This window comes from Dama dama, chromosome 22 (genome assembly GCF_033118175.1).
Source record: "Dama dama isolate Ldn47 chromosome 22, ASM3311817v1, whole genome shotgun sequence".
NCBI lineage: Eukaryota > Metazoa > Chordata > Mammalia > Artiodactyla > Cervidae > Dama > Dama dama.
Window position 1 is genome coordinate 18,534,917 of NC_083702.1, and position 72,089 is coordinate 18,607,005.

General features: G+C 38.3%; 4 protein-coding genes across 7 annotated transcripts; 1 reads left to right on the forward strand and 3 right to left on the reverse strand.

The window, feature by feature from the left end:
• Window positions 1–1,716: 1,716 nt before the first annotated feature.
• CLEC6A (C-type lectin domain containing 6A) lies at window positions 1,717–17,203 on the reverse strand. 2 transcript variants are annotated; one of them, XM_061124083.1, is made up of 6 exons: window positions 17,055–17,198; window positions 16,050–16,142; window positions 12,960–13,061; window positions 5,934–6,085; window positions 3,390–3,505; window positions 1,717–2,169 (listed from the first exon to the last, which is right to left on the reverse strand). In XM_061124083.1, exons 1-6 carry the CDS (start codon window positions 17,065–17,067, stop codon window positions 2,025–2,027), a joined length of 621 nt encoding a protein of 206 aa, XP_060980066.1. In that variant the 5' UTR covers window positions 17,068–17,198; the 3' UTR covers window positions 1,717–2,024. The 2 variants fall into 2 exon arrangements, with proteins under 2 accessions (XP_060980066.1, XP_060980067.1); XM_061124084.1 differs by lacking the exon at window positions 16,050–16,142 and having other exon boundaries at window positions 17,055–17,203.
• On the forward strand, window positions 8,303–8,765 carry LOC133043253 (small ribosomal subunit protein eS25-like). The gene has a single exon (XM_061124082.1). The coding sequence runs from the start codon at window positions 8,359–8,361 to the stop codon at window positions 8,731–8,733; it is 375 nt and encodes a 124-aa protein (XP_060980065.1). The 5' UTR covers window positions 8,303–8,358; the 3' UTR covers window positions 8,734–8,765.
• Window positions 17,204–28,312: 11,109 nt separating the features above from the next.
• Window positions 28,313–41,038, reverse strand: LOC133043717 (C-type lectin domain family 4 member A-like). Of its 3 annotated transcripts, none has more exons than XM_061124869.1 (7): window positions 40,960–41,038; window positions 40,374–40,575; window positions 37,043–37,156; window positions 34,147–34,248; window positions 31,396–31,547; window positions 30,152–30,276; window positions 28,313–29,072 (listed from the first exon to the last, which is right to left on the reverse strand). In XM_061124869.1, the coding sequence occupies exons 2-7, from the start codon at window positions 40,450–40,452 to the stop codon at window positions 28,931–28,933; spliced, it is 714 nt and encodes a 237-aa protein (XP_060980852.1). In that variant the 5' UTR covers window positions 40,453–40,575; window positions 40,960–41,038; the 3' UTR covers window positions 28,313–28,930. The 3 variants fall into 3 exon arrangements, with proteins under 3 accessions (XP_060980852.1, XP_060980849.1, XP_060980850.1); XM_061124866.1 differs by having other exon boundaries at window positions 40,833–40,966; XM_061124867.1 differs by lacking the exon at window positions 40,960–41,038 and adding an exon at window positions 40,673–40,719 and having other exon boundaries at window positions 28,314–29,072.
• A 13,707-nt stretch (window positions 41,039–54,745) lies between these two features.
• On the reverse strand, window positions 54,746–65,168 carry NECAP1 (NECAP endocytosis associated 1). The gene is made up of 8 exons (XM_061124870.1): window positions 65,031–65,168; window positions 61,043–61,143; window positions 60,783–60,887; window positions 60,041–60,122; window positions 59,170–59,278; window positions 58,897–59,080; window positions 57,045–57,147; window positions 54,746–56,470 (listed from the first exon to the last, which is right to left on the reverse strand). The coding sequence occupies exons 1-8, from the start codon at window positions 65,123–65,125 to the stop codon at window positions 56,422–56,424; spliced, it is 828 nt and encodes a 275-aa protein (XP_060980853.1). The 5' UTR covers window positions 65,126–65,168; the 3' UTR covers window positions 54,746–56,421.
• Window positions 65,169–72,089: the final 6,921 nt, after the last annotated feature.

Here is a 72,089-nt window from a genome sequence, read left to right on the forward strand (position 1 = left end):
TTAATTATAACTTGAGATCCCTAGTACACTAGCCTCTTGACATTCTTGTTTTCTTGTGTTTGATGTTTATTATATGAATATCATTAGCCAATATAAAAGCTAGAACTTTATAACATGTCTATGTGCTCCTGCCAATCCTGCCTCCTGCCTACCATACAAATGTCACCATTATATTGAGCTTTGATTATCAAACCCTTAATTTGTTTTCACTTTTACCATATATGTGCCTAAACAATGCAAGCATACTGACTAAAGTTGGCGGCTCAGAGGTAAAGAACTCATCTGCCAATGTAAGAGACGTGGGTTTGACCCCTGGGTAAGAAGATCCCCTAGAGAAGGCAATGGCAACTCAATCCAGTATTCTTGCCTGGAATATCCCCTGGACAGAGGAACCTGGCGAGCAGTCCATGGAGTCACTCGTCAGACACGAATTTGTGACTAAGCAGGCACACACGGATTAACGTTATCCCCACAAAACAACTCTTTATTTTAATATCCACATTTCATAGACCCTAGATTTCTCTTAATACAGAATTTGTTGGATGATGTTTATAAATGAAAAATGTAGATATATGTACTTCCCAGTGTGGTAGTACCAATATAAATTCAAATCAGTAAAGTGTGAGAGATCTCATTTATCTACATCTCCAACACTTGGTATTACCTATTTATTAGTTTTTGCCATTAAAATGGGTATGAAATATTATATTACTATGATCTTGACTTGCAGTTCTCAAGTCATGAGTGAAGCTGAGCATCTCTAAAAATACAGCTTATTAGGTTATGTACTTCCTCTTCCATGAAGTGCTTTTCAATTATTTTTCCCAATTTTTGTCTTTCTAATTATTTCATGACAGTTGTTTATAGGTTCTTGGTATTACTACTGTGTTCATTAAAAGTAATTGAAATATCTTCTGCCAGCTCAGTTTTCAAAAATTTTTAATTTAAAAACACTATAAAGTGTTTTGATAAACACAAGTTCATAAAGAATCTGCCTGCCAAAAAAAAAAAAAAAAAGAATCTGCCTGCCAGTGCAAAAGATATGAGTTCAATCCTAGATCTGGAAGATCCATGGAGAAGGAAATGGCAACCCTCTCCTGTATTCTTGCCTGGGAGATTCCATGGATAAAAGAGCCTGGCAGAGATGCCCATCAGCAGACAAATGGATAAGGAAGCTGTGGTACATATATACCATGGAATATTACTCAGCCATTAAAAAGAATTCATTTGAATCAGTTCTATTGAGATGGATGAAACTGGAGCCCATTATACAGAGTGAAGTAAGCCAGAAAGATAAAAACCAATACGGTATACTAATGCATATATATGGAATTTAGAAAGATGGTAACAATAACCCAGACTTTTGGACTCTGTGGGAGAAGGCGAGGGTGGGATGTTTTGAGAGAACAGTATCGAAACATGTATATTATCAAGGGTGAAACAGATCACCAGCCCAGGTTGGATGCAGGAGACAAGTGCTCGGGCCTGGTGCACTGGGAAGACCCAGAGGAATGGGGTGGGGAGGGAGGCGGTAGGGGGGATCGGGATGGGAAATACATGTAAATCCATGGCTGATTCATGTCAATGTATGGCAAAAACCACTACAATATTGTAAAGTAATTAGCCTCCAACTAATAAAAATAAATGGAAAAAAAAAAAGAGCCTGGCAGGCTACAGTCCACAGGGTCGCAAAAGAGCCAGACACAATTTAGCAGCTAAACAACAACAAAGTCTTTTAATAGACAAAATAGTACAATATCTGGAACAAAGAATGTTGAAAAGAGGTATGAAAAAAAAGAGAAGAAAAGAATGAATAACAAACTAAACAAAAAATAATAATAATAAAGGAAAGCTCATCCTAAGATTAGTGGAAAAGAGGTTAATAGAAGAGGAAGAACTGAAGAGAGAAAGGCATTGGAATATCCCCATGACCTGATATGATAAGGATTATCGTAAGTTACAAAAGGAAATTATATTTTTACAATGGGTCTAAATTTTAAAGATGTTAGTGAATAAGGTTACACTCATAGGTAAATCTTCTTCATCTCACATATTGATTTCCTTTTAGAATCACAGAAAACATCGTTCCAGCCCCATCCTCTCTCATCCCAGAAAACAATTGAAGCACATTCCTCTGCAGAAAAGTTGGGTTCATTTTGGTGCCAAAATCTAAGGAGAAACAAAGGGTAAAAACACTTCAGTGAATGCTGAGTGATTGATTAGAAAGTACATAGGATTAGGTTGAAAAAATTAGGGTTCAGGATGAAAGAACACCCCAATGATGACTCCTTTTTTTCATATAGCCATCCTCAAAAACATCATATGCAGGTGACTTCCCTGATGGTTCCGTGGTTAAAGTTTTGCCTCCCAATGTAGAGGGCACAGGTTCTATCCCTGATCAGGGAGCTAAGATCCCATATGCCTTGAGACCAAAAATCCAAAGCATAAGCAGTATTGTAACAAATTCAATAAAGACTTTAAAAATGGTCCACATCGAAAAAAAGTCTTAAAAATAAAACCACATGTGCAGACACATACTATCACTCTTGCTAATCTAAAATTCTCCTGGAAAATGAGTTTTTATGAAGCAAGGCAAGATTTAATGTTTTAATATCTGATCTTCACTTCCTCTCCTATACAGAGCATTTATCCTGACCTCTCTCACTTATGCACTCTTATCATATTCCTAAATCTCTCTGCTCTCATGGAGCTACACAAAGTGAGTATCAGAATGCTTGAGTCTGGGATACAATCTGTGGTAGGGTGGGATGGAAGGGACAGGAGATTATTTTTTAAATTAAAAGACCTGGTACTGTTGCTGACTCATTTGACTTTAAGGAATTAATTAAATTCTTCATCTACAAAGATAGGAATCACCGTAAGTTCCCCAAATAGCTCACAAGGTTGTGTAATAATCAAATGTAATAATGTATAATTAAATTCAGGGTTTTTTAAAGCCACAAACAAATAGTATTATTATATAATTATCCTATTAGAATTTGAACATAATACTGCTTCAGACGTTTAAATCTTATTAATTGGAGAAATACTTAATTGAATTGTTTAGGAGTAGCAAAAGTAACAGTTAAGAGCATTATCTTTGGACTTAAATAAACATAGAGTTGAGACTACTTTCTCATCTTACTAATTTATTGAAGTTGGGTGATTTATTCTATTTCTTATCAGTAAAATGAGTTCTGAAAAAGAACTTTTTATGAAATTTAGGTAAGATAATGCATGCACTTAGTAAGAACTTAATGATTGTTAGACTCTTGATTTCATAATTATAGCCATTAGTATTAGCATTAATAGTTGCTGCTAACAAAATTTCTCTAATTTTTTTTGTGTAAACAAGGCACTAGGGTTCATTAATCTGAGTCTGCACTCACCTGACATTTTCCTTGTAAGGTGTCTGATCAATCCATTGCCAGTTGCCATTCCCTTGTGGGTCTGAGAGTCCCAGAAAATAAGAAAATGTTTTATTCAGCTGCTGGATAATGAAATCCTATGAGAAGAAAAAGTGTCATAGACTGAAATTTCCAGGTTGAATCAAGTAAGTGTTATCTTTAGCTCTGGAGAAAAGAAAATGCAGGTATGAAGAACAGTGTCATGACAGCACACTGGATAAGAGTAATGGCTAAAAACACCAACATTATCCCAGAAGGAAGAAAGCTCTGTTCTATGAATTCCCATCTCAGACAATTTATTCTTTTCTTCACCAAGAGACAATTCTTTTTCGATGTGCAGATCAGTTTCTGTGCTTTTAAATGTTTAATAAATTTTACAAATGTGTGTGTCATCTTATTTATCATTGTTTATCAGTAAAATTACATTTGGGTCATCAAAATTCAAATTCGTTTTGTCTACTTTCCTAAGCAGTACTTCTCTAGGAAGTAGGTTTCAGTACTTGCAAAAGTTAAACATAAAGGAGTTCTAAATAAATTTTGACTGTAGTATGTGATTAATTTTTGAAATTATTATTAGTTTTGACCAAGAGGAGCCAAGATAGAGAGTAGAAAGACCCCGAGTTCCCTCCTTTCACAGCACACCAGGATTACAACTATTTATAGAGCAACTGGCAATGAGAATGACCTGCAGGCTAGTTGAAAGATCTACAACTTAACCACAAAGTGACTGGTAGATGGGTCAGAGACACAGAGGAGTCAAGATCCACATACCCAGATAGGTAACCCACAGATGAGATGATAATTAAAATTACAGAGATTATCTACAAGAAACAATAGACCATAGAGTAGTTAACTGGATAAAAAAACAAACTCCAGTGAGACTCACTTCAGTCTTAAAGGACACACACAGACTGAAAGTGAACAAATGGAAAAAGATATTCCACACAAATGAAGCCAAAACAGAGTATGGAGAGCAAAAAATGAATTTGGACCCTTACCTTACACTGCATTAAAAAAAAAATTCAAAATGGAAGAAAGACCTAAATATAAGACCCATAACTATAAAAATTATGAAAGAAAACACAAGGGAAATGTTCTATGACACTGGATTTGGCGATTTTTTAGCTATGACACCAAAACCATAGGCAACAAAGAAAAAATAAACTAACTTAACTACATCAAACTCGAAAACTTCTGAGCATCAAAGGAAATAATCAACAGAGTGTAAAGGCAACCTGTGAAATGGGAGAAAATATTTGAAAATCATATATCTGATAAGGAATTGATATCTAGAATATATAAAACTCCTATAGCTCAACAAAAAAAAACATAAATATCTCAATTTTTAGAATAGGGAGAGTACTTGAATACACATTTCTCCAAAGAAGGCATGCAAATGATCAACAAATATATGAAAAGATGTTTGATACTGTTAATCATTAAAGAAAAGGAAATCAAGTCACAATAAAATATAATTTCACACCCATTAGGATGGCCACTACTGGAATAAAGACAAAGAAAATAATGTGTTGTCAATAAAATGGAGAAATTGGAACCTTTGTGTACTCTTTGTAAGACTATAAAATAGTGTAGCCACTGTGTAAAACAATATAGTGGTTCCTCGAAAAATTCAAATTAGGATTACTATATGATCCATCAATCCCACTTCTGAATATATATGCAGAATAATTGAAAGCAAAATTTCAAGGATCATCTGTGGTTATTTGAAGCATTGTTTAGGACAGCCAGGTGATGGAGCATCCCAAACATCCATAAACATGTAAATGGATAAGTGATACATGTTTTATACATAGAGTGGAATATTATTCAGAATTACAAAGGAGGAAAATCCTGTCACATGCTACAAAATGGATAAATTTTGAAGATATTATACTAAGTGAAATAAGGCAGTCACAAAAATACAAAATACTATATGATGCCACTTGTATGAGATATCAATAAGTATTAATAGTCAAACTCATAAATACAGAAATTAAAAGGGTGGTTTCCAGGGACTGGAGGGAGGGAGAAATGGGTTGTCACTCTCCATTGGGTACAGAGTTCGGTTTGGCAAGATGAAAAAGTTGTTAGATCTTGTTATTGAATTGGTCAAAAAGTTCATTTGGATTTTTCTGTAAGACGTTAGCTCCAATACTTTGGCCACCTGATGCGAAGAGCTGACTCTTCTAAGAAAGGACTCTGATGCTGGAAAAGATCGAAGGCTGGAGAAGGGGATGACAGAGGATGAGATGGTTGGAAGGCACCACTGGCTCAATGCACGTGAGCTTGAGCAAACTCCAGGAGATGGTGAAAGACAGGGAAGCCTGGCATGCTGCAGTCCATGGGGTCACAAAAAGTGAGACATGACTGAGCCACTAAACAACAATAAGACATTACAAATACAATAATGTGAATATAGTTAGGACTACTAAACTGTACACTTAAAAAGAGTTAAGGTGGTAAGTTTTGTTATTCTCTTTCCTCATTTTTTTTTATTTTAATGAAAAATAAAGAAAACCAAAGTACCTGCTCTGCTTCTGTGTTGATCACCACCAAGTGAGCTCCCAGCCCAACGCAGTTCTGCTCACTCTTAGCCCAGAAATTCTCTTTAGAAGAAATAAAGTAGCAGCTGGAACCGAACGGCTTCCAGGTACCTGGGCAACATGCCCAAATCTTTTCTGCGTTGCATGAAAGGAAAGGGTGAATCTAAGATGAGACTAATAAGCTTAAAGGGGCACGTTCTATACATATAAAATTCTGAGGATCTGTAGTCATTTTTCAAAGATAGGTTTCTTAATTCATGTATTTTCTTTCAGTTCCCTTTATTATATAATTTGACACCATAGAATTGCTTGTAAATAAACATTCTTCAACATTAAGCCCTCAATATTTACTAAGGTTTGCCTGCAAAATTTTTCTGGACTTTTTTTTGCCAAAAAAAGTCGTTATCAATATTTTTTTCCTATTCTTCATATTCTTTATACATTAGAAGCACCAAATTCTTTCGGAGCTTCAAATGATCAACATAAGTGAGTCTGGAATTCAGTTCTGCTTAACAATCTTGGGCAAGCCACAGAGCCTCAAATTTTTAACATTTTAATAATGATAATTATTCTCAGGATGATTGTGGGAATTATAATTATTTATCATTAGAATTCTGTCTCTACATTGTATATGTCCTTGAGCAAATTCCATAACCTCCTTGCACCTCATTTTTTTTGCACCTCATTTTTTAATCCTTAAAATGGAAATAACAATACCAAACTCAAGGTGAGAGTTAATCTTGTAATATATACAAAGCACTTTAAAGAATGCTTAAGATGTAAAAATTGCTCATAAATATTACCTAGTACTAATTTTTACACAGTATCAAATACTTAAGAGTATTAACAAATAGTTGTCCCCTTTCTCCTTCAAAGCACATTTGTCACTCTCCTTAGATTAAAATATCTGCAACTAACTGTAAAAATATCCACTGATGTCTTTTATATGGGTGTATATATATATGTGTGTATATATATATAATTTTAGCACATGTATATGTATATATAAATAATATAACTTTGTTGGGTTTTGAACTTTCATAAAGGTATTATATGTAGTCTTCTTGGGCTTAATTTCTCATTGCATAATGCAAAAATTCATTCATATTGTTATATGTAGTTCTATTCTATTTGTGTTTTTTTAATTTTGGTCAAATTATCACATATTAAGTAATGAGAAAACATTTAAAGGTTTATTATTCATTTTATAATATTATAAAATGAGTAAAATAGACTAAGGAGTATCATTTTAATATTGGCCCCCTTTAGAACTCTACCTTAATTATATATTCTGATCACTATTAAAAATTGGCTTTTCATAAGACTTCTCAAAATGTGCCCTAACAGATTATTTTAATTTTAAAAGTCTAATTTGACTGACTGTTTTGATAGTAGGGATTGGCCTTGCCAATTAATTATACATTGCAAACATTTTTCACATGTTAAATACAAATCTCCAGTTCCAAGGTTGACAAAAATACTGAAAAATGTGATGAGTAGAAAAATTTGTCAAAAAGGCATATTGATTTTAATATATTTCATTTTCCTAACTGTTCTGAGAATAATGGACTCATTAAAATGGTTTGTAAGTATTGAAAAATAGATGTAATTAATAGTCATTTGGTCATAGTCATTTTTTTTTTCATTTATTTTTGGTAAGACTTCTTAAACATTTTTGGTGTACTTTCCAGAAATTGAGAAAGCAAATGACTACTGGCTGAAAAATAGCAAGACTTTGCAGATTATTCCATTTATTAGTCTTAACATCCAACAGCATTGAAAAATAACCTAATCAAATTCTCAGCAGACCATCACAAATAATTTTTGGAACTAGAACACTGTATGATTTCTGGCAAATAACTGAAAATTTTCAAAAAATTGACTGACATCCTGACAAAGCACATTCTATGCCTATCTACTTATTTAGGTAAGTAAGGCTCATCTAAAGTTTGTGTTGCTAAAGTGAAAAACAGGAATAGAACTGACGTTGAATTCTCTCTCATTCTAGTAATAATGTTAACCAAGTAGATACAGTCTGATTGCATTTTTCAAGTCCCATTCATCTAACTAAGAGATGGACTTCCAATAGGATTTTGCTTTATTAGTAGTAACTTATCAATATTTAAAGTACATTTGTGATGTTTTAACACGAGGAATTCATTACACTTAAAGCCCAGTGTTCCACAGAATATAAATATATTAATAAAACTGGAGCATAACTGCTAGAAGCAGTCAAAATGTTTGGACCTATACATGGATCACCATGCATGTGACAACTAAATATGCAGACCGATACCACAAACAATTGCCATTGGTGATGTGATATTTTAAAATAATAATGTTGAGCTTTTTTTTGTCCGACATCTTAGCGAGGCGGCAGTGGTCGCAGTTGCTCTCCGACCTTCGCTATGCCGCCCAAGGACGACAAGAAGAAAGATGCCGGAAAGTCGGCCAAGAAAGACAAAGATCCAGTGAACAAATCTGGGGACAAGGCCAAAAAGAAGAAGTGGTCCAAAGGCAAAGTTCGGGACAAGCTCAATAACCTAGTCTTGTTTAACAGAGCAACATATGACAAACTCTTTAAAGAAGTTCCCAACTATAAGCTTATAACTCCAGCTGTCATCTCTGAGAGGCTGAAGATTCGTGGTTCCCTGGCCAGAGCAGCCCTTCAGGAACTCCTTAGTAAAGGACTTATTAAACTGGTTTCAAAGCACAGAGCTCAAGTGATTTACACCAGAAACACCAAGGGTGGAGATGCCCCAGCTGCTGGTGAAGATGCATGAACAGGTCCCACCAGCTGTACATTTTGAAAAATAAAACTTCATTAAATCAAAAAATAATCAAATAATAATAATAATAATGTTGAATAAACTTCTGAACAAAAGAAAAAATAAAAATATTAATGTATGCTTATCTATATATTTTGGCAAATAGGGGAAGTGTGATGTAAATATTAGTCCAAGGGGGAAAAAGAATCATGTAAAACATCTAACCGTTAAATAATATATGTTATTTTTTTCCTTAATATGGACCTTTTTAAAAGTTTTTACTGATTTTATTGCAATATTGCTCTTGTTTTATGTTTTTTGCTTCTGTTTTGTGTTTTGACTCCCAATCAGACCTGCACCACCTGCATTGGAAGATGGGGTCTTAACCACTGGACCACCAGGGAAGTCTTGGTTACTCTCTTTTTTTCAATGCATGATGAGAGTTGAGGTAATACTTTGTAATGTCATTAAGACGCTAGTAGATACATTTTTAAAAGATGTAGCAATGTCGTGAAGTAATTAGCCTCCAACTAATAAAAATAATTGAAAAAAATAAAATAAAATAAATAAATAAAAATAAAAAAGACATAGCAGGTTTTTTAAGTGTTAGTACTAACAATGCTCCAGAAATTGAAGCCTTTGCTTCTATGTGTGCTCAGTTGCTAAATTGTGTTCGACTTTGCGACACCAAGGACTGTAGCCCACCAGGCTCCTCTGTCCATGGGATTATCCAGGCAAGAATACTGGAGTGGGTCACCATTTTTTGCTTCTATAACATGATGCAAAAATATAGACATCGAATTAAGTTATGTGAGGGAGAACATAATCTCTTTTTTTAACATTTACAAATTTATTTCTTATTTAAAAAATCTTTTTGCTCAACATATTACAGACAGAAAACTGTATAAAACTGATACATACATTAACAAATTATTGAAAGTTGAACATCCTTATAACTCCCACTTAGGTCAAGATATGGAATTTTATTAGCTACCCCAGATGGTGTATATGTGCCCCATCTTAATCACAAGACCCTTTCTACCCCTCTAGATATAATAACTGCTTTTCAAAATCCTTTTAGGGGCTTGGCAAGCAGAACATTTTAAATGTGACAGGTCGGGCTTCCCTGGTGGTCGAGTCATTAGGACTGCCTTGCAATGCAAAGGACACCAGTCTGATCCCTGGTCCGGGAAGATTGCACATGCCGAGGAGCCACTAAGTCTATGTGCTGCAACTACTGACCCTGTGTGCTGCAACTATTAATACTGAAGCCTGCACGCCAAGAGACTGCTCTGAACAGCAAAAGAAGCCACAGCAGTGAGGAACCCATGCACTGCAACTAGAGAAAGCCCACATGCAACAACGAAGACCCACCATAGTCGAAAAATAAAATAAATAAATCTTTTTAAAAAAAGAAAAGGAGAAAGAGGATAGGCCTAGGCAGAGCACAGGTCCACTGAAAAAACTCTGACTTTACCCATGCCTCTGAATATCTCAACACCAGGACTGTGTGGGGGGAAAAAATGGGAAAGATACAATGTGGGTTTCAATTAGGCTTTAACTTCAATCAAATGGGAATTTTATGTTTGAACTTTCATTTTTCCTTTTCATTGTCATAACAATTTGAAAAGTTATGTTTTCCTCCCCAGAAGGGCCAGCTCTACAGCTGTTTGAAAAAAAAAAAAAAAAAAAACTCCAATGTGACAACAAAACCATAGGTCAGGGAGAGTAAGGAAAATTACTCCTCAACACCCCAAGCACTACATTCTTGCCAAATACCAAAAAAATGGGGGAATTTTCAACATCTCATAGAAGCACAAACAAACCTCTGCCCTCTCGTTACTGTTCATAAGTTTCTTCATAAAAGCAGAGGAGGAAATATTTAGTTCCTGAAATAGCAGAAGTCTAGTGTCTATTTGGGTTTCATTACTTGGAAGGAGTCAAGTCATAATGACCACTGCAAACATGCACTTTGCCTTTCTTGGGCTTTTGTGAGTCAGACCAGTGTTGATTCTGAATTGAACTCAACCAATTCTCTCTGTGTCTCAGATGGTAAAGATTTTCAGCTGGTAAAGAATCCGCCTGCAATGTGATTGGGAGACCTGGGTTTGATCCCTGGGTTGGGGATCCCCTGGAGAAAGGAATGGCTACCCACTCCAGTATTCTTGCCTGGAGAATCCCATGGACAGAGAAGCCTGGTGGGCTACAGTACACAACTGAGTAATTAACACTTTCACTTTACTTTTGATTCTCCATATGCTAAGTTACGAGGGTTATTGTTTAGAGTAGGGGCAGTCTCATTGAGACAGGAAGACAGCAATACAGCCATTTTGAAAGGACTGGGGAACAGCCTTGCACAAACCAGCCCTTGGAAGCTAAATAGGAGCTTGAGTCCCAGAGACATGGGTGAAAAAAAGCAGCAAAACAAAAACACACTTGCAGGAATAAACGATTGACTTTATCTCTGCTACACTAACGAGTATACCTAGTTGCCACAAGAAGCTCAACTAAATATTTTAACCTTATCTGTTTCTGTCCTTTCTTGCAGAAAATCTTCCTGTATTCCCTTTCCCTCACATAAGCTCTCTCTGTTCCTGACAGCCACCATGGACCCATCTGCCACTGATTTTAAAAGCCTGATGGACTTTCCTGGTGGGCCAGTGGTTAAGAATTCTCCTTCCGATGCAGGGGACGTGGGTTTAACCCCTCATTAGGAAACTAAGATCCCACATGTGCAGTGCTTAGCCACTCAGTCGTGTCTAACTCTCGAGACCCCATGGACTGTAGACCCCACACTCCTCTGTCCTTGGGATTTTTCAGGCAAGAATATTCGAGTGGGTTGCCATTTCCTCCTCCAGGGGATCTTCCCCACTCAGGATCGAACCCGTGTCTCCAGTGTCTCCTGCATTACAGGCAGATTCTTGGTAACTATGTGCTGTTGAAACCACAGAGCCTGTACTGTTTAGAGCCTGTGTGCCTCAATGAATACTCAGCACAGCCAAAATGCTAAAATATTTTTTTAATGTTTGACAACTGTTGGAAATTATCAGTGATCATGGGACAAACCCTCCTTATTGTTATAAAAGCAACTCACCCCCTACTACTTGGGGAGCTGGCATTTTTCTCCCTGCCTTCTCTCTTGTGTACAAGCTGTCTACTTTAACAAAAAGCTTTGCCTGCCTAAGACTCTTGTGGAATCAATATTCATTTCTATGGTATCACTGTCCAAGGATCTGGATAGAATGTGGTAACGCCATCCTGAGCCATGTTCCGACCTCCAAGTTGACCGTAATAAAACTGATTCTTGGAATGGATATGGGCATTATTTTTATTTATCTATTTTTGGCTGTACTGGGTCTTTTTTGCTGTGTGTGGGCTTTTCTCTAGTTGTGACGAGAGGAGCCTACTCTCTAGTTGCAGTGCATATGCTTCTCATTGCGGTGGCTTCTCTTGTTGCCAAGCACAGGCTCTAGGGCACGCAGGCTACAGTCGTTGTGGCACGTGGGCTCAGTAGTCGCCACTCCTGGGCTCTAGAGCACAGGCTCAATAGTTGTAGTGCAGGAGCTTAGTTGTTTCACAGCATGTGAGATCTTCCCAGATCAGGAATCAAACCCACATCTACTGCTTGGCAGGTGGACTTTTTACCACTGAGCCAGCAGGGGAACCTCGATATGGGCATTATTAATTGGGCATTTTAGATATCAAAAAGATTTTATCCATTTGGTAGAGGGTGACGGTAATGTAAAACAAGAAGCGTTAAGAATAATTTCTAGGGTGGGCTTCAGCAAATTACGAGGGTGTGTTGGTAGCACGTATTGAGGTCAACAAGGCTGGAGGAGGCATTTTTTGAAGGCAAGTCTAGAACCTGATATGAACAATGAAGTTTAGAGATACATTAAATATATTCATGCAGCAACTTTGCATGCTGTACTGTGCCTAGTCTCTCAGTCATGGCCAACTCTTTGCAACCCATGGACTGTAGCCCACCAGAAGCCTCTGTTCATGGGGATTCTCCAGGCAAGAATACTGGAGTGGGTTGTCATGCTCTCTTCCAGGGGATCTTTCCCAACCCAGGGATCGAACCCAGGTCTCCCACATTTCACCAGATTCTTTACCATCTGAGCAACCAGGGAAGCCCGCAGCAACTTAATCATTTTTTAATAGAATAAACCAATCTTGAACTCAACCCTGACCTCTCTCTGAGAAAAGGGGATGTCTAGTTAAACATTGCAACACCTTACCTGTCACCCTTGTCCCTTCACTGAAGCAGGTTAGACTTGAATGGTGTGTGTGCAGTTCAGACAGCCTTTTGCCAGTGTTGCCATATGTAAAATAATAAGTCACTGTAAAAGCAGAAGAAGGATTAGTATTCTTCCATTCTTTCACTTTTGAGCCTTATGCTCTAAATCTGTGCCGCGCTGGCGTACCTGCAACTGCCACCACTCTCTTCTTTCTAAGCCAGCGCAATAAAGACTATGCTGATTATGTATGGAATCTAGGGAAAATGTACTGATGAACCTATTTGCAGGGCAGGAATAGAGACCTGGACATAGAGAACGACTTGTGGACACAGGGTGAGAAGGGGAGGGTGGGAAGAATTGAGAGAGTAGCATTGACTTATCTACACTACCTTGTGTAAAATGGATAGTGAGAAGCTGCCGTGGAGCACAGGGAGCTCAGCTGGGTGCTCTGTGATGACCTAGAGGGATGGGATGGGCGCGTGGAAGAGAAGCACAAGAGGGAGAGGATATATGTAGATGTATGGCTGATTCACACTGTTGCACATCAGAAACTAATGCAATTATGTGTTGTGTGTTAGTCACTCAGTCGTGTCCGACTCTGCGACCTCATGGACTGTACCCTACCAGGCTCCTCTGTCCATGGAGTTCTCCAGGTGAGAATACTGGAGTGGGTTGCCATTTATACTCCAATTTTTTTTAATTGTTTACTACTTGCTTATATGCATTGTCATGTTTGTGTTTATGCCGACACATTTATTTTTTACTCTTTCCCCCCTTAAAATTTAAGCTCTATGTTCTAGGGCAGAGATTCTGTTTTCTTTTTTTTTTTTTTCATTAATTGTTATAAGAGTGTGGTTGCTTTACAATATTGTATTAGTTTCTACTGCCCAGCAAAGTGAACGAGCCATACATCTACACACATCCTCTCCCTTTTGGACTTACTTCCCATTCAAGTCACCCCAAGCATTAAACAGGGTTCCCTGTGCTATTATACAGTATGTTCTCATTCATTGAGATTCTGTTTTCTATACCAGTTAATCACCTAGAGCTGTGATGATCATAATAAGCAATAGACACTGTTCATTCACTGGCTATCTGCTTCTCTTTAAATTTTTTTTAACTTTTTGTTTTGTATTGGTGCATAGCCGATTAACAATGTTGTGATAGTTTCATGTGGACAGTAAAGGGACTCAGCCATACATATACATGTATCCATTCCCCCCCAAACTCCCCTCCCATCAAGGTTGCCACATAACATTGAGCAATACAGTAGGTTCCTTGTTGGTTATTCATTCTAAATATAGCAGTATGAACATGTCCATCCATAACTCCCTAACTATCTCTTTCCTCCGTACTTTCCCCACCCCTTGACCCAGCAACTATAAATTCATTCTCTAAGTCTGTGAGTCTTTTTCTGTTTTGCAAGTAAGTTCATTTGTATCCATTTTTTTTAAGATCCCACATATAAGGGATGTCATATGATATTTCTCCTTTTCTGTCTGATTTACTTCACTCACTATGACAATATCTAGGTCTATCCATGTTCCTGCAAGTGGCATTATTTCATTTTTAATGGTTAAGTAATATTCCATTGTATACATGTACATCTTTTTTATCCATTCACCTGTTGATGAACATCTAGGTTGTTCCATGTCTTAGCTATTATAAACAATGCTGCAATGAACATTTGGGTACATATATCCTTTAAATCATGTTTTGCTCCAGATATATGCCCAGGAGTGAGGTTGCAGGGCCTTATGGTAGCTCTCCTTAATGTTAATAATCCTGAAGTGAGTTTGCAGTTTATTCCAGTATTTTTAAAAATTTCTGACTGCTGGTAGCTACACTTAAACATAGAGGATGAATAACAACCAAGGGGAGCCTTTAAACCTTTAGAGACATTTTAAATGTCTCAAATGAATATAAACTTTTATGTTCAGGGTGTGCACATTGAGTAAGACCTGTTCTCGCTCAGGTCCTGACTTGATTCTTCACTCATATCCTTCTCATCCTTCTGTTATTGAAACCCTGGACTGTCAAACATTATTACCTCTCTCTTAGCCTGTCTCGGAGTTCTGAATACCTGCTTCCTTTTGATTACTGAAATAGCTACCCTTAAACCCCTTTCTCTCTTCCACTTGACTCTGTAAAGTAAAGCAAATTCTAATCCTGGTGATAATTCTTTGTGCTTTAATGAAGACTATAACATTGATTTACATGTCAGAAGGAGCTTCAAATATGGCCCATTTGACATAGGAAGTCAGTTTCACCCCCTCAGATTATTCAATAACTATTTTTAACCACCTTTTATGAATAGAGAACTAAATTGTGGGTTAGAGAGCAAAAAGGCCTTTGAGACTTCTCACAAAATGAACCTGAACTATTTAACTAGAGGCAAAGGGAACGGGAAAGAAATACTTTATTCTCTTCTAGTTCCAATATTCCACTTGAAAACCTTTTCCTTTCCTAGTGGGAAAGACTCCCACATGAAAACCAAATACCCTAAGCTAAAGTATTATGATCATAAAGGCAGTTATGGCCGTCCTCTCACTAAAGGGCTTTATGACACGTGATCACCATGAACCCAGGAGTGAAGATGGGGTCCTCGAGGATGGCAACAAGAAACATACAATCTAGGTGAGGTCATGATTGGGTAAACGCTAGTAAAACCAGGCAAAATAAATCTGGAAAAAGAACCAGTTATCAAAACATGGAGGAAGCAGAGAAAAGGGAGGAGGAGGGGAGAGAAAAATGAAGAAAATGCATGGCATTCCAAGTAAGAGCTAACATATTAATGGGTGAAAGAGAACATATTCTAGGGAAGGGGTCCCCAACCTCTGGGATCTAATGCCTGATGATCTGAGGTGGAGTTGATGTAGTAATAATAACAGAAAGAAGGTATACAGTAAGTGTACTATGCTTGAATCATCCTGAAACCATTCCCCACCCTAACCCCTAGTTTGTGGGGAAGTTGTCTTCCACAAAGTGGGTGCCTGGTGCCAAAAAGGTTGAGGATCACTGCCTAGAGGGTCTACATAGAACTTGATGGGGAAGGGATCAAGGGACATAGCCCCTCAGTGATGAACTTACCCACACAGCTCACAATGAAACATGCACTGAGGAGGACTAAGCAAAGTACCACGATACACCAGAGCCTCACATGGAAGCAGGATTCTGCTTTCCCTGTCAAGTCAGCAAGACAGATGTAGTTACCAGGGGTTCCAGGAAGCAAGAGACCCTAAGAAGCTTAGAGCAATGAAGACACCAGATGAAGAATCTCAGAGTAATTAAGACTTAAATTAGAAGAGAACTTAGGGGATTTCCCTGGTGTTTCAGTGGTTAAGAATCTGCCTTGCAATGGAGGAGACACAGGTTCCAACCCTGGTCGCAGAGATAAGATCCCACATGCTGTGGGGCAACTGAACCCACATGCCTCAACTAAGACCTAACACAGCCAAGTAAGTAAATAAGTATCTTTTTAAAAATAGAGAGCTTAGAAACGCCCTCAAGATTAAATAACCAGGTAGTGGCTCTCGAAAGTGGAGCTAGTGGTAAAGAACTCGCCTGCCAATTCAGGAGATATAAGAGATATGGGTTCGATCCGTGGGTCATAAAGATCCCCTGGAGAAGGAAATGGCAACCCACTTGAGTATTCTTGCCTGGAAAACTCCATGGACAGAGGAGTCTGGTGGGTTAGAGTCCATGGGGTCACAAAGAGTTGGGCATGACTGAAGTGACTTAGCAGCAGCTCTCAGGCCTTAATCCAGGCAAAACTCATTCTCAGCCAAAGGAAATTTCCATTTCCTTCTTCTTTCTTCTTAATATTATAATCATCTGTTGATTTCCCCATCTTCCTAAAAATATCATTTCTGTCTCTTACTTCTCATAAACCTCTGTGGTGTATGGTTTCTTACACTTTCAGGTGAGTCTGGCCTCTGAGGAATTATTCTCTCTTTCAGTCTCCCATGACTCCACAATGTGGTCCAATCTCTTTCCCATCCATTTGTCTGTTGTCTACCTCTTCTCTTCAGATGACTCATCATTTCATCACACATTTGTATCTTCCTTTCTTGAATGGAGAAAAGGAATACTTACCTTCCCGCACCATTCTCTGGGCTCCCTGTGTTCAGGAGGTCCAAAAGCCTCTTTCTCTCTCTCTATCTGAAGATGTTACCCAGAGCTCTGGCTTCATTCAAAGAAGTCAGAGCTCAGAGATGAACTGCTGAATACACTGATGTGACTAAGAGACATCCAATATAAAGGGCACCTTGAAAGAAGAAGTTGCGGTTTGGACTATAGATTCCAGTGATTTTTAAATAGTGGGTAAAATGAAAGAGAAACTGAGAAACCTAGCTTAAACTGTTCATGAGAACTTCAACAAGAATACTCACATCATTTGTTCACTTTCTGACAGAAAGTCTCTCTCTCTCTCTCTGATTCCCACTCAGAACAGAATAGGAATCTTAAAAAAAAAAAAAATTATTTTTAAGATGTAATTAATTCAGTGGTCCTTAGCCAATTGGGGTGGGGGGGAGGGCTTTCCTGGTGGCCAAGTGGTAAAGAATCTGCCTGCTAATGCAGAAGACTTGGGTATAATCCCTGGGTAAGGCAGATCCCTTGAAACGGAAATGGCAACCCACTCCAGTATTCTTGCCTGGAAACATGGGAAGAGGAGCCTGGCAGGCTATAGTTCATGGGGTCACAAAAGAGTCTGACATCATTTAGCAACTAAACAACAAGCCAATTTTTACATTGAGTTTTATGTAAGACTTAACCCACGTGTTTAATAGTGTTCTAGGAAGTGAGCAAAAGTCTGATTGAATAGATATGACTTAGATAATGAGGGTTAATATAATAAATTACATAAAGAACCATGGACATTGTTTAGGAATATAATTGCAAAGTGGAAGAGACTGGAATCTATCTGTAAAAGTGATAAAACATCCTTATTACATCTTATTACATGAAGACCAAGACTGAAGAACATTTATTAATATATTACAATCTCCTTGATTAAGTAAGGAGGAACTTGAAGTGGTATAACATCAAGGGTGAGCTTTATTAATTTCTTGTTATTACTCAAGGGCTTAAGGATCCTTCCTTACATACAGTTTCCAGAATGTAGACTTTTCTGTTAATATTATGTACATCTCCACAATCTCAGTTGAGCAGCCACAAATACAAAAAAACAGAAATCAAAACTACCATAAATGTATGAATATTGAACTCAGCAGGATTTGTTTGTTTTTCTGGTTGTGCCATGCAGCATGTGGGATCTTTACTCCCCGACCAGGAATCAAAGCTGTACCTCCTACACTAGGAGCTCAGAGTTTTAACCACTGGACCACCAGGGAAGTTCCAACTCAGTAGGACTTTTTAAGTGATAGGATGCTGCTACTGCTACTGCTGGTAAGTCACTTCAGTCATGTCTGACTCTGTGCGACCCCATAAATGGCAGCCCACCAGCCACCCCCACCCCCCGCCAGTCCCTGGGATAGTTATCAATAATAATGAAAATAGACATTGAGACTAGGATTAAAAACCCACAAAAGTCTCCCCTCATATTGGTTTGGGATGTAACAAGTCATAATAGGAGAAGAAGAAGTGATTATAAAACATCACCATCTGTTTCCAGTTCCCCTCAGAGATGAAGAAACATAAACCCAAGGATGAAGTCACTTCATGGTCCAGAAAAAGAATATTCTCCTCAAACGTGGAGAAAAGGGAACTCTGTACACGGTTGGTGGAAATGTAAATTGGTATAGCCACTGTGGAAAACAGTATGGAGATTCTCTAAAAAACTAAGAATAGAACCATATGATCCAGTAATTCCACTCCTGGGTATATTTGCAGCAAAAATAAAAACTCTAAAAGATGCACTGTCAGTCAACATGAGATCTGATTGACATTCATAGAATACTTTATCCAAAATGACAAAATACACATTTGTCCCCAACTCACATAGAATACTACCAAGATAGGCCACATTCTGACCCATAAAATACATCTGAACAAATTTAAAATAGTAGGAATTATACAATGTCTGCTCTCAGCCCACAGTGGCATTAAACTAAAAGTCAGTAATAGAAGAACAGCTGGAAAATCCCAAAGTATTTGCAGATTAAACAACACACCTCTAAAAGACACAAGAGTCAAAGAAGAATTTTTTTTTTTTCTAGCCATGCCACAGGGCTTGCAAGGTTTTAATTCCCCCACCAAGGATCAAACTGGGCCTACAGCAGTGAAAGAGCTGAGTCCTAACCACTGAATCACCAGGAAATTCCCGCCCCCCATTTTTAAATTCTTAATTAAATGAAATTAAATGTATCAAAATTTATGGGCTACAGCAAAGGAAGTGATTATAGGAAAATTTTATACCACTGAAGCCCTATATCAGAAAAGACAAAAGAAAAAGAAAAGAGAAGTCGCTCAGTTGTGTCCGACTCTGCGACCACATGGACTGTAGCCTACACAGGCTCCTCTGTCCATGGGTTTTCCAGGCAAGATTACTGCAATGAGTTGCCATTTCCTTCTCCAGGGGATCTTCCCTGTCCAAGGATCGAACCCAGGTCTCCTGCATTGCAGGCAGACACTTTACCGCCTGAGCTACCAGGGAAGCCACTTCAAAAAGACAAAAGACCTAACTAAAATCAGTAATTTAAGCTTCCACATTAGACAACTATAAAAACAGAGAAAATTAAATCCAAAGCAAGTAGAAGAAAAATAAATAATAAAAGTGAGAGTAGAAATCAATGAAATTGAAAACTGAAAAACAATAAAGACAATGAAACCAAAAGTTTGTTCTTTAAAATTATCAACAATTATTTTAAAAAATCAACAAAATTGACAGTCCCCTAGCCAAGTTAATGAAGAAAAGAATAAGACATAAATTACCAAAATTAGAAGTGAAAAAGAAGTTATAGAAGAACTTATCTTGAATGACCCACACAGACGTTAGAAGAATAACTAAGGAATACTACAGAAAAAGCCCACATAACTACATGCATTATAGAATGCGGATCACTTCTATTCATTGTGATAACACTGTTCTCAAAGCAGCTTACAATTAGCATTCTTTTTTTTTAAAAGATGTATTTTATTGAAGTATTTTTTTTAATAGATGTGTTTTACTGAAGTATTGTTGACTTACAATATTTCAGGTGCACAGCAAGGTGATTCAGTTATACAAATACACATATGTTATTTTTGAAATTATATTCCATCATAGGTTATTATAAAATACTGGCTGTAGTTCCCTATGCTCTATGGTAAACCTTTTGTTGCTTGTTGCATATCTATTTTTCAATCAGAAATCTATCATTCTATTTATAGTAAGTCCAACAAGTGGAATAAAAGTGTTATAATTTTTTTAGTTAGGCAAAAATTCATGTTTTCCAAGATGTATATATTATGCATTTGTATATATATATATATGTATACAAAAGCTTTTCTACTACACTTGATAAAGGCTGAAGACAGAACATCAAAAAAAAAAAGAGAGAGAGAGAAATTAAGGAACATAAACTAAATGAAATGGGAGCACTGAATATGAAATACAAAAAGTGAAACAAACTAGATAAAAGTAAAAGATCATCATATAGTCCAGTTGTTTTAAAAAATGACTGCTCATTAGAAACATATCTGGAGCTCTGGAGAAAACAATATCTGAACACTTGTATTTTTCAAAAAATTTCAACATAATTATCATATGCATCTGGATTTTAAAAAGTGATTACAGGTTTTTCTATTAAATCCTAGTTTTGGTGATATAGAGTTCTATTACTTTTCTGATGATCAGTCATGATACAATGATATAAAGTGAGTAATCACAGTAGTGAAAGATGTTTATCAGCTTTCACAATCAACAGCCAGACAAAAAAATAAAAGATAATTACAATTGCAAGCCATACTGGGAACATGATTAATTTAACAATATAAAACAATTACATAGAATTTGGGGGGGGGGGGTCAAGCAGAGTGATGCAGTAAGTAGAAATGCATACATGCACATGTTTTCGTCCACCCAGCCAGTCTATGTCTTGGTTGGTGCATTTAATCCATTTACATTTAAGGTAATTATCAATATGTATGATCCTATTACCATTTTCTTAATTGCTTTGGGTTTATTTTCTCTAGGTCTTTTCCTTCTCTTGTGTTCCCTGCCTAGAGAAGTTCCTTTAGCATTTGTTGTAGGGCTGGTTTGGTGCTGCTGAATTCTCTTAACCTTTGTTTGTGTGGAAAGCTTTTGATTTCTCCATCAAAACTGAAGAAAAGTCTTGTTGGGTACAGTATTCATGGTTATAGGTTCTTCCCATCCATAACTTTAAATATATGATGCCATTGCCTTCTGGCTTGTAGAGTTTCTGTTGAGAAATCATCTGGTAGCCTGATGGGATTTCCCTTATATATTATTTGTCATTTTTTCTGTGTTGCTTTTAATATTTTATCTCTGTCTTTAATTCAGTTTGATTACTATGTGTCTTGGTGTGTTACTCCTTGGGTTTATCCTTTCTGGGATGCTCTGTGCTTCCTGGACTTTGTTGACTCTTTCCTTTCCCATGCTCAGAAAGTTTTCAGCTATTATATCTTCAAATATTTTCTCAGCTCCTTTCTCTCTGTCTTCTCTCTCTGACCCCTATAATGCGAATGTTGGTGTGTTTGGTGTTATCCCAGAGGTCTCTTAGGCTGTCTTCATTTCTTTTAATTCTTTTTATATATTCTGTTCAATTAGCATTCTTATAAACATCTTTGTTAGATGTGCACTTTAACACTCCCCTGCATGTATTTCAGGAGAGTGATGTCTATTCACTGGTATAACAGTGGTCTGAACGCAACTTGCAAATTGCATTTTTGTTGTTGTTGTTTTGTCACTAAGTCATGTCTGACTCTTTTGAGACCCCATGGACTGTAGCCCACCAGGCTCCTCTGTCCATGAAATTCTCCAGGCAAGAATATTGGAGCAGGTTGCCATTCCCTTCTACAGGGGATCTTCCTGACCCAGGGATCCAACCCGGATCGATCTGCCTTCAATGCAAGCAGATTCTTTACCATCTGCAAAATGAGATTGTCTCTTTGGAAGACAGTTTGGCAGTTTCTTACAAAGCCATGCATAATCTTAATATAAAATCCAGCAACTGTGTGGTATTTAGGTATTTACCTAAATGAGTTGAACGCATGTTCACACAAAAATCTGCATGTGAATGTTTTGTTATTGTTTTTTAGTTCCTGAGTCATATCCTACTCTTTTGGGATCCCACGGACTGTAGCCCTCCAGGTTCCTCTGTCCATAAAATTTCCCAGATAAGAATACTGGAGTGGGTTGCCATTTTCTTTGCCGAAGGATATTCCCAACCCAGGGATCAAATCCAAGTCTGTGTGAATGTTTACAGCAGCTTTATTCACAGTTGTCAAAAACTGGAAACAACCAAGATGCTCTTTGATAGCTAAGTAGATAAATTGTTAGATCCAAACATCCGTTGGATCATCGAAAAAGCAAGAGAGGTCCAGAAAAATACCTACTTCTGCTTTATTGACTATGCCAAAGCCTTTGACAGTGTGGATCACAACAAACTGTGGAAAATTCTTTAAGAGATGAGAATACCAGGCCACCTTACCTGCACCTGAGAAATATGTATGCAGGTCAAGAAGCAACAGTTAGAAGTGGACATGGAACAACAGACTGGTTCCAAATTGGGAAAGGAGTATGTCAAGACTGTACATTTTCACCCTGCTTATTTAGCTTATATGCTGAGTACATCATGCGAAATGCCGGGCTGGATGAATCACAAGCTGAAATCAATATTGTCGGGAGAAATATCAGTAACCTCAGGTATGCAGATGACACCACCCTTATGGCAGAAAGCAAAAAGGAACTAAAGAGCCTCTTGATGAAAGTGAAAGAGGAGAGTGAAAAAGCTGGCTTAAAACTCAACATTCGAAACAATAAGATCATGGCTCCAGTCCCATCACTTCATGGCAAATAGATGGGGAAACAATGGAAACAGTGACAGACTTCATTTTGGGGGGCTCCAAAACTACTGCAGGTGGTGACTGCAGCCATGAAATTAAAAGACACTTGCTCCTTGGAAGAAAAGTTATGACCAACTTAGACAGCATATAAAAAAGCAGAGATGTTACTTTGCCAACAAAAGTCCATCTAGTCAAAGCTATAGTTTTTCCAGTAGTCATGATGGATGTGAGAGTTATACTATAAAGAAAGCTGAGTGGTGAAGAATTGATGGTTTTGAACTGTGGTGTTGGAGAAGACTCTTGAGAGTCCCTTGGACTGCAAGGAGATCCAACCAGTCCATCCTAAAGGAAATCAGTCCTGAATATTCATTGGAAGGACTGATGCTGAACCTGAAACTCCCAATACTTTGGCCACCTGATGCGAAGAGCTGACTCATTTGAAAAGACCCTGATGCTGGAAAAGATTGAAGGCAGGAAGAGAAGGGGATGACGGAGAATGAGATGGTTGGATGGCATCACTGACACGATGGACGTGAGTTTGAGTAAGCTTCGGGAGTTGGTGATGAATAGGTAAGCTTGGCATGCTGCTCTCCAGGGGGTCGCAAAGAGCCGGACACGACTAAGCAACTGAACTGAGATAAACTGTGGTACAGCCATATGATGAAAATCTTCCATGATAAAAAGAAAGGAGCTATCAAGCCACAAAAAGATGTGAAAGAATCTAAATACATATTGCTAAGTGAAATAAGCCAGTCTAAAATGCTACATAATGTATGATTCCAACTTTATGACAATCTGAATAAGGCAAAACTGTAGAAACATAAAAAGGTCAGTGGTGGCCAAGGGTCATGCAAAAGTGGAAAAGGAATGAATAGGTGGGGCACAGGGGATTCTTAGGGCCTTCAACTACTATTTATGATCCTGTAATGGTTAATACATTACCTTCCTAGTTACATACCCAAAAAAAATCAAAACACTTGACCACAAAAAGTCATATAAATGAATGTTTATAGCAGCTTTATTCATTATACCTAAAACCTAGAAAGGACTCAATTGTCACTAAAAAAAGAAAGGATAACATTATGATATATTATATACAATGGAATAAGACTCAACAGTAAAACTGAATGTAGAACTGAGAAAATACAAAACATGGATGAATATCACAAACGTTGAGCAAATGGAGGTAGAAACAAAATGGCATACTTTATTGCTGCTCCTTTATGAAGTTTTAGAGCTGGCAAAACAATATGTGTGAAAACGAAAGTGTTAGTCACTCAATCGTGTGACTCTTTGTGACCTCATGTCTGTGATGCCAGATGCCCAGGTTCAATCCCTGAGTCAGGAAGATCCCCTGGAGAAGGGAATGGCTACCCACTCCAGTATTCTTGCCTGGAAAGTTCCATGGACAGAGGAGCCTGGATCTCTCACATCACAGACAAATTCTTTACCATCTAATCCACCATTGATAGAAATCAGATCACTGTTTTTCTGGCGTGGAGGCACAAGGAAATATTCCACAATGATGGAAAGGTTCTTTATATTGGTTGACATGGTGGCTACAGGTTTGCATGCATTTGTCAAAATTATTCTACTGTACTCTGAAAATGATAGCTTTTTACTATATATATAAATTAAACATTGATGATTTCTATATTGGTAAAGACAGATCGATTAATTGATGTTGCAGTATTAAGATCATCTAAGCAAAATTAACACTTAACAGACCATAAAGGGTCATCAGATGTCAGCAGATTTCCACCTTCAGAGAAGACATCCAGGTTGATCATTTTAATTCCAAAGGACAAAAGTATTTTGCCCAGTACTGGACATTCCAGAGTTTCTGCATACTCTTCCATTTACTATGTGACAAAAAAGTTTAAAGTGTTGGTAGACTTTTTTTTGTTTTGTTTATGTGTTGTTTTTAAAGCAACTAGAAAGATGGACATAGAGACTAAAATTCTAAGATATATTTCACTTACAAGCTTAAATATATCTGCCAGATAAACCAAGACATAGATGCAGTGTTCAAATAGTTCTGGGTGTAGTTTATCTCTTTTTTAAATTAGTTTTTATTGGAGTAGCTGATTTAAAACATTCTGTTTTAACTTCTGCTATACAACAAAGTGAATCAGTTATACATATACAGATATCTATGCTTTTTTTAGATTATTTTCCCATATAAGTCATTACAGGGTATTGAGTAGAGTTCCTTGTACTATATGCTAGGTCCTTATTATCTATTTTATATTTAGTAGCATGCATATGTCAATCCCAATCTCCCAATTCACCCCACCCTCCTTTTCCCTCTAAGTGTTCATACTTTCGTGTTCTACATCTGTGACTTTATTTCTCTTTCATAAATAAGTTCATTTGTAACCTATCTTTCTTTTTAATTAATTAATTTATTTTTATTGGAGGCTAATTACTTTACAATATTGTAGTAGTTTTTGCCATACATTCACATAAATCAACCATGGGTGTACATGTGTTCCCCATCCTGAAGCCTCCTCTCACCTCCCTCCTCATCCTATCCCTCAGGGTCATCTCAGTGCACTGGCCCTGAGCACCCTGTCTCATGAATTGAACCTGGGCTGACAATCTATTTCACATATGGTAATATACAAGTTTCAATGCTATTCTCTCAAATCATTGCACCTTCGCCTTCTCCCACAGAGTGCAAAAGTCTGTTCTTTACACCTGTGTCTCTTTTGCTGTCTTGCATATAGGGTCATCATTACCATCTTTCTAAATTCCATATATATGCATTAATAAATTGTATTGGTTTTTTCTTTTTGACTTACCTCACTCTGTATAATAAGCTCCAGTTTCATCCACCTCATTAGGACTGATTCAAATGCAGTCTTTTTAATAGCTGAGTAATATTCCATTGTATATATGTACCACAGCTTTCTTATCCATTCGTCTGCCAATGGACATCTAGGTTGCTTCCACATTCTAGCTATCATAAACAGTGCTGTGATGAACATTGGGGTACATATGTCTCTTTCAATTCTGGTTTCCTCAGTGTGTATACCCAGCAGTGGGATTGCTGGGTCATACGGCAGTTCTACTTCCAGTTTTTTAAGGAATCTCCACACTGTTTTCCATAGTGGCTGTACTAGTTTGCATTCCCACCAACAGGGTAAAAGGGTTCCCTTTTCTCCACATCCTCTCCAGCATTTGTTGTTTGTAGACTTTTGGCTAGCAGCCATTCTGACTGGTGTGAGATGGTACCTCATTGTGGTTTTGATTTGCATTTCTCTGATAATGAGTGATGTTGAGCATCTTTTCATGTGTTTGTTAGCCATCTGTATGTTTTCTTTGGAGAAACGTCTGTTTAGTTCTTTGGCCCATTTTTTGATTGGGTCATTTATTTTTCTGGAATTGAGCTGCAGGAGGTGCTTGTATATTTTTTAGATTAATTCTTTGTCAGTTGCTCCATTTTTGCTATTATTTCCTCCCATTCTGAAGGCTGTCTTTTCACCTTGCTTATAGTTTCCTTCATTGTGCAAAAGCCTTTAAACTTAATTAGGTCCCCCTTTGTTTGTTTTTTCTTTTATTTCCATTACTCTGGGAGGTGGATCATAGAGGATCTTGCTGTGATTTATGTCAGAGAGTGTTTCGCCTACGTTTTCCTCTAGGAGTTTTAAAGTTTCTGGTCTTACATTTATATTTTTAATCCGTTTTGAGTTTATTTTTGTGTATGGTGTTAGAAAGTGTTCTAGTTTCATTCTTTTACAAGTGGTTGACCAGTTTTCCCAGCACCACTTGTTAAAGAGATTGTCTTTTCTCCATTATATATTCTTGCCTCCTTTGTCAAAGATAAAGTGTCCATAGGTGCGTAGATTTATCTCTGGGCTTTCTATTTTGTTCCAGTGATCTATATTTCTGCCTTTGTGCCAGTACCATACTGTCTTGATGACTGTAGCTTGGTAATATAGTCTGAAGTCATGCAGGTTGATTCCTCCAGTTCCACTCTTCTTTCTCAAGATTGCTCTGGCTATTTGAGGTTTTTTGTATTTCCATACAAATTGTGAAATTATTTGTTCTAGTTCTCTGAAAAATACTGTTGATAGCTTGATAGGGATTGCATTGAATCTATAGATTGCTTTGGATAGCATACTCATTTTCATTATATTGATTCTTCCGATCCATGAACATGATATATTTCTCCATCTATTTGTGTCATCTTTGATTTCTTTCATCTGTGTTTTATAGCTTTCTATATGTAGGTCTTTTGTTTCTTTAGGTAGATTTACTCCTAAGTATTTTATTCTTTACATCACAATGGTGAATGGTATTGTTTCCTTAATTTCTCTTTCTGTTTTCTCATTGTTAGTGTATAGGAATGCAAGGGATTTCTGTGTGTTAATTTTATATCCTGCAACTTTACTATATTCATTGATTAGCTCTAGTAATTTTCTGGTGGTGTCTTTAGGGTTTTCTATGTAGAGGATCATGTCATCTGCAAACAATGAGAGTTTTACTTCTTCTTTCCCAATCTGGATTCCTTTCATTTCTTTTTCTTCTCTGATTGTTGTGGCTAAAACTTCCAAAACTATGTTGAGTAGTAGTGGTGAGAGTGGGCACCCTTGTCTTATTCCTGACTTTAGGGGAAATGCTTTCAATTTTTCACCACTGAGGATAATGTTTGCTGTGGGTTTATCATATATGGCTTTTATTATGATGAGGTATGTTCCTCCTATGCCTGCTTTCTGGAGGGTTTTTCTCATAAATGGATGTTGAATTTTGTCAAAGGCTTTCTCTGCATCTATTGAGATAATCATATGGTTTTTATCTTTCAATTTGTTAATGTGGTGTAACCTATCTTTTTTTAACCTCAGAGAATATTTACCAAAATTTTAATCAAGAATTTTAAGAACTTCCCTGGTGGTGCAGTGGATAAGAATCCACCTGCCAATGCAGGGGACACAGGTTTGTTCCCTGGTCTGGGAAGATCCCACATGCCACAGGGCAAATAATCCCATGTGCCACAACTTCTGAGCCCACATGCTGCAACTACTGAAGCCTGAGCACCCTAGAACTCATGCTTTGCAACAAGAGGAACCACCACAATGAGAAGCCTGTGCACCACAACACAGAGAAGCCCCTGCTGGTATCAACTAGAGAAAGCCCACTCACAGCAACAAAGACTCAGTGCAGCCAAAGATAAATAAATAACTTCTTTTAAAAAGAATTTTAAGATTGATTTTCTAGAATAGTGATCTCAGAACAATTTTTATTACACATCCTTAACAAAATTCAGTCTATAAACACTTCATATTGAACAGTTATTTATATGAGTTACATACCTATAATATCATACAATATGCCTACTATATAAGAATAATAATTTAAAATTATATAAAAAATAGACATTTTAATTTTGCATTTTACTCACTAATGGTAAAATTAATTACTCTCACTTTTCAATTATTGCTATTATTTTTAGAGAAAATAGTGTGATATGATATGTTATATTATTTTGTAAATCTTAGCTCAAAACTGTTTTGAAAGTGTTTAAGTTACATATTGCTGAAGAATAAGCCACCCCAAAACTTAGTGGTTTAAAACAGCTGTTTTATTATTTTCACAATTCTGTCTGTTAATTGGTACACAGCTGAATACTTCTTCATAATCTCACTCTTTAGACACAAATCTTACATAAAATCTATAACACACAAATAATTACTGGTGCTCAAAGGAAGATGAGAGAAAATAGGCTATGAATGACATTTACAAAAAGATGGAAAGTAAAGTTCTAGCACTGACTAATATTTTCAGCTTGAAATAATGCACATGCCAAAAAGACATTTGGGAGTGGCAAATTTTGCTCCCCTTAAATTTTGTGAATGAATAAATGAATGAATATGTGCACAACCTTCTGGAAAATTCTATTAAGATCCTTAAAACAAGACATATGAATAACAAGAACATATTAGCTATTTCTATGATGTAGGATACTGATTCAACCTCATGGTCATGGAGAATGTTCCATTTTATAAGTAGATCTTCATCATCTTGCAAATAAACTTGTGAACCTCATTACAAGGACTATCATTCCAGCCCCATTTTCTTGAAACAGCGTTTAGCATAACACAATGCTCATTAGGATTGTTGGGTTCACCTTGATGCCAGAATCTGATCGCCAGAAATGGGGGGGAAAAGGATAAGAAAGTTTGTTTAAGAAGTGCTTTGAAAAAAAAAAGAAGTGCCTTGAAAAAAGACAGTAAGGGAAATGGCTAGGCATGGAAGTCAAAGTCAGATATGCCCAAATCATTCTTTCCCACTTCTCATGAAGTTTTTCCTCCTCTGTATCTCTGAGATTTCCCTTGAAAATTGTTCTTACATCACTCAGCACTGTGCCATCTTATTTCATTAAGCACTCTCCCAGCAGGCATTCCAGAGGCTGCCTTCTGTTTGTCTATCTTAAGTACTGTTCCCAGGAAATTATTAGTCCACAGACTCTCTTAAAAGATGTAAAAGACTTCCTACTGGTCTCAGGTATCAATGTACTGTGTTTCATTTTTTTATGTACTGCTTTTGGAGCCTGATGAGCTAGCTAAAATCTCTGAATCTGCTACTATCCCTGATACCTTGGACAAGGAATTTAATTTCACAGATTCATAGGGACTAGATTAATATCTCTGTATGTTTCACACAGTTATAGGATCAAAGGTGGTAAAGTACTAAAATGTAATAAAATACTTAAGAGTTTCAAAAGAACTATATAAATATAAGACTATCAGAATTCAACATATTTTCTGTATGAGAGATATTAAATTCTTGATAATTGGTCACGATCTTAATTGACATACATTTCTGTTATATTTAGAGGTAAAATTAGTAGCGGTTAAAAGCACAAGTTTGGATGTCAAACAGACCTGGGTTTGAGGACCATTGTAACTGCTGCTGGATAATCACTGAGTTATCTAAACTCTTCAAACTCAGTTTCTTCATCTCTATAGTGAGGATAATAATAATGTGTGCCTTGTAGCGTTATTTGATGATTGAGATAATAAGGAAAATTATTTAACCTAGTACCCAAGAATTAAAAGAATGTGAGTATTTTCTTTTATTGAAGTATAGTTGATTTACAATGTTGTGTTAGTTTCAAGTTTACAGCATGAGCTATTTTATTTTAATAGCTGATCAATGGAACACCCTAAAATCCCTGTAGAATGGAGAACCCGGGTTTCTTTATTTAATTCTGTACTCACGTGGCACTTTCATTGTATAGTGTCTGATCAACCCATTGCCAGTGTCTTTTTCCCATTGCCGATGTCCAGTCTGACAGGCCCACATAATAAGCAAAATTAATTCTCAGTTTCTGGGTGATGAAATCCTAAAGGAATAAAAAGAAGGAGTTATAGCCTTTAGAGCAGTCAGGTAGAATTGAGTTACATATGGCTTTACAGAGAAGAGAAGAAAAAGAGAAAATTCAGAATGAACCATATGAGGGCCCTGCAGAGGAGTCTTCGGTTTTTTCTGGCAGAGCAGAATAGAATCAAAGATACCACTTGTGAGCCTGAGGTTGGTCTTAGTCTGTTTAGGCTGGATTGCTTATAAGTGACAGAAATTTGTTTCTCACAGTTCTGAAGGCTAGAAATCCCAGGTTAGGGTACCACGTGGTAAGGTGGTGGTTCCTAGATGGTGTTTTCTCATTGTGTGCATTCACACATGTAGGAGGAGAAGTTGCTCTGTAGAATCTCTTTATTAAAAACATTAATCCCATCCACAGAGGCTTCACCCTCATGACCTATGCGGCTCCCCAAACCCGTACTTCCTAATACGATCATCTTTGGAGGTTAGAATTTCAACATATGGATTGGGGCAACAGGACACAAACATTCAGAACATAGCCATGTTCAATACATATGGAGGGAATTTCTATTCACGATCATAATGAATTCTCATCTCAAACTCACTTCCCTTCGTTTCTTCCTTAAGAGAGGGTATTCTTCACAGTTGTACATAAGAAAAATTTTGCAAATTAAACAATTTTCCTTTTAACAACATCAGGTTGTTACTGGTCATTTCTGATCATTGATTGTGACTCTTCATGATTGAACTTCATTTCCCAGTTGGAGTTAATTCCTGTTCCCTGTTATATAGTTAATAATTTATGAAACATTTATGTGTTTTATATTTCAACAATGATAATAAATAATATTTATTATTTGAAATAAATGAAATCATATTTAAGGCTGAAATATTTTCAGCCTTCCACTTAACTCCTATGTAGTATATTTTCAATTCCACAATTTATTTGGGACAGAGGTTAGTTTTGTAGAAGAAGAAAAAAGGCATGGAATGTAAAATCTTAGGTAACCTTTTCTGTTTATTTTCTTAAGCCTTCTGCCACAGCACCAATATTCTAAGAATAAAAATCTCCTTCTTAACTAAGATGTTTAAAAACCAGGCAACACTCTTGACTCCATTATCAATTAGAAAGTAATAATACCTGCTCAGCTTTGGTGTTGATCACCAGCAGGTGAGCATTCATTCTCAAGCATTTCTTCTCACTATCATTCCAAATATTAAATCCATTAGAAATAAAGTAGCAGTTAGAACTATATGGCTCCCAATTCTTTGGGCAGCAGCTCCAGTCTTTCCCTGTATTGAGAAGAAGGCTATATCAGTGCAATATAAGAAAAGTAATTTTTAAAGTGCATAAATTATAAAAAAAAAAAAAAATTAAGGATCAGAGGAGAATACATGAAAAACAGGACTCTTGTCAGGTGTCAAGGAGGTCAAATCTGCCTACATCAGATAGTGACAAGGTAGGACCCCCTTTCCTTTGCCTGAGTGGTATCAGGAAAAATCAGATAAAACAGAAGTTTAAAGAAGATCCTCAGAACATAATACAGAAATACCCAAGTTTCAGTGGAAAATTACTTATCATACCAAGAACCACAAAGTTCTCAAAAATTAGCTTAAAAAAATACATACATATATATGCCAACACCAAGATGAGAGAAATACTGAAGTTATCTGGCAAAGATTTTTAAAAAGCCACGGAAAAATGCTTCAACAAGTAAGCACAAATGTTTGAACCATGTGAAAAAATAGGAAGCCTCAGCAAAGAAATTGATAATTCAGCAAACAAATTAAAGATATAAAAGGGAATCAAGTGGAATAGTTGGAAAACATAATAACCAAATTAAAAGCACAGTGGATGGGCTCAACAGCAGAATAAAGACAGAGAAATCAATGAATTAACAGATAGAATAATAGAAATTACTCAACTGAGCAAGTAATAATAACAAGTGAAAAGCTGAATGAACTGAAAACCAGCAACTCTTCATACATATAGCAAACCACCACCCTCAGATCTGGAGAGACACAAAGGCAAATATGGAGAATCACAATATATTACAGCAGAAACCTCTTTGGGAGCCAGTCCCAGGGTAGAGAAATCAGAACTGTAATTGTGGAGTTGCTGGAAGCACAGTGTGGACAACTCTAAGAGATCAAAAGTCCGGGGTGGCCCAGGCAATGTAGAGGCACAAACACTTCCTTGAGTTTTACATGCTGGAGTTCCACAAGGTTGTTGTTGTCATTGGTTGAACTACTGTTGTACAGTCTCCTGCACTGGCAGGCGGATTCTTTAACACTGAGCCACCAGGGAAGCCCCAACACTATTGATACTATGTATAAAATAGATAACCAATAAGAACCTACTGTACAGCACAGGGAACTCTACTTAATGCACTCTGGTGTTGTAAATGAGAGAAACCCAAGAGGGTGGAGTATTTATGCATGTATGGCTGATTCATTTTGCTAAGCAGTAGAAGCTAACACAACATTTTGAAGCAACTATAATGCAATAAAAATTAATTTAAAAAAGAAAAAAATATTTCAAGATGCCTGCAACTGCAACGTACTCTGTAAATGACTGTGATTTCTGTTGAGACACATGCTATCATGATTTGTTGTTTCCATTCATAATTTTCAGAGGCAGTGCCATCTGCCAGGAGCTTGTTATGAACACAAACTTGAGATGGGCTGTATCTCTGGGTTGTATCAGGAAAGTAGCCAGATCCATCCCCTCCCCATCAACTAGGCAGAACCAGTTTTTCAATTAGAAATAATTTGATAAGTGGAACGATATCTCAAATTTAAAAAAGACCATGAAACATACTAGTTTTTCATATTTATAAATATGGACAAAAGTGTACCACACTAACACTAGACCACACGAAGCAGGAAGTAGCTATATATATCAGCAGATATATATATATACTATATATGCATTATACATATATACTATGTGTATATATATAGTATATATGTATGTATATACAGTACATATCAGTGTATATATATATATATCTCAATATATATATATACATACTGATATATACACAGTATATATAGTATATATTAGTATATATACTTCAGAGCAAGGAAAGATTTCAGAGTTAAGATGGACATAGAATAAGGATAAAGGGAATTTATTCTTGTTAAATTCTCCAAGAAGCCATGTTATTGCTGTGGTTGTTGTTCAGTCACTGAGTCGTGGCTCTTTACAGCAGCATGGACTGTAGCACTCCAGGCTCCTCCATCCATGGGGTTCTCCAGGTGAGAATACTGGAGTGGGTTGCCATTTCCTTCTCCAGGGGATCTTTCTGAACCAGGGATCAAACCCAAATCTCTTGTATTGGCAGGCGAATTCTGTACCACTGAGCTAACAGGGAAACCCCCAAGAAACCATAGCGATCCTTAAACTGTATGTATCTAACAACAAACCATTAAAAAGTGAAGCAAAACCATAGAACTGCTAACAGAGTTTAGGTTTGGGGTAAAAAAAAAAAAAAAAAACTGAAAATTTTAAAGCAGAGTATTTTATCTATTCTCCCAAAAATGTTTTATGTACATACAATATGATTTCTTAAAACATATATGAATTAAATCTCTCTTGACCAAATAAGTTTTAACTGGTATGTGAGTAAAAGAGCAAGTATGCACAGAAAGTTCAGAAAGAAGCAAAGACTGAAGAAACCAAAAAGCAATGTAATCTTTTTCATAATTAAGACTATTTCCTTGCACAAATGAATTAAAGATATGCATATTATAAAAATTTTAGGCCCTAAATATTTGTATACTTAAAATGTTCATGAGACTCAACTTCTTAGTATAGTTCACTTAATGGAAATATTGATCTAGGACACAGTATTGTCAATACCTGAATCATAGGCACATTAATTTTTACCTTCTAGGGTCGAATTTTCTTTCACACATTCCAATTGTGTGTGAGTGAGTTCTCTTGTAGCCTTTTCTTCTTTATGAACATAAGAACATTTTTGAAAAAAAACTGAAACAGAGAATAAGATCATTCATTTTCCTGGTAGCTTATAGCTTCACTCTTTTTTCTAATAGTATAAACATTTTAATTAAAAGAAAGAAGCTGTCTGAATAGAGAAACAAGATTCAAATATGTGCTCAATTCTATGCTTATAAGAAATTAACTTCAAACTTAAACACCGAATAAAAGTAAAGAAGGCTAGTGGCTATATTAATGTCAGATAAAACAGATGTCTAGATAAAACATTTATATTTTAATATAATATAATACTATAATATTATATAATATTAATGTAATAATATAATACTAAAATTTTATATTTATATTATTACATTAATATTATCTATTTTTATATATAAAAATAATATAATGATACAATCAATAATATGTTAATTATAATATATGATATAATGATGTGATTTTTTTAGATTTTTATTTTATATTGGTGTAGAGTTGATTAACAATGTTATGTTAGTTTCAGATGTACAGCAAAGTGACTCAGTTATACAGACACGTATCTATTCTTTCTCAAATTCTTTTCTCATTTAGGTTATTACAGAATATTGAGCAGAGTTCCCTGTCCTCTACAGTACTGTCCCTGCTGGTTATCCATTTTAAATATATAGTAACTTCCCAATTGGTTCTTATTCCTCAGCAGGCCAACACACAGATCTAAATATTCATCAAGCCCTCACCTCCTTGATTCTACCTCCTCATTATCATTCAAAGTTATTCCCCTTCTCCTTCACTACCTTAAATCAGATTCTCACTATTTCTCGGTTGGACAATGAACTGTCTTTCTGATTATTCTCTCCTCATATATCCATTTTACACATCTCCACCAAAAGCGTATTCCTATAAATCAAATTTAGTTACATCACTTCCTTGCTTAAAATTCTGTATTGGTTCTCCATGACTGTGACACATTGCAAAAATGGCCACAATTTTCAGCTCTCCCTGGACCCACACCCCTTTGCAATATAACTTCTTAGTTTTTCCAATCAACAAGTGGGGTCTATTTATTCACCACTTGAAACTGGACTGACTCTAAGATTTCCTTCAACCAACAAAATGTACAGAAGCAACTCTGTCTGTTGTTGTTGTTTAGTTGCTAAGTCATGTCTGACCCTTTGTGACCCCATGGACTGCAGCACGCCAGGCTCCCCTGTCCTTCACTATCTCCTGGAGTTTGCTCAAATTCATGTCCATTGAGTCAGTGATGCTATCTAACCATCTCATCCTCTGCTGTCTTCTCCTTTTGCCTTCAATCTTTCCCAGCATCAGTCTTTTCCAATGAGTCGGTTCTTCGCATCATGGCCAAAGTATTGGAGCTTCAACTTCAGCATGAGTCCTTCCAGTGAATATTCAGGGTTGATTTCCTTTAGGATTGTTTCAAGCTAAGGCTTCAAGAGGCTTTACTCACAGCTGCTCTCACTCTGCCAGCCTACATGTTGCCATATGAACAAGCTCAAGCTCGCCTGATGAATTATAAAGAAGTGGAACCAATTTGTCCACATCATTCCAGTTTACATCCTCTTCCTCAGAAACTGGGTTACCTGCAGCTGGTACTTGACTATGTATGCATGAATGACTTTAGCCAGGACCAATGAAACATCTTAGCTGAGCCCAGTTCAAATTGACAAACCACAGAATCATGAGCTAAAAACAGTTGCTGTTTTAATCCACTAAGTTTTAGACTGGTTTATTAAACAACAGAAGATAATTGATAAAGTAATCTGCAGCAGGGGCAGTGGGAAATCCACACTCTTTAGAATTGTACAGGACACTCTTCATGATCTGAACCCTGCTTGTTTCTCCCATCTGCAACCTCACAGCTAACTTAGCACCATATGTCACAGTCATTTAACATGTTTTTCCAAATTTTTTCTTTTTTTTTTATTATTAGTTGGAGGCTAATTACTTCACAACATTTCAGTGGGTTTTGTCATACATTGATATGATCAAATTTTTTCAAGCTCTCTCACATCTGTCATTCTTGGTCCAGACATGTATAGATGTCACCTCCTCCAGGAAGCCTATCTCAGCTTGCTGTGCTTCTTACTCACAGAACATTTACCAGACACTGTTATAAACACTGGTTCATTCAACCAGTTGCCATCATGCTCCAAACTTCTCAAAACCAAGGGCTACAACTCTGCTGTCTCTATCTGGCATAGTGCCTGACATAGACTAGATGGCCACTATTGAATGACCAAATAATTGAATAAAGCATCTACCCAAAGTGATACTAGTTTAATGATTTTTAAAACTTGATGAATTCTTGATAGGCAGAAATCTATCTATTTGTCAAATGGACTTTAAGGGCTCATGCAGTCTTGAGAAAGACAAAAATAATTAAGGTGAAAATTCAGTAGAATTTTTTCTTGGGAGATTTCTTCCCATTTCCTTCTTGTTCATTTGCTAGTCCCCAAATATGTGTCTATGCCCTCAACAGGCATAGCCTACTAAGAAAATACTACTACACTACTAAGAAAATACAGATTTGGTCTCACTTAAACAACTGTCTAGTGTAGAAATGGTGCCCTATATATTTCATTCTACAAAACAGAAACATGTACACACATATACTCCTTTCAATTTCTCTAAAGAGAGTGAATGCCATTATTTCTATAGAAGAGTGACTAAATGCAAATAAAGGATCAATGAATTCCCACTATCTATGTCTTCCCCCAGAGAAGACTTCTTTCCCAAATATCTGAATAAGCTCATAGTTTATCAGTTTATTTGATGCCATCTCTTCATGTCAGGCAGACATTTCTTATAGATCCATCTGGATACTTACAAATAAAAGCGATGAAAAATGAGATTGCCAATAGTAGCAGAAGTATCAGCAATGAGGTAAGAAGTAGCTTGGAAAAACTATGGCCACTTTGGTGAAGGTTGTTCTCTTTGGGAGCTGAAGAAGGAATCAAATTAATCAAATTATTAGCATGAATAATAAATTCTGACCTTGACTTCCTCTTGCTCCTTCTCTTCCTCCTCTCCCTTTTCTTGTATGATACACTATTACTATTACATGACATTATTTCAAATATGAAGCTACAAAGGAAATAGTATTATTCACTGTAGAAACGCTAGAAAATACATAAAAGCACAAATTTCTACCATTGAGGATGAAAGTGAAAGTGTTAGTCGCTCAATTGTGTCCAACTCTTTGCAACCCCATGAGCTGTATCCCACCAGGCTTCTCTGTCCATGGAATTCTCCAGGCAAGAATACTGGAGTGGGTAGCCATTCCCTTCTCCAAGGGATCTTCCTGACCCAGGATGAAACCTGGGTCTCCTGCATTGCAGGCAGATTCTTTACTGTCTGAGCCACCAGGGAAACCCATTGGGGATAACTGTTAATATTTTGGTATACATTCTTCCAGCAATTTTTTAAGTGTATATACATGCATGCACTTTTGCCATATGACTGACATACCATATATATTGGGTTCTGACCTACTATTTTCTTGTATACTGTATTACCATATTTTCTTCTTTAACCCACTATATTGTGGTTGCATAGTATTTCATTATATATTTAAATAATCTTCCAGATTATTTCTAACTTTAACTACTTTACATATGCCATAGCAGATAACTCTTTATAATTGTCCCTCATCACATCCTTAAAATAAAATCAGACTGTTTTATTAAATTTATTTATTTTTAATTGGAGAATGATTACTTGACAATACTGTGTTGGCTTCTGCAATATATACACCCCATTGTTTATCACAGCACTATTTACAATAGCTAGGACATGGAAGCAACTCAGATATCCATCGACAGACGAATGGATAAAAAAGTTGTGGTACCTATACACAATGAAATATTACTCAGCCAGACTGCTTTTTAACTTTATTTTTTATGGAAGTATAGTTGAATTACAATATTGTGTTAAAAAATCAGACATTATTAGTCACCATTTCATGGTTGAGAATTATTTTATCAAGTGTGCATTGATAGGTGAATGGATAAAGAAAATGTGACAATTGTATGGAATGGGTATTATTCACCTATAAAAAATAAGGAAATCTTGCCTTCAGGATGGACCTTGAGGGCATTATGCTAAGTGAAATAAGTAAGAAAGAGAAAGACAAATACCATATGATCTCACTTATCTGTGTAATCTTTAAAAGATAATAATAACTCATAGATACAGAGAACAGAATGGTGGTTGCCAGAGGTGAGGGGTGATGAGGTGAGTGAAATGGGCGAAGGGGGTCAAGAGGTACAAACTTCCAGTTACAAAATAAATAAGTCCTGGGATATAAGTTACAGTATAACGACTATAATTAATAATCTTATGGTTATAATATACATATATAAAATACTGCATATTTGAAGGTTGCTAAGAGTACATCTTAAAAGCCTTCATCACCAGAAAAAGAAAAACTGAGAAATTATGTATGGTGACAAATGTTAATTAGACATAGTGGTGATCATTTTGCAATATACATAAAAGTCAAGCCATTGTGTTTATACATCTGAAACTAATATAATTTTGTCAGTCATCTCTGAATTGAAAAAAAGAATTATTTTCTCAAAGTTATAACATACTGCCAAGTGGAGGTAAAACCTGCAATGATGTATACTATGATCTCATTTTTAGAAAAACACATATGCACATTGATGTACATTTATAATTGGAAGGATGTACACAAAAGGTAAATTATAGTTATCCCTAGATAATAAGAATATTTACAGTAATTTAAATTTGTGTGTGGACCTAGAGACTGTCAAACAGAGTGAAATAAGTCAGAAAGAGAAAAATGAGTATTGTATATTAATGCATATATGTGAAATCTAGAAAACTGGTATAGATGAAACTATCTGCAAAGCAGAAATAGAGACACTGATGTAGACAACACATGTACAGACACCAAGGCAGGGAAAAAGGGAGGTGGGATGAAGTCAGAGATTGGAATTGACATATACACTCTACTATGTATAAAATAGATAACTAATGAGAACATATTGTGCAGCACAGGGAACTCTACTCAATACTCTGTAATTCCTATATGGGAAAAGAATCTAAAAGAGTGGATAAATGTACATGTGTAACTGATGACTTTGCTATACAGCAGAAATAGAACACTGTAAAACAACTAAACTAATAAAAATTTTAAAAATAAATAAATTTGTGTGTACCTCTGGTTTTTATTTTTTTTCTATAATGAACATTGCAGCATATAATAACAAAGTTATATAAATTTTTTAAATTTTTATTTATTTTTTAAAGGTTATCAAGTATTTATTTATTCATTTTGGCTGTGCCTGGTGGCATGCAGGATCTTAATTCCCTGACCAGTGACTGAACTTATGCATTGGGAGTGTAGAGTTTTAACCACTGGGCCAACAGGGAAGTTCCTATAAATTTTCTAAAGGGAAAAACAGTTTCCTGAGCATTTTCCATGTTTCTACAGAAGAATTTTGGAAAACATAAGCAATCATAACTTCCCTCTCACAGCTTCTCATAGTCTCCACGGTTTGTTTCCTCTTTTGTTCTGCATCTGAAATATCATACATGCTACCCAAATTACCTTTTATTTACTTCCAAACCTCACTGAATCCATCTCAGATACAGTGTGCAATGGATTTTCTGATTGCAGAGCAACTGCCCTCAAAACATAAGAGATTTTCTGTATAAGACTTTCTAGGCTTTTATCTGCAATGGTCTTTTGTTCCAGTTTGTTCCATCTGATACTAACCAATACACTCAAACACTCAAACACTCTGCACTCAGACTCTTCTCCCATGACTGATCAAGAAACAAGACCCACCAATTCATCACTAGCCCCTGCATCTGGACTGATGGTTTCAAGACCTGAACCCACTCTCTACACTGCAGTCTTAGTTCACCTCAGAAAGCACACAAGAACTGCTCAGCTTCATTAGCACTCTCCTTAACTCAGGACCATAGTGGATTTCTCACACCTCAGTTTTGTCATGGCACACTTGTACCATCCCTTAATCTTTATTTTCAGGCAACTCGATCTGAGACTCCTGTGTTTCCCAACCATGGCCAGAGAAACAGCAACCAACATTCCCTGGGCTTTATTTATAGTATTCTCTCTTCACCCTTCATCCCATCATTCACTCTGACCACCGGAAAGCGAGTCTTACCTGCAGGAGGCTCTGATTTGGTGCCTGAGGACTTGGGTTTATTAAACTTCACTTCAGCATAAGTGATCTCTGAAGTCATGCTGAGATCTGTTCTTGTCAAAGAATCCTGTCCGTCTCTTCCTTAAAACCACTTAAAATGAAATGCAAGCACGGTGGTAACTTCTCATACATCCTATCACACAACTAGCTGAGAACAGAGACCCTAGACAAACAAATAAACAAAAACCTTGAGAGGAATTTCATGAAAATTAAAAACCTCAGGGGCCCAAACCCCAAGACAGGCGCAGTGCTAATCATACCTTTAAACATTACGCCAGCAAATAGCAATAGAAGTAGGAAGTCAAAGGGTAGGGGAGAGAAATAGGAAGGAAAGGAAAAGGGGAACAAAGCAGAGACATTCTCCCTGAGAACAGTGAACTTACCAGAAAGGATGAAATTAAAGCATTTGTGAGTACCTACCTGCAAACATAATCATTTGCAGACCCACCAACCTGAGTACATACTCATTCACGTTTGCATTCTCCTCATCTTCTGGGGTTGATCAGGCAACTTTGGGGACTACATCCCAACTGACAAAACAACTTACTTGTCAGACTCCCCACTTCCAAAAGTCAGAGTCCTCTAGTGCAGTGGGAAGTCGAAGTTTAGATTATGTTCCTTTAGAAGCTGCTCTCCTGTGTTCTCTGCTCTTCCCTGTTCTTGACTAAGTCTATCATGCCTCCACAGTCATTCTGCTCAAGTGCCCCTAGCAGCTCCTGAGAGCAGCTCTCTACTGGATGCTACAGGAGAAGGGATACCTTCTCCTTTCATCCCCAGGATACCACAACAAAAGTCTTATGGATATACACAAGCCTTTAACAAATTAGGATAATTTAATGGATTCACAGTTTAGAGGAGGAACTAAGTACTACATATAAGCCAAGAGGAAAGCACCCCAAAAATTAAGTCCTTCATGTAGAATCTTTTGCAGACATGCTCCCAGCTCACACCCAAGACTCAGCTCTCCCCACATGAGTCTCCTTTTTTTTTTCCAGTTTTTGGCGAACCACCCAGCTTACAGGATCTTACTTAGTTCCCCAATCAGGGCCCAGCAGTGAAGTACAGACTCCTAACCACTGGACTGCCAGGGAATTCCACTGATTCACCTTCTTTTAGTCTCCCCCCCTAATTCCTCTCTCCCCTGCATAACACACACACACACACACACACACAACACACACAAGCATTTACCTCTGTATTTATTTCTATGTCTAAATATATTGAAAACCATGAGTTCACACTAACATCTCTAATCCCAATCCTACACAAAGAGTTCATTCTATTTTCTTCTCTTTCTGCATCTCTAACTCACTCTGACAGTAAGAAAACTGCTTCCATTCTCCTTACTTACTTATTTGATCAATGTTGTTGTTCAGTCACTAAGTCGTATCCAACTCTTTGCAACCCCATGGACTTCAACATGCCAGGCTTCCCTGTCCTTCACCATCTCCTGGAGTTTGCTCAAATTCATGTCCATTAATTCGGTGATGCCATCCAATATCTCATTTTCTGTCACTTCCTTCTCCTCCTGCCTTCAATCTTTTCCCAGCATCAGGGTCTTCTCCAATGAGTTGGCTCTATGTATAACGTGGCCAAAGGATTGGAGCTTCGGCTTCAGCATCAGTCTTCCAATGAATATTCAGGGTTGATTTCCATTAGGATTGACTGGTTTGACCTCCTTGCCATCAAAGGGAGTCTCTAGATTTTTCTGCAACACCACAGTTCAAAGGCATTAATTTCCTGGATTTAACCATTTTCTACCTTGGCTGCCCCTCCCTCCTTAACAAAGATGCCCTTCTTTCCTCCACTGGGCTCCTTTCTCCATCCAGGCCTTACGCTGTTGGCGCCACCTCTGCTCTGCACGGGAGTCCTGCACTGAGGCAGCCAACCCCCACAGCCATTTTTCCTCACCCTTCCCAGGTCTGCCGCCCTCCACAGCAAAGCCCTCCTTAACCTGCCTGGACTCTGATTCCTGAAACCAGTGCCCTGACCCCCACGTGGAATCCGCCCTCACCCCACTCAGGCTCTGACACCCTATCCAAGGTCACCCTCTTGTGTGAAAGCCCTCCTCACCCTGTCTGGGCTCTGAGTCTCCATGCTGTGCTCCCCCATCACATGGAGAGCCTCTGAAACCCACACCTGCATGGACGCCTTCCTCCCTCTGCTTGGGCTCAGACACCTCCCCACAAGGTCACTGTGTGAGCCCCCAACTGCCACTCCGCCACACAGATGCCTTGTTCACCTCTCTCTCGGGCATTGGTACCCAGACCAGCCTGCTTATGACACCCCACACCAGGCCACAGCCACATATGGACACCCTCCTCAGCCTGCACAGGCTCTGAGGTCAGAACACTTTCCCACCCCTACAGAGATGGTCTCTTCACTCATCTTGGGCTCTAACATCACTGCCAAGCTAGCCCCCTGCACAGTCACCCTGCTCACCCTGAGTGAGCTCTGACTGCCTGCACCAGACCACTTGCTCCTCCCCCATCCCACCATTCAACAAACACCCACCTTGCTCTACCCCCTTAATGCTTCATTTAGGACTGAATTGTTTAGTAAAGACAGGAAAGGGGGTACAAAAAACAGTAAGGGAAGAAAAAGAGCTAATTTTTATAAATTTCTCCAGCAAATAACTCCTGGACCTAATAAGCACTACTGGACCTTAACCATCTAAGCTGGTTTCTGGATTCAGGGGCAGTTCACCAGCTGCCCTTGTGGCTTCAGACCACAAGGTTCACTGTCCACATCACTACATGTATGTGTGTCTGCAACTGACCCCAGCCACTTCACAGGTACCTGCAGCTCAGTACATACAAAAAAGAGGTAAATAGTGACATGAAAGAATACAAAAGGGGGAATAAAAGGGCAAAATTTTTGCATCCAATCAAAGTTAAATTGTTATCAGCCCACAGTACCATGATGGAAGGAAGGAAGGAAGGAAAAAGAAAGATATGATGTTTTATGGAAGCATCAGGGTAAAAATCCTGAAGCATAAACCTACAGTAGAGTCACAAAAGATTAAGAGAAGGGAATCAAAATATACCACTACATAAAATCATCAATTCACAAAGGAAAACAGCAAGAAAGGAACAAGGGAACAACAAAAGACAAAAAACAATTAGAAAGATGACATAGTAAGTCCTTATCTATCAAAAATTACCTTAAATGTAAATGGATTGAATTCCCCAATGAAAAGACAGAGTGGTTGAAAAAAAAGCAAGATTCAACTATATATATTCTACAAGAAACTCAGCTCAGCTTCAAGAACACACATAGGTTAAAACTGAAAGGATGGAAAAAGATACTCCAGACAAGTGGAAACCAAAAGAAAGGAGGGGTAACTATACATATGTCCGCAAAATAAGATGTTAAGCCAAATATGGGAGTGAGAAACAAAGAAGGTCATTATATAATGATCAGAAAGACAACAATCATAAATATGTATGCATTCAACATCAGAGCACCTAAATATATTAAGCAAATACTGACAGATCAGAAGGGAGAAATAGACAATAAGTAACAGCAGGATACGTCAATACCTTACTTTCAACAATGGATCAATTATCCAGATGAAAATCAACAAGGATATGTTGGACTTTAACCATACTTTAGACCAAGTGGACCTAAAACAGACATCTACAGAACATCCCTTCCAAAAAAGCAGAATACACATTCTTCTGAAGCACAGAATATTCTTCAGAATAGGCCAAATGTTAGATCAAAACACAGTCTTAGCAAACTTAAGAACACTAAACTTGTACCCAGTATCTTCTCCAACCACAGTAGTGTGAAACTAGAAATTAGACCAGAAGGAAAGCTAGAAAGTTTACAAATATATGGAAATTAAACAACACAATCCTGAACAACAAATAGCCCAAGGAAATCAAGAGGAAATTTTTAAAATATCTTGAAACAAACAAACAAAAAAAATGGAATACAACATACCAAAACCTATGCAAGCCTGCAAAAGCAGTTCTAAAATGGAAGCTTATAGTGATAGATAAAAGCCAACATTAAGGAAAAAGAAATATCTCAAATAAACAACCTCACTTTATAACTCAAGGAACTGGAAAAAGAAAAACAAAGTAAGCCCTAAGTTAGTAGAACAAATGAAATATCTAAAGTCAGAGTGAAAAAGAGGAACCATAGAAAAGATCAACAAAACTAAGAGCTGGTGTTTCAAAAAAATAAACAAAATTGACAAACCTTTAGAAAGACTAAGAAAAGAAGAGAGAAGACTCAAATAAAGAAAATCAGTAATGAAATTTGGGACATTACAACTGATCATACAGAAATGCAAAGGATCATGAGAGACTACTATACACAACTGCACACCAACAAACTGGATAACCTGGAAAAATAGAAAAATTCCTAGAAACATGTAGCCTACCATGACTGAAACAGGAAGTAATAGAAAATCTGAAGAGACCAATAACAAATAAGTAGACTGAATCAGTAATCATAAACTTACGAAAAAGAAAAGGCTCGAACCAGATGGTTTCCCAAATATCCACCCAACATTTTTTTTAAAAATTAGCAGCAATCCTTCTCAAACTCTTCCTAAAAATTCAAGAGGAGGAAACACTCTAGAACCCATTTTATAAGGCCAGCATTACTTTGATACCAAAGATGAGGATGCTACAAGAAAATGCCAGTGTCACTGATGTATATGGATACAAAATTCTCAACAAAATACTAGCAAGCCAAATTCAATAACACATTTAAAGGACTGTACACCATGATCAAGTATGATTCATCCCTAGGGTAAAAGATGGTTCACTGTATACAAATTATTATCTGTGACACACTGCATTAATCAAATAAAAGGTGAAAATCACAGGATCATCTCAATGGATACAGGAAAAGCATTTGAATAACTACAACATCCTTTATTGGGTATGAAGGAACACACCTAAACATGATAAAGGTCATATATGACAGGACCATAGCTAACATCATACTAAATGATTAAAGGCTGAAAGCTTTTCCTCTAAGATCAGGAACAAGACAAGGGGGCCCACTCTCACCATTCCTACTCAACAGAGTACTAGAAGTCCTAGACAGAGCAATTGGGCAAGAAAAGAAAATAAAGGTCATTCAAATCAGAAAAGAAGAAGCAAAATTTTCTCTGCAGATGATATGATCTTACATATAGGAAATCTTAAGAACTCCACCAAAAAACCGTTAGAACTAATAAATCATTTCAGTAAAGTTGTAGGTTACAAAATAAACATATAAAAATCAGTTTCCTTTCCATATAACAATAAAACAACCAAAAAAGAAATAAAAATGACAATCCCATTCGCAATAACACCAAAAACAATAAATGAAATTGAAATTGGAAATTGCAGAAAATGAAATGGACTGCTGACACCACTCCCCAAAATTAACTTGAAATAGATTAAATACTTAAACATAAGATGTGATATCATGAAACTCCTAGGAGAAACTACAGGGAAGAAGTTTCTTAACATTGGTTTTGACCACAGTTTTTTAGATATCACACCTAAAGCACAAGCAACAGAAGTTAAAATCAGTAAGTGGGACTACATCAAATTAAAAAGCTTCTGCACAGCAAATGACACAATCTATAAAAGAAAAGACAACCTACAGATGAGGAGAAAATATTTGCAAACCATATGTCTAATAAGAAGTCAATATCCAAAATATTTAAAGAATTCATACAACTCAATAACCAAAATAACACACAAATAAACTAAAAACAATTTGATTTTTTTTAATGGGCAGAAGCACAAAATAGACATTTTTCTAAAGAAGACATACAGATGGCCAACAGATCTTTTTTTTCTTTTAGAGTCACAAGCAACTGACTAACTCTGTATGACTCAAGACCACAAAGAAACCATTTCCATTTCGTGCTGTTCTGAGACCTAAGGTTGGGGCCCAGACTGCAAGGGTGATGCTTAAGACATACTCACATAAAATGATGCTCAACATCACTAATCGCAGGGAAATGCAAATTAAAACCACAAGGAGATATCACTGCACGTCTGTTAGAATAGCCAAAACCCAAAAGATAAAAGATAACAAATGTTGGGGAGGTTGTGGATCAAGGGGAACCACTTGCACACTGTTGGTGAGATGCAAATTGGTATAGTCATTATGGAAAACAGTATGGAAGTTCCTTAAAAGATTAAAAATAGAACTACCATATGAGTCAGGAATTCTACTTCTGTGTATATACCCAAAGGAAATGAAAACAGGATATTAAACAGATATTTGCACTCCCTTGTTTATTGCAGCATTATTCACAGTAGCAAGATATGGAAACAACCATAGAGCCCGTTTGCAGTGAAGAGATAAAGAAGATGTGGTATACATATGCAAAAAAATACTATTTGGCCATGAGAAAGAAGGAAATTCTGCCATTTGTAACAACATGGATTGACCTCGAGACTATTACGCTAGGTGAGAAAAGTCTGAGAAAGATTAATACTGTATTTCATGATACCACTTATACATGTAAAAAAAGCCAAACTTGTAGAAACAGAGAATAGACTGGTGGTTACCAGAAGCTAAGGGGTGGAGGAACTGGGGAGGTGCAGTTTAAAGGTGTAAACTTTCTATCAGTAGATAAATTAAGTTCTGGAAATCTAATGCCCAGCACAGTCATTAAAGGCATATCTTGGAGAGATCAGTTCCAGTTTCAGAAACCAGTTTCAGTTCCAGATAATCAGAATAAATGAATATTACAACAAAGTTATAAGAATTCTTGGTTTCCCAATACATATAGAAGTTATATGTACACTATATGTGCGTGCTCAGTCACTTCAGTCATGTCTGACTCTTTGTAACTCCATGGATTGTAGCCCGCCAGGCTCTTCTGTCCATGGGATTCTCCAGGCAAAAATACTGGAGTGGGTTGCCATGCCCTCTTCCAAGGGATCTTCCCAACCCAGGGATTGAACTGTGTCTCTTATGTTTCCTGCATTGGTAGGCAGGTTCTTTACCACTGAGCCACTGGGGAAGCCCAATGTCTACACTATACTGTAGTCTAGTGAAAAACACCTTGAAAAACAATATACACACCTTAATTTTAGCATACTTCATTGCTAAAAAAAAAAAATATTAACTATCATCTGAGCCTACAGTGAGTCACAGTAGTAATATCACATAGATGCTATAACAAATACAATAATGATGAAAAAGTTTGAAATATTGTGAAAATTACCAAAACATGACACAGAGACACCAAGTGAGCAAATCATCACAGTGCTGTTGAAAAATGGCACTGATAGCTTTCCTCAATGCATGGACGCTGCAAACCTTCAATTCATAAAAACATAGTATCTGCAAGTGTGATAAAAGGAGGTAAGCCTGTATAGACAATATTATAAACTTCACAGTTGCTAACAGATGAGGTTTTAATTGTTCTCACCACAAAACAAAAGAAATGACAACTACATGACATGGTAGAAGTATTAGCTAACACTTGCTAGTGCAAAAAAATGTATCAAATCAACATTTTGTACATCTAAACACTTATCATTAATTAAATGTGAAATAAATGCCAATAAAATTAATTTTTAAAATTAATTTATTTAATTGGTGGCTAATTACTTTACAATATTGTGGTGGTTTTTGCCATACATTGACATGAATCAGCCATGGTTGTATATGTGTCCCCCATCCCGAACCCCCCTTCTACTTCCCTCCCCATCCCATTACTTTGGGTTGTCCCAGTGCACCATCTTTAATGCCCCGTTTCGTGCATCGAACTTGGACTGGTCATCTATTTCACATATGGTAATATACATGTTTCATTGCTATTCTCTCAAATCATCCCACCCTTGCCTTCTCCCACAGAGTCCAAAAGTCTGTTCTTTACATCTGTGTCTCTTTTGCTGTCTCGCATACAGGATCATCATTACCATCTTTCTAAATTCCATATATACATGTTAATAGACTGTATTGGTGTTTTTCTTTATGACTTACTTCACCCTGTATAACAGGCTCCAGTTTCATCTACCTCATTAGAACTGACTCAAATGCAATCTTTTTAATAGCTGAGTAATATTCCTTTGTGTATATGTACCATGACTTTCTTATCCATTCATCTGCCAGTGGACATCTAAGTTGCTTCCATGTCCTAGCTGCTGTAAACAATGCTGCAATGAACATTGGGGTACACATGTCTCTTTCAATTCTGGTTTCCTTGGCGTGTATGCCCAGGAATGGGATTGCTGGATTGTATGGCAGTTCTATTTTTAATTAATTTTTTTTAAAGGAAAGGAATTCTCATCATTTAGTCCTTATACTTACTATCTTATTGCACATGTTGATAGCCAGGATTAGAATAGCCAGCCAATCAAAGAGAGGGGATATATGTATATGTATGGCTGATTCTGTGCAGCAGAAACTGACACAACAGTATAAAGCAACTCTACTCCAATAAAAATAAATTAAAAGAAGAGCCAGTCAAGTAGCAGTAGCAGAAGCAGTAACAGAGTTTACCATACACCAGGCCTTGTTCTAAGCACTTCAGGTTTTTAACTTACTCTTTTGAACTGTGGTGTTGGAGAAGACACTTGAGAGTCACTTGGTCTGCAAGGAAATCAAACCAGTCAATCCTAAAGGAAATCAGTCCTGAATATGCATTAAAGAAGGACCGATGTTGAAGCTGATTCTCCAATACTTTGGTCACCTGGTGCCAAGAACCAACTCATTGGAAGAGACCCTGAAGCTGGGAAAAATTGAAGGCAGGAGAAGAAGGGGACAACAGAAGATGAGATGGTTGGATGGCATCACCAACTTGATGGACATGAGTTTGAGCAAGCTCCATGAGTTGGTAATGGACAGGGAAGCCTGGCATGCTGCAGTCCATGGGGTCACAAAGAGTCGGACACGAATGAGCGACTGAACTGAACAGAATGCCGTCAACTGTATAAAGTAGCAACTATTATCCTCATTTTGCATGTGAGAAAATGGAGGCAAACAAGAGTAAACTTGTCCAAGGTCAAAAAGCCAGTAAATGGCAGGCAGAATTTTGTGCCAAGGCAATCTGTCTTCTCTCAAGTTCATGTTTGTTACCAGTACTGTTTTATTCACCTATTTGGGTGGGACTGAGGAAGGGGAAAAGAAAAGTGTTAGCTGCTCAGTCATGTCTGACTCTTGGTAACCGCATGGACTGTAGCCCCCAACAGGCTCCTCTGTCTGGGGGAGGTGGGGGCAGGGGTATCATCAAAATTAATATGTATATCCCCCATTCAAAGATTTATTTGGACTTCCCTGGTGTCTCAGATGGTACAGAACCCACCTGCAATGCAGGAGACCTGGGTTTGATCCCTGAGTTGGGAAGATTCCCTGGAGGAGGAAATGGCAACCTACTCCAATATTCTTGCCTGGAGAATCCCATGGACAGAGGAGCCTGGTGGGCTACAGTCCCTGGGGTCGCAAAGAGTCGAACACAACTGAGCAACTAAGCACAAATAAGATTTATTTAAGTATTAAAATTTGAAGAAAGTATTGCCCTGTTCATTTTCTGCCTACCCAAACAGCTAGCTATTTTTCTACAGTCCCAAAAATCTTTGTATTGGATACATGTTTAGACTCTTTAACTAAAATGTCCCTTGATTGTCTTCATTTATGTCTTTTAAGTGCCTCTCTGGCTAGGTGTAGAAGGAAATGGCAACCCACTCCAATGTTCTTGCCTGGAGAATCCCAGGGACAGGGCAGCCTGGTGGGCTGCCGTCTATGGGGTCACACAGAGTCGGACACGACTAAAGTGACTTAGCAGCAGCAGGAGCAGCCGGCTAAGAAATCTGAGCAGTAGTTCCTAGAAGAGCCCCGCCCTCTAGTGGTCCCATGTTGCTATGCAGCCAGATAAAGCATTTACAGAAATTGCTTCAATGACTTTTTTTTCCTATAACAGGTGCCATGGCAAAACACAGGTAAGAAAAAAAAATTAAAAAGCAAACAAAACTTATGATAATGGGGGGTAGGGAGGGAGGGATAAACTGGGAGATTGGGATTGACATATACACACTACTAAATATAAAATAGATAATAAGGACCTACTGCAGGGCACAGGGAACTTGACTCAATGCTCTGTAATGACCTACATGGGGAAAGAATCTAAAAGAGTAGATATATGTATATTTATAACTGATTCTCTTTGTCGTACCCTTGAAACTAACACAACATGGTGAATCAACTATATTTCAATAAAAACTTTAAATGTTTTAATTTAATGTAAAGAGCAAACAAAAGCATTCGCAACGGGTCTTATGCACTATTGTATTTAACAGAGGGGATGACACTGGTCCTAGGGAAGAACATTGTCTCAATGGACAATTATCTTAATCCTGGCTCAGATGTAGTCTTTAGTATACTAGAGCTTTTTAAAAAAGAATGCATCACCCCCATATCTTGATAATTTTCAAAAAGGGACTGAAATAACAATTCTCATTCTGAAATAAGTGCCACACCACATGATTTCAACCATGGTTGCTATGAAAACTCTCCCAGGCTTAAGGGACTTGCAAGTAAATGTAACTCTCTTCCTATTTCTTTTTTATATATATTTATTTACTTATTTTTGGCCACACTGGGTCTTCATTCCCGCACACAGGCTTTCTCTGGTTGCAGTTGAGTAGGGGATACTCTCTAGTTGGGGTGAATGGGCTTCTCATTGTGGTGGCTTCTTTGTTGCAGAGCATGGGCTGAGTAGTTGTGGGGCATGGGCTTAGTGGCCCAGTGACACGTGGGGGTCTTCCCTGATCAAGGATTTAACCCACATCCCCTACATTGGCAGGCAGATTCTTAACCACTGGATCATCAGAGAAGTCTTTTATATTTCCTTTATTTCTCAAGAGAATATGTGATTGATGGGGAGCTCGTAAGTATGAGTTCTAGTCACAAACCATATGTGTTTTCCTTATGTATGGTTAAGAAGCAATAACAGAAACAATTTTTCTTAAAGGCTAGAGAAATAGCTAAACATAACTGAAGTGCAATGTAGTCTTAGCCAGTTGTGATAACTGAGACAGTAAGCCAGCAAATTCATCAGCCCTGGGCTACATGATATCCAGATTTCCTTTTCCCAGGCCATAGTGTCTATGTACTAAGGAATATTCATCTTCAACACTACTTTCTTGGGCCCTAACTGGCTCTGGAGCATACAAATGAGACTTTCTGCAACTATGACAAAGCATACAAGGGACACTTAAGGGCATGTAGCTAGCAACAGGCAAAGTGAGAATGAGTCATAAAAAGAAAAGCCCAACTTACCGATTCCTAGTCACGCTTCTCTAAAATCACTGTTAACAAGTATTTAATGAGTATCTACTACCTAGAAAGGCATATGCAAACAATTGAGTAGATAAAAATGAAGACATGATCCTTATACCCAAGAGCTTATGAATTAGTTAAGAAGAGAATTTCAATACCAACTCCCCAAAACAGGGAAGGTCATCTTTCAGACTGAGGGGATGAGTAACATTCCATGAGCAGCACTTGAGCCATCCTTCCAGGACAGGGAGGGTGTTTCACCAAGCAGGTAGAGAAGGGAAGGAATTCTAGGCAGAGGGAACTGTAAGCATACAATGCCCACGGTGCTGAGAGCATATGAAGAATCAGTGTGATGAAGTAGACTGAGGGAAACCTGCGAGTTGAGGATGAAGCGGTACTTTGGACATTAATCTGGAAGTGAAGGAAAATTGTTGAAGGCAATCAATGAGTAGGGGAGGAAGGGGCATGAGCAGGGCTTGGTTTCAGCCCTGGTGTTCGGGTGGCACCATGGAAGCTGAACGGAGCTGAGGCAGCTAGAGGCAAGCAGACTATTTCGGTTATCAGAATGAAGCAAGTGGTAAGAAAAGCTCACCCGACAACCCTGAAGGCAGATGTCAATGTCTGAGGGGGGTTGAGCTGGAAAAATGACTGTCCACATTTTCTGCCCCAAAACCCCCTTGAAGTTCAGGATAAATGTTTTATCTATCCATGATGTGCGTGCTAACTCACTTTAGTCATGTCCAACTCTTTGTGCCCTTGTGGACTATAGCCCGCCACGCTCCTCTGTCCTTAGGAATTATCCAGGCAAGAATACTGGAGTCAGTTGCCATGCCCTCCTCCAGAGGATCTTCCCAACCCAGGGATCGAAACTACATCTCCTGCATTGAAGGCACAGAATTGAACCCCGGTTCAACTCCTGGGTCAGGAAGATCCACTGGAGAAGGGATATGCTACCCACTCCAGTATTCTTCAGCTTCCCTTGTGGCTCAGCTGGTAAAGAATGTGCCTGCAACGCGGGAGACCTGGGTTCCATCCCTGGGTTGGGAAATTCCCTGGATAACCTGCACCCCTTTTTTTTTTTTGCTTTCACATTGTTTTATTGCCCACCAAATTGTAAATGTTTGTTCAAGAATCTTGGTCAGATAATTATGAGAAGTTATAAAACATGTAGGAGGTCATTATGCTTCATAATTTTACTTATCAATAAGTAATTATCAATACTTACAATAAGTAATACCAATTTTACTTAACTGAACTTTGAGAGCTAGTTTTTTTAATAAAACTCAGTCGTATGTTGAATTGTTTAGGAATGAAGTATAATGATGTCTGCACCTATGAAATACATTAATGAAAATAAGATGGATAAATGAATGGATAGAGGGAAATGGATCGACATGTGATAAAGTAAAATGGTAGAATCTAGGTTAATTGTACAATGTAAGTGATGAACATGTGTTTACCATAAAATTCTTTCAACTCCTCCCCTGCCAAAAGAGGTCAGGCACTGGTTCCAAGTCAAAGCAGTAGAAAATGACATGTTACACGAAAGTCCAGCTCTTCTCACACAAATTTAGTCCTCTTTCTGGATATCAGGCTGAAGATTGAAGAATTTACATTATATTTTTTCACTCTAGGTCTGTTTGATATGATCACTTGGCTATTTAACACTTGTTCCATGTATGTGCTTTCAATCTTCGTCAGCTTCGTATTTTCAAACTCCATTCATTCTTCAAGCAATTGTGCTGTGTCTGGTCCCAATCCACTCTTTCAGGGCATGTTTTTCTCGTTTTTCTTTAGTCTGTGAATTTTCTTCTTTTAAGTTTATCTTTGCAAGCTCCTTTTTCTGCCCACCTCTTGAAGGTTTTGCACAGGCTTCTGATCTTCATTCTCTCTCATCATCCTGTACCATACTATCTTCACAGTTTCAAAGGCAGCCTATAAATAGCTCTACCTACCCTGGAAACCCTGACCACACTCTTGCTCCCCAGAATGACATCTCCATCATTGTAACAGAGATAGCTCAAATTTATCTTGCTCAAATAAGTCAGTGCAATTCTCTTAAATTTACTATGTCACTAGCATTTTAAATCTTTTAATCACAACATCAAACTCACAGATTTTCTCCTCAGAATTTGGTCTATGAATACTAAATATATTTTTGTAGAAAAAAAAAAAAACAACTATAGTTTAGCAGAGTATCCTATTGGGAGTCAGGTTCTAGCTGAATATTTGGCACTTGTGTGAATTTGGTTATCTAACTTGCCTCTCTGGGCTCTGATGTCCTCATCTGTAAATGAGAAAGTAAAATTTCTAAGTCTTGTTTCAGCTCTCAAGTCACAGAATATCTTTAAATACATTTTCCCCTCTCACAGGATCTTTGGTCTAGTGCATCAGTATCGTTTTACTGGTGAAATCTGTCCATTAATATTTACTCTAGTTACCGACATCTTTGCATGGTGGTGGTGGTTTAGTTGCTATGTCCTGTTCGACTCTTGTGACCCCCTGGACTGTAGCCTGCCAGGCTCCTCTGTCCCTGGGATTCTCCAGGCAAGAATACTGGAGTGGGTTGCCATTTCCTTCTCCCTGCACCCCTTTCATTGAAAGCATGGAGTCTTAAACCACTGGACCACCAGGGAAGTCCCATTATGAGTTAAATTGAAAAAAAAGAGAAAAAAGCAGCACCAGTATCATTCTGATTCACCTCCTGTGACAATCACTAAATGACAACTCCAGAATCCTGGCTTCCAAAGTCTGTGACTCTCACTTTAGTTCTATCTCAAGCACTGATTCCCTTTATTTTTGCCAATCATAGTTCTGGAATATGAAAGGTGGCCTAGATCACGAAGATAACTTGAAGCAAATGAAATTAACGGTACCAGCAAATAATAAAAACAAATGGTCTCTACAATGAGCCTCTGTGGGTTGAGAGCCAGGAGGACAGAGGTCAACCCTTCACCTCTTAAAGGCTCCATCTCTCAAAAAAGAGTTGATAAAGTTTCCTTTTATCACCTATTGGCCCACCTATATTGGGTCAATTAAATTTAAAAAAAGGAAACAAGCAAATGAAAATACAAAAGAGAGGCCTTTTCCGTACTTTTAATTACCATTATTGCACCAATACAGCATACGTATGCTTTATATACATATATCTTAAACATCATTTTCAATTTTTCAGCAATTCAAATACATAATATATTATCATCTTGAGAATACAAAGAACACAACATACAGGAAGATTGAGAAAATAGGTTCCCAGTAGTTATTAGTCACTAGTGATTCTATAGACTTTCCTTCTAGTGTTTTCTATTGGAATTTTTAAATGTCCTGCCATGGCTCTGTAAGAATAGAGCTGCCTGGAACGGGAAGCAATGAAAACAAAATGGACCCAAAGTTAAAAAAAGAGTCAAGAAGGAAATCTAAGAGAGAGAATCTATTTAAAAACTAAACGTAAGGACTCCCTTCAGCCAGTACATATCCAAATAGGTACTAAGGGAAGAGGTGAGATCCTCACATTCACTCTCAAAATTGCCCCTTGACAAATCAGATAGCTGGAGCCCATTCACCCAAGAGCGGGACCCCTTCACAGCATTAATAAAAGGAATGGTGGGCGGACAGAGGGAAAGTGGCAGGAGAGCTACTTGCTTCTCACATACCCCTGGTGACAAGTATCACAGCCCTCTTCCGGGCAAAATCTGTCACAGCTAAAGCCATGGCTCTCCAGCTTCCTTCATCAATGACAATACATGTAATATAGCAGCTTTCTGCTGAAGAGCTGGTGAATTCAAAACGTGTTTATGAAAAGGGGCCAGATACCCAGGCAGCAAGGCAATGTGGGTACTGATCAAGAGTTAAGTGCATTCAACCTCTCTACTCTACAAAGGAGGTTAAAAACCCCAAACCCTTTAAACTTTCAGTCAAATAATGGGGCTGTTACAAAGTAACACCGGGCTTCAGAGGCAGCAGCAAGATGAAGCTGCAAGAAAGTGACTGCTTCTCTAGAATATAACTAGGAAAACACAGCCCCTTAAGCCTCCTTCATCCAAAAGACAACCACTGATCAAAGATGCTGCACTGCTCAACAGACACAAGAGTGGAAGCACCACCAACTCAACCCTCTTATCACAGGAAGGGATGTGTAAACGCGCTAGACGGTCAGGGGGCTGCACCCACACTGGATGTTCACTCAACAGGACAAGCCTGGGGGAGGGTACACTGCAGAGCCCCAGGACGCAGGTCTTTCCTCAACCTACCCCCTATCAAAATTCTGAATCTGTAAACACGGAGGTCAGTCTGTCCATTTTTAGAGTCTTCGGCTAATGGAAAAGAAGTTCCAAGGTTTTTGTCTCCCCTGAAATTGCTAGAAAGGGCTTCACAAAGAGGCACACCAGGGTCTTGAGATGATTCTGAAATAAGAATTTAAAGATAGAGAAAATTTTTAGAGATGGTAGGGACTATTCCCCCCTCAGAGACCCTGGCCTTTTGAGCCCTGTAGAGCCAGCCACAAGCATCATTAAGACCCACTGCTTCCCTGCCTTGACAGGGAACAGAAGCCAAGAAATACTTTCTTGGCTGCACTCCAAGGAACAGCATAGGGGGGTGACACCACCAGCCTGAATGCAATGGAGAAGCTATGAGAACGATTGTCCAGGGTTTTGGTTCTGGGGAGGGAAGTGGCTCTGAACCCCCCCTCTCAGATTGGTGCCCTCAAAGTCACTGTTATTCTTCACATCTCTCCTGAACGTCGTGCCAGCGCTCTTCAGAACTGGACCCAGTTGGATGGCTGTGGTGCCTGGTTTGGAACAGAGCTGTAAGAGAGGAGAACAGAGACAGCCAGAAGCATGTTAGGATAGGGACTCCATTCTTAACAGTTTCCAAGAAATCTCTGCCCTGAATTCCTGAAACTGTACTTCAGAGCAATTCTGCTCACCAAGCCCTGCACCAGGCTACCCAAGTTCCATCCTGCCTGCGTGCATGTGTGCTAAGTAGCTTCAGTTGTTTCCAACCTTTTGTGACTCCATAGACTAATGTAGCCTGCCAGGCTCCTCTGTCCATGGGATTCTCCAGGCAAGAATACTGGAGTAGGTTGTCATTCCCTTCTCCAGAGGATCTTCCCAACCCAGGGATCAAACCCACATCTCCTGTGTCTCTCTGGCACTGCAAGCGAATTCTTAACCACTGAGTCACCGGGGAAGCTCAAGCTCCATCCCACAGTAATCTTATCCCACCATCCCAGTACTCCTGCACTCCTTACCTAGAATTCCTCCCAAACACCATGTATGACCTACAGATGCCCTGCTTTCCCAGATCAGAGGTGTCATTAGACTGGCACACATCACTGATAGCCCAGTTGAGAGGATGGTGGTTTCCCTACACTAATACCTGGATGCAGTGCTGAAGTCTCCCCACAAGTCATTGCTTGCAGAAACTGGAGCTGGTGCGGGTGTCGTGACAGGAGCCGGAGAATCCAAATCTAAAAGGATATCTGAGTACAAGGTAAGAGAAGAAACAGAAACAGGGAAACATAAACTTATATTCACACAAAAACCTACACACAATTTCACGGCAACTTTACTTGTAATAGCCAAAAATGCAGTCAACCCAAATGTTCTTCTGTGGGTGAAACATACTGTGGTACATCCATATGATGGATTACTATTCAGCAATAAACAGACTATTGACATATATCAAAACAACTTGATCCTCAAGGGAATCATGCTGAGTAAAGGTTATATACTGCATGATTCCATTAACATTCCTAAAGTAACAAAATTAAGGGATGGAGGACAGATTAGTGACTGATTGCCGAGGGTTAGGAACAGGGGAGGGGGTGAAGAGGGAGGAAGATGTGGTTAAAAATGGGGGACACAAAGGATCCTTGTCCTGTGGAACTGTTTGGTGTCCTGAGCCTGGTGGTGGATCCAGGAACTTACACCTGATGAAACTGCACAGAACTAGAGCTGACCCATGAACAATGTGGGTTTGAACCACATAGGTGCACTTACGTGTGAACTTTTTTCAATAAACACTCAGTACAGTACTATATGATCTGTAGTTAATTTAATCTACAGATATGGAACCACAGATATGGAGAGTTGACTATGAAATTATACACAGATTTTCTACTACACAGGACAGGGATGGGCAAGAGGTGGTCAGTGTACAAAAGCTCCGCATTGTTCAAGGGTCAACTGCACACACAAATGAGAATACCTAACCATGAAGAAATCTAAGGAAGATTGGTAGACAGTCTCACTGTCAATTCTGCAAAATGTTACCATTGAGGTTAACTGGATAAACAGTATATAGGATTTCTTATTTTTTACAGTTGCAAGTGAAACTAGAATTATCTCAAAACAAAAGGGTGAATTTAAAAAAATAAAAGTAAATAAACCTTAGATATTATCCTCAGTGCCTTCTGGCAACACTTACCAAAGGAAGTAGCCTATAACCACTTTTACCTCAAAAATTCCAGAAAGAGAAAGTCTTCTCCTATAAGCAATCACTTATAATTGATTAATGATATAATTTTAAACAAATAATATTAAGTTATAATTAACTAATTAATGCTATAACTCTCAGAGTCTAACACTAGGTTCTCTAATCTCAGGAAAATTCCTCTTCGAATTCTAATTTCTCATATTTTAAATGGAAATGACTATATCTCTTCTTGTTTCCCACCAGATAGTAAGGAAAAACAAAAATATACTCAAAACCCAGATGTTGTCTATTTCCTCTCAACTATCCTGTGAAGAAACGGAAAGGATTGAGAAATAACATTCACTGAATGATAACTACATGCCAAGTACTGAGCTCGGTGCCATCACATCATTTTACCCTCAGTCTTGGGCTAAGTTTTACATCTCTATCTTACAGGTAAGGATACTGAGGCTCACAGAACCTAAATGTTACCAAACAAATCCAGATAAAAACAGAGCTATGACCAGAATCTTGGTCCATCTGACTCTTGGGCCTACTAGCATTTCACCAAGGTCCAATGAAGGAAACAGTCTTTTTAATATCTACCCATTTTTAGAAAAAAAATCAACCAGATACCATGACTCTCAGCTCACTAGAAAAGCTTTAATCCCTTGCTAGAGGCTGCCAGAGTCAACTTGTCAGAGCCAAGTGCCTTTAATAGCAAAACCACTGACACTCTCTTTGGCAAACAGGTTATTACCAATAAAACCCTACGCTATGATTTCTCAAAGTTAAAAGTACTAGAGAGATTTACCTGCATCACTACCTCCATGACTGGATTTTGGTATGGGTGGCGGAGTGACATGATTGCTGATGGCAACTGAGGAGGATGGAGGGGGAATTGTGACTTTGCCTCCAGGTGGGGGTGGGAGTAAGCTGAGGCCCCCAGTCCCTGCAGTCTTGGGCTTAGAAGCACCTCCTTTCTTGGTTGTAATGTTCTACAAAAGAAAAAAAGGAGGGTGAGAAAAAGAAAGAGAAGTCATAGGCTTATGGAAATACAAGGAGAGGTGAGGGGAACCATACTCACCCCAATACTCAACTTGATGGTCTGCCCTTCCTTGAAGCCCAGATCCAACTTGGGACGACTATCCATTTCCTGAGATTCTTTGGAAATCTCAGATTCCTGTTTCACCCACCTTAAATAAAAGGGTACATTATTTTATCTTGGATTCCCTGAGAGCAGAGTCTGACATACCAATCTGTGGCTAACTTATATGAAACATAATTCCAGAAAGCAGAGTAAGGGAACATGAGACATAGAAAGGAAAGGAAGAAAAGCCAAGGAAGAGGGCAACTGGAGCTCAATACCACTGGGGAACTATATACAATGGCAGATTAAACATGTCCCTCCACAAGAGGGCAACTGGCCACCAATCCCCATCCCCGTGATCCAGAGCCACCCCTGACGGGGCAGGCTGGTTGCCCCCCTCACTGACTGGGTGGCTTTCCACAACTTCAGAAAGTTCTGAGGCAGAGAAACCTGCCCTTTTCTACCAGTGTGCACGGTGCTAGTCACCACAGCTAAGCCAAAAGCACAAAACATGTGAGTTACATGGAGTGACAAATCTGGCACATAACTCCCCACTATCTCACAGAAAGCCCTGCTGCTACTGTTACGCCCCCTCCTCAGCCCCCTAAGAACTACAGGCAACTTCCCCAGAGGCATAAACAGCAGCATCTTCCCAAACCAGTGTACAGTAGATTAAGAACATATTCCAGCTATAAGGATAGACTAGATACAAAGATAATGGAAGAAAACAGTGAACGGGACGATTCATAGTCACAAGACCTAGTCTACGAAGTAAAGAAAGCAGGAGATTAAGAGACAGTGCCCACTCAATGGAGGGGCAGCATTCCCCACACACTCAACCTGGTAACTCAGGACACGCTTCACTCACTTGAAGTGATCTTGCAGAGAGACATTGAAGTCAAAGGCATCACCCCGATCTGAGAAGCCAATGCCAATGAAAGCACTTCGCCCTGTGAAAAAGATAGGAATCCTCCCAACAGGAAGCATGCCTGGGGCAAAGGCTACCCAACGAAAATATAATAGTTACCATAACTAGACAACCTCTGTGAATGTGAAAGATTCTCTCAGGATTGGCAAACTGCGTGCAGCCCATGAGCCAAATGCAGCCAGAGCTTGTTTTTGTAAATAAAATTTCACTAGAACAAAGCCATGCCAGTTTGTCTACATATCATCCACAGCAGCTTTCATACCACGGTGACAGAACTGAGGAGCTGCCAGAGACCATGTGGCCCAGAAATGTTTATTATCTTGTTTCTTTAGAAAAAAGTCTGCCAGCCTCTGACTGGAGAAAAGATGCCTGCCATAAACACTGATGATATAAAGCAGTCCCACAAAAAACCCTGCAACAATGAACAGGCAGTATTTGCCAGTTCTTTGGTTAGACATATATTCTGATTTATTTGCGTCTACTTTTAATCACCTCTTGAACTTGTGTTTACAACTATTTCAAATAACACATTAATCCTTCTCCTCTAGCAACTGGAGTTAACTCTGAACAAAGAGAAGAAAAATTTTAGTAAACTGAAGATAAATGCACTGGGACACACTTCCACTGATGTGCATTAACTATTTTCCCAATCTCAATTCATTCAAAATCCCCAATCCCTTACCAGTTCCATCCTGGATCCGGATTACAAAGTAGCGGCTGGAATCGGTCACTGTCTCCACGGCAATACCAGGATATTGTTCTACTGGTGCCTGAGCAAAGAGTTCCCCTGACAGGTAAGAAAAAGACTTCTTTAAGCAAAGGAAGCAAAAAGTCTAAAATTCAATTAGCAAGTATTTCCACTCCAGTCCCCAGTTTGAAGATATTTATAAAAGAATACCAAACCAATATCCTTAATATGGCAGAGGGTCAGCAGTAGATTACCTGAAACTTTATCCTCGAGTTTGATATAAGCAACCTTCCCTTTTGAAGTGATTCTGAGGCGACCAGTCCAATCAGGTTGATCTAATTTCCAGTCAGATGCCCTAAAATAGAAAAATGGAAAGTCTCAGGCCTCCGGTCTATGTCTTTAATTTGCCAAAAACCTACACACAATCATTTGCTGTATTTCTAGTTCCCTGTTCTGAATTACTTACTCTTTCTGCCTATTAAACAATCAAAAGAATAATTCATGATTCTCTCTACAAAGATACCTCAAGGTACACACAGTCCAAAGCAAATAGAAAAAATCTTACTACTGAAGTCCAATAAGTATCACTAAAAATATGTAAAACTACAAAAAAAAGTAATTTAAAAATTTATCACAATGACACTATTTTCATACTGAGGATAGTACTTTATATAATAGTATTTTGCTGATCAGGGAACAACAAAGCCTACTAAATGAAATATCCTGGGTAACAGAAGCCTCCCAAATCCCTAAATGTATTACCTTTCACTGAATTCAACCAATATTTACAGAGTGTGTATTAAGTCACAGGCACTATTCTAAGTACTTGGGATACAAGAGGGAACAAAGTTTAAAGCCGTCATGAAGCTTACAGTCTAACAGGAGATAGATAATAAAAAAGAAACAGTAAATATGTAAAATCATTAATAGCTCAGAAGGTGCTAAATGCTAAGGTAAAAAGAAAATGCCAGGGCAGAAAAAGGAGCTCAGGAAGGTAGTGGGAGAATGAATAGGCTACAGCTTTCAAAAGGGTGGTCAGGGCAAGCCTGACTAACAAGGTGAAATGTGAACAAAATGTGAAGGAAGTGAGTTACCTATGCAGATATCTGGAGGAAAAGCATTCCAGGTGTAGGAAACAGAAGCTGGTGCAAAGATGCTAAGATGGGAGCAGGCCTGCTATATTGCCCTCAAGCAAGGAAGCCGCTGTGATTAGAACACAGAAAGAGATGAGGTGGGAGAACTAACTGAGGGACAGATCAGGTAGGGTCTTGCAGGCCACTCTAAGAACTCCAGCTTTTAGTCTGAATGAAGAAGCCACTAAAGCAGAGATGTGACATGATCTCGCTTTTATTTCAAAAGGATTACTTTGCTGCGCAAAGCAGAGATGCAGCAATATGAATGCTAAAGCTGGGGATTAGCTAAGAGACTACTGTAGTAATCTGGGGGAGTCACCATGGCGACTAGGAAGAGAAAGGAGAAGTGACTAGACAATGGATATATTTAAAGCAAAGGCAGCAGGATTTTCTAATGAATGGATGCAAGGTAGAAGACAAAGAGAGACACCAAAGATGAAGTCAAGGATGACGCCAAGGTTTCTAGCCTGAACAGAGGAGTTACCAATAATTGAGATGAGAAAGACCACAGATAGAACATCTCTGGAAAGAAAGATTAGTAGTTCAGCATTGGCTCTGTTAAGCCTGGGGTGTCTAATAGATTTTCAAGAGGAGATACAGAGTATACATGTGAATATATGAAGCTGGACTTCAGGAAGACATGTAGATTAGAGATACAAATGGAAACATTACAAAACACTGAATACTTATAATCTGTGTTCTAGAAGAATTTGAATGAAATCTAAGACATTATTTAAACATGAACCGATTTTACAAAACACTGCATTTGTGATTCTGTTTTGCAAGCAGTGTGGAAAAGGGAGGGCAAGGTAAAAGTTAATAACTCATCCCTCGGGAACCTAGAGACTAACACCTGCAGTTAAGAAGGTAACAATAAAATATTTCTGGGTAAACATATGTTTAACAAGATGGTAAGCAAATGGTAGACAGGAAGACATGAAAATTTAAATTAGGACAAATTCTGAACAGGATTTTACAACATACATCTTTGTCATGCCCTTCTCTCTTGATGTCCTGTCTCAAAGTCCCCCAAGTACCTGAGTCTGATCCAGTTCAGAGCGTGCTCTAGAAGTCCTTGTCTATTAAATTTTTTGAATGAGAACATAGATGGGTAAAAGGTGTTTTTAAAAGCATGAAACAAAAGAAAAAGGCTTCCCTGGTGGCTCAGCAGGTAAAGAATCTGCCTGCAATGCAGGAGACCTAGGTTCAATCCCTGGGTAGGGAAGATCCACTGGAGAAGGGAATGGCAACACACTCCAGTATTCTTGCCTGGAGAATTCCATGGCAGAGGAGTCTGGCAGGTTCATGGGATTACAAAGAGTTGGACTGAAAAAGAACTGAAACCCACTTCAATGTGTACCATATCTTTTAGGAAGAATTAATACCTAAAGTTAGGGGTCATCAGCTATTTTACCTTATTTAACAGATCAATCAATGCTAATTTAAGTGTAACCTATTAATTCCTTACAGTCAACATTTACAGAGTCTCCACTATGTGCAGGAAACTGTGCACAGGAAACTAGATCCTAGAAAACGCTTAAAAGATCTTCTAAAGTTTAAGAAGACCTCAAGTTGTTCACGGTCTAGTCTGGAGAACTGGGAGAACAACCAACCAATTAGAACACAGAAGGAAGGCAAGTGATAGAGTCAAGAGCAGGTACTATGGAGGCATGCAGAGCACACCTAAGCCAGAACAGAAAAACCAAGGAAGGCTGGCCAAAGGAGGAGAGGTCTCAGCTGACTCACAGGTATTAGTCCCTGTGACTATCATCAAAAAGCATGTAGAGTCTTATTCACGGTCAGCTGGGGTCTGATTGAAAGCTTGAAATGAGGATTATCTTTTAAGGTACAACCCACAGGATTTAGTGCACAGGTCAGCAAGCACAAAGATACTGACTCAGGATGAACGAACCTCTGATAAGGAAGCACAACATAAGACACAGAGAGAGGGTAACTTTTAAGCCAAGGTAACAAATGCCAAGAGGAAAATCATGCTGGTGATGTGAGTCAGAGAGAGAAATCAAAATACTGTATTTATAGACTGCTTTACTGTTTACTAAATACTTTTTAGGAAATTCATTTTTAATTATTTTTCACATTTATTATGATTTCATTTAACCCTCCAAAAACTTCTAAAGGTACAAAGCTAGAGCAGGTTTTATCATCACCCCCTCCCCATTTTTTCTTTCTATTTTACAGATGAGAAAACTTAGGCTTGGAGAGGCTAAAAGATTTGTCTCAAATCACACAGCTGTTAAATTGCCAGGGCTCACACTCATATTTTTTAACAGGTAACCCAGTGAGTTGCATGTTAATTCTTTGGACTGCATGACCATAACTTTCGACAGCATCCTCAGGCCCTCATAGTCACTGGATTACAAGGTGGTTAGTTAGCCCTCCAGATAAAATGCTGTCTTAACTCTGAAAGTAAAAGCTGTAAGAGAAGATAAGAGGGAAGGAAGGCTTGAAAATATTATAGTATCACTTGTACTATAGTATCTTCAATATATAGAAAACACATTGAAGAGAAACAGACTAGACAACCACTGGAAGACTTAACATCATTTGCCCACTAACAAAAGTGCTGAAGGGAAAAATCATACGGTGGATGGTGGTATTTGCTGGCAAGACTGAACGGCACAAAAGACAAATTATCTCATCCAGATAAGGGCCTAAGACACAATAATCACCAACAAATGCGCACGAGGTATTGGAAATGGGGGGTGCGGGGGGGGGGGCGGGTAGGGATGGGACGATAAGGGTGACAACCTGAAGGACGCAGGGATGAGCGAAGGAAAGGTGACTGGCCAAGGCGCAGACACGACAGGAGGAGGATAATGGGGAGCAGATGGGTGGCCCAGAGGGGTCCGGGGGGAGAGCGGTGGGAGGGTACAGAATAGTAATTTTTTTTTTTTAAGAGGGGGAACAAGGATGTCGGCAGTCCAGAGTGGGGGAACAGCTGGGGGAAAGGGTGACAAAAACCCAGGTGGCCAGGCTAACAAGGTAACAAGCCAGAGGCGGCAATGGCAGGGACGGGCGGCCTGCTATCTGAGAAACAGTGTCAAGCTCGACCGGGTGCGCGCGTGCCGCAGTGACTCGAAGTTAGTACCTGTAACCGCGGTTGGAGGCCCGAGGCGGAATCCGGTAGACGCTGACGTCAGGTTTCACACACAGTACAGACTCGTACTCCAACTCGGACGCCATCTTGACTCTGCTCGCAGTGTCGCTGGGGGCGGGGCGTCAGCGCGGGGGCGGGACGTAGAGCCGGGGTGTTGAGTTCTAAAACAACTTCCGCTTACGCACTTCCGATAACGCTGCTTCCGCGAGAGTTTGGCTGGCTTCCTGAGATTAACCTCCGTTGGCGCGGGTTGGGGAAGCCATGTTGAAACCTGGAAACGGTGAGGTTGCGTGAATCACCATCTTGGGTAATGGCAAGGATGCCCTCCAAGTGCGTGATTCATGTTAAGGATATCTTCATCCCCAAAAAGCGAGGAGGGAAAGCGCCATCTTGCTCTCGGCAGGTACCAGCAGTGCTGTGGGAGAACGACGACCGTCTTGAAGCTTGGCGGATTTTTTTTCTTCCAAGAGTCACTTTTTAACCGTAGTTTCCAAGCAGAAAAGAGGTATCCGCGGGTCCGTAATCCCGAATTGGATACCTAAAGAAAGTGTATGACCCAGGCCTAGACATGGTGGATTTTAATCTTCCAGAGTCCAAAATTCAAAAATGCCGGGCCTGATCCATTGCCTTATAATAACTCCTTTTTATCTCAGAGTTTTGAGAATGGCACCTGTTAAAATAGTCTACCACACTTTCAGTGTGTACTTGATTATTGTTTGGAAAGTTTACCCATGTTAAGCTGTAAATGGGCTTCCTTGGTGGTAAAGAATCCTTCTTTAATGCATAAGACCTGAGCTTTGTCCCTGGGTCCGGAAGATCCCTTGGAGAAGGAAATGGCAACCGATTTCAGTATTCTTGCCCGGAAAATCCCATGAACAGAGGAGCCTGGCGGGATAACAGCCCATGGGGTCACAAAATCAGACACGACTGAGTGACTTAACACATAAGTTGTAAATGGGATCAATTCAATTCCTGACCAGTTGAGACAGCATTATGAATTATTTAATAGCCTGTGTTTGCTCTCAGTTTTATTATAGTGGTAAATTCTACTGCAGTGTCTCCATAAACACCTGCCTTGTACACTCCAAATTTAAACTTGCCGCAACAGTCACCTAATTGATTTAACTAGCACAGAGGGCAAGTGGAAAACCAAGATACCAACTCAAGTCTGCCTAACTACAACAGTGGTGTAGGCACCACTTCATCATGTTGACTGGTTGGAAACCTGTCTAATTTGTCTGCCCTGCATAACAAAGTGATAGCTTAAAACTCTAAAAGGAATCATAAATATCTAGCTATAATAAGGATGTGGGGAATCAACTACTCACTGTTTGCTGGAAGGTAGTGGTATAGCATTTCTGAAGGTAAATTTCGAATTAATATCCTGTATGTAACATTAAATGTAGCAAATCCACTAATAGCTATTTTAGGGCAATAATTTTATGTGTGCAAAATAATATATACAATGATGTTTATTACAGCATTGTTTGTAATGGTGAAAAATGAAAACTAGGTAAATGAATATCAACAGAAAATGGTTAGTGGCATATCTATTACTATAGGATGCTTTGAGATATTTGTGTGTGTGTGTGTGTGTGTGTGTGTGTGTGTGTGTGTGTATGCTGTGCTCAGTCATGTCTGACTCTTTGCTACCCCGTGGACTGTAACTGGTCAGGCTCATTTGTCCATGGGGTTTTCCAGGCAGGGAAATTGGAGTGGGGTGCCTCCTACTCCAAGGAATCTTCCCGACCCAGGGATCAAACTCAGGTCTCCTGGATTACAGGCAGATTCTTTACCATCGAAGCCACCAGGGACGTCATTGTGAGTGTATAATACAGGCTTCCCTCATAGCTCAGTAAAGAATCTGCCGGTAATGCAGGAGGCCCTGGTTCGATTCCTGGATTGGGAAGATCCCCTGGAGAAGGAAATGGCAACCCACTCCAGTACTCTTGCCTGGAAAATCCCATGGAAGGAGGAGCCTGGTAGGCTACAGTCCATGGGGTCTCGCGGAGTTTGACGTGCGACTGAGCGACTTCACTTTCACTTTTCGCTTTCATGCATTGGAGAAGGAAATGGCAACCCACTCCAGTATTCTTGCCTGGAGAATCCCAGGGACAGAGGAACCTGGTGGGCTGCCTTCTATCGGGCCGCACAGAGTCGGACATGACTGACGCGACTTAGCAGCAGCAGCAAGGTGTTATTATTCTTCAAATATCTCCCACTAAACTATCAGCTACATAAGGCAAAAACTTTGCCTTTTCAGCACATAGCACGATGCCCTTCACAGGGTAGGTAATAATGGTTGAACAATACAAGATTTCTACTGAAGTACAGTCATTTAGCTTATTTAACTTGGCCATTTCTCCCAAATCCCCCAATTTCAGGGTCCTACATACACTTTGCAAAAAATTCAAAGAGTATGAAAGAGGCTTTGGAAGGGAAGGGAGTGATGGAGATACACTGTATATTGATTGTGGTGTTAGTTGCACAAAATGTATATGTTAGTCAAGACTAAAGAAAATGTGCACTTAAAATGCATGCATTATGTTATATGTAAATTATAACTAAATAAAATGTATTTTTAAAACTTTAAAGTCCATCTTCATGCTTCTCAAGAACCATCCTTCTGTTGTTCTCCATTGAGTTGACTACTAAACAATTTTTTGTATGTTCTTTCTGGTATTTTCTATGCATTATGCATTTATAAGTGTATGTGAGCCTATGAATTTTCACAAATGGAATCATATATGCTATCCACATTTTGATTTTTACCTGACAATACATCAGGATACCGTTTTATATCAGTACATATAGGTAGACCTCAAACTTTTAAACATTTCATACATTCCATTGAAAGACTACCTACAGATTCTTTTCAAAGTACCTGTGAATGAGATTAATGATATTTACCTTCAAAGAATCAGCCTATTATTAGAAAGTAGAAGTACATGCATGCATGCATGCTAAGTCACTTCAGTCAAGTCTGACTCTTTGCAACCCTATGGAATGTAGCCTGCCAGGCTTCTCTGTCCGTGGGATTCTCCACGCAAGAATACTGAAATGGGTTACCATGCCCTCCTCCAGGGGATCTTCCCACAGTCATTGAACCATAGTCTCTTGTGTCTCCTGCACTGGTAGGCAGTTCTTTACCACTAGTGCCACCTGGGAAACCCAGTACTCTTTGCTACCCCATGGACTGTAGCGTGCCAGGCTCCTCTAACCATGGAATTCTCCAGGTAAGAATGCTTGAATGGGTAGCCATTCCCTTCTCCAGGGGATCTTCCCAACCCAGTGATTGAACCCAGGTCTCCCCCGTTGCAGGTGATTCTTTACTCTCTGAGCCACCAGGGAAGACCCAGTAGAAGTGCAGGAACTTTAAATTAGGAGAGACCTTTAGACATACTGCCCTTGGTCTGGAAGATCCCCTGGAGGAGAGACTGGCTACCCACTCCAGTATTCTTGCCTGAAGAACTCCATGGACAGAGGTTACAGTCCATAGGGACACAAAGAGTCAGACACGACTGACTAACACTTTTAGACATATTTGGTAGTCTTTTCCAAACCATTTTTTAAAAAATATGAGAACCCAATGCACCCATACAAACTCAAATATATATGCCTGAAACAAAGATTTCCCAAAATGCTACTCTTACTAAACTTTTGCCAACAAAGGTCCATCTAGCCAAAGCTATGGTTTTCCAGTAGTCATGTATGGATGTGAGAGTTGGACTATAAAGAAAACTGAGCACTGAAGAATTGATGCTTTTGAACTGTGGTGTTGGAGAAGACTCTTGAGAGTCCCTTGGACTGCAGGGAGATCCAACCAATCCATCCTAAAGGAAATCAGTCCTGAATAGTCATTGGAAGGACTGATGCTGAAGCTGCAACTCCAATACTTTGGCCATCTGATGTAAAGAACTGACTCATTTGAAAAGACCCTGATGCTGGGAAAGATTGAAGGTGAGAGGAAAAGGGGGCGATAGAAGATGATTGGATGGCATCACCGACTCGATGGACATGAGTTTGAGTAAACTCCGGGAGTTTACCCAAACAGGGAGGCCTGGTGTGCTGTGGTTCATGGGGTTGCAAAGAGTCGGACACGACTGAGCGACTGAACTAAATTAAACTGAACTGAACCTAATGGCAGTTTATAGTTTCTATTGTATTTTATTCTATTTTCTGTTGTTCTCAACCCACAAAATTGATTTCAATATCCATTAGTACATCTGAACTTAGAGTGAAAAGGTTAAAAGAGGTCTAACATTGCTCACCATTTAACAGGTTGAAAAAAAAACCTACTAAAGAAAGACCAAAAGTATATCTGATGATTAGATCATTCACTTAGGCCCTTATGTGCATTGAACTCTGCTTTTTGAAAGACATAAACTCTCCACTGGCTGTAAAATAGTGTCTAATGTCCTTAGTCAGATGCTTCTGCACCGTCTTGCCCCAGGTTTTCCTTCCAGACTCATGTAGAGCCACTTCTTCTCACCCTTCCTTCCTCATCCGCACCTCCAATGTCCTCTCTAACTTACCCACTCACAGTGCTGTAATTTCCCAAATGCATTACTTTTATTCATGCCGAATGTATTTGCAAAGACTGAAATGCGCTTCCCATTCATTCTTTGGTAAAATGGCTTCAGATTCAAATTAAATGTCAGTTTGGGATGCTTTCTTCAAATTCCTTAAATAGAACTAGTAACTCTCCTCTGTGCTCTCACAACATTTTTCTAATACTTCGGTTTTAGCCCATTGCATTCAAATGTTTTTAAGTACATTTGTTTTCCAAAAGAAAGAAGCATATTTGTATTTCCCCAGAATCTATCAGAGTTTCCAGAATATAATAAAAGCTCCATACATTTTTTTGTTTGTTAAATGAATGATCATTTCTGTCCATCTTTACAGGGGTGATTTGTCCTTTCTCAATCAAGAAAATTTCAAATGTCTTGGCTAGAATTCACCTCTGCCCACCGCTAGAGGGTAGTAGCCACACAATTCCAAAATTCTAGACTGTCTATGGTAACTGTCCTAGAAATCAAGCCAATTTTCTCACTATTTGTGACTTTCTAAGTATATGTGATTTAACCAAGCTCAACAAACGCACTTTTGCTGGCAATGATGGAGGCCTTATCCATCTCAAATCTTGATTCCTTTTAAATGTGTTAAACATGAAAATAGAGGTCGTGGTTTTCTTGCCTTATACCAGTAACATATTTCTCAGCTCTTTCTTCTTTGCACATACACAAAAAGTTGTTTATCGTAGGCTTTTAAATTCTGGTTTACTTTTGCTCAGTCCACTATTATTTATCATGAAATCATACTTGTTAAAGTACAATTTTCCTAAATCCTGGAGTTGCTACAAATGCAGTTATAAAATTGTAATGCAACTTGAATCATAGTTTACGGATCTTGCTTACTTAGAAAGGATCTTAGGGACCTTGTAGTTAAAATCCCACATTTAAAATTTTGTTATTTTGTATTGGATATAGCTGATTAAAAATGTGATGGTTTCAGATGAACAGTGAAGAGGCTCAGTCATACACATACATGTATCCATTCTCCCCCAAGCTCCCCTCCCATCAAAACTGCTCCATAACACTGAGCAGACTTTCCTGTGCTATCAAGTAGGTCCTTGTTGGTGTTGGTTATCCACTTTCAATATAGCAGCGTGTAAATGTCATCCCAAATTCCCTGCCTTCTCCTCCTCCTTCCTCCCCTCCCACCCAGCAACCAATAAGTTCCTTCTCTAAGTCTGTGAGTCTGTTTCTGCTTTGTAAATTACTTCATTTGTATCATTTTGTAAATTACTTCATTTGTTTCATTTCTTTTTAGATTTCAGGTGTAAAAGATGTCATAGGTTATTTCTCCTTCTCTGTCTCCTTCTCAGTATGATAGTCTCTAGGTCCATGTTGCTGCAAATGACATTATTTTATTCTTCTTAATGAGAAATCCTACATTTTACATATGAGACACTTGAATACTAGACTTATTAAAGGATCTGTCTAAAGACATAGGTGGCGATGCAGTGAGGACTGGAACCTCATGTCTCATGATTTGGAAACTTATTTTTTACCACTTCACATTATACAAGAAGCACACAACATACTGGTTCAAAAATAGTACACGTGTAATTTTGTGCACACGTTTGTTTTTCATTTGTTATAAGCCATAATGATAGCTTCTCAAGTACACAAAAATACATGAGATATTTATTACAGTACTTTTGCAGTTAAAAAATAGAGATAATTTAAATGTCCATCAGTCTGGAGTTGATCAATTCCATAAATAAATTATGGTACATCTATCAATGAAGTACTGTTTGTGTCTGTCAAAAATTGCAATTAATCTGGATGTTCTGATCTGAAAAGGTAAATTGATAAGGGAAAACTGCAAGAAACAGAAGAAAAAGTATAATATTAGGTCATTTGTATAAAACTGTGTTAAAAGTAGTCAGGTTTGATAGGCATAAAATAATTATGGAATTATAGCTGAGACACTTAACAAGGACTGTTATTTCTGGGAAATGAAAAAAGGGGGAAAAGGGAAATTTTTGCTATTTTATACCCTTCTTATAATGGTTAATAATAACTTATGAAAGTAAATCAAGAACTGTTCACACAAAATTTTAAAACTTAAAAGTATAACCACATATTGCTTACAGAGTCATACATACATAGAAAATGTATAAAAGCACACACAGGAAGAAAAATAATTACATCTGGGGGAAAAGGAAGATAAAAGATTTGGGATAGGAGTGTATATATATCTTTTAAAAATAACTTAAGTAAATATATCAAAATATTTAAGATCTTAATAAAGCTGATTAATTGCAACTTGACAAAGCTGATGTTAATGATATTTTTTGTATACTCATTTGTCTGTTTTAAGTATTTCATTATAATAAAATGAAGAGTCCAAAAGGTAAAAATTAAATAATGAAGAGTTGCAGAATTACATGTATACTTTTATATGTATATATGTGCAATGTTCAAAAATACACATATACTTACACATACATAGGATAATATTGAAAAGGATATAAAACCCACA

Bases quoted from the DNA above. Each gene is read 5' to 3' on its own strand.
- LOC133043253 (XM_061124082.1), top strand. From the start codon at position 8,359: ATGCCGCCCAAGGACGACAAGAAGAAAGATGCCGGAAAGTCGGCCAAG.
- CLEC6A (XM_061124083.1), bottom strand. The intron at 13,062-16,049 runs GTAAGTTCATCA...CTGCTTTTACAG, and splicing joins TTTCATTGTGAGCTGTGTGG to TGACTTATTATTTTACATAT. The intron at 3,506-5,933 runs GTACTTTGGTTT...TTCTTCTCATAG, and splicing joins TCAACACAGAAGCAGAGCAG to GATTTCATTATCCAGCAGCT.
- LOC133043717 (XM_061124869.1), bottom strand. From the start codon at position 40,452: ATGACTTCAGAGATCACTTATGCTGAAGTGAAGTTTAATAAACCCAAG. The intron at 37,157-40,373 runs GTAAGACTCGCT...TTCCTTCTTCAG, and splicing joins CAAATCAGAGCCTCCTGCAG to CTCCCAAAGAGAACAACCTT. The intron at 30,277-31,395 runs GTATTATTACTT...TTATTCCTTTAG, and splicing joins TCAACACCAAAGCTGAGCAG to GATTTCATCACCCAGAAACT.
- NECAP1 (XM_061124870.1), bottom strand. From the start codon at position 65,125: ATGGCGTCCGAGTTGGAGTACGAGTCTGTACTGTGTGTGAAACCTGAC. The intron at 60,123-60,782 runs GTAAGGGATTGG...TCTTTTTCACAG, and splicing joins CCGGATCCAGGATGGAACTG to GGCGAAGTGCTTTCATTGGC. The intron at 59,279-60,040 runs GTGAGTGAAGCG...CTTTTATTTAAG, and splicing joins TCTCTGCAAGATCACTTCAA to GTGGGTGAAACAGGAATCTG.